The sequence below is a fragment of the Terrapene carolina genome, unplaced genomic scaffold (assembly GCF_002925995.2).
Source record: "Terrapene carolina triunguis isolate 2854851 unplaced genomic scaffold, T_m_triunguis-2.0 Scaffold517, whole genome shotgun sequence".
Lineage (NCBI taxonomy): Eukaryota > Metazoa > Chordata > Testudines > Emydidae > Terrapene > Terrapene triunguis.
Window position 1 is genome coordinate 888,151 of NW_020664868.1, and position 72,089 is coordinate 960,239.

Consider the following 72,089-nt stretch of genomic DNA (forward strand, 5'->3'; position numbering starts at 1 on the left):
TCCAAATCCCATGAAAATTCATTTGGAGTTGGGAGCCTAACCTGAGGCTCTTTTGAACCCCAGCCTTCAAGCCCAAGCCTGCAGACCTTAAAATGGTTATTAAGGTATCAATTATTTTCTGTTCACAACTTTCCAAGACCAAGACCCTGTCTAACAAGTACTAGGGTTGGAAATGATCTGGCTTGATTCTCCATTGCCCTGGCATCTGGTGCAGTCATTTCACACTCACTTTGCACTGGTGTAAGATGACCGCACAAGGTGGAGACCTAAGCCCCATTGAGTGACAAGTCTCATTCTTGCTTCTGCGGGCGCCAGATTTGTAACACACCGTGAGCACTACAAGATTGTGAGAAACCCAAATATCGCTATGTCCAGGAACTAATTTATAATCCAGTTTCCCAACCTGGTTACAAAGATGGACCCTCATCATACCACAAGACTTATGCAGGCACACTCATACACCCACGTGAAGCCACACTGTCCCAGTGAAAACAGTGGGGCCCAGAGGGAAACCAAGAATATGCTTGCAAGGATCAGACTGGAGTCATGGTTCCAAACTGTGGGGCAGAATATCCCTTAACCGTATTTCCTCAGACAGAAACTTTGGGTCATGTTTGTAACCAGCTGGGTTGTGATCAGGTTCCTAGACATACTTACAAGATATAGACAGGGTCTAACTTGCTTTTCCCTTTTGCAAACCACTGTAAACATCAGACTGTCTTGCTAAGCAAAAGCATTACAAATAAGGGCTACCGTAATACAAATAATAATAAATGAGCCATCTAAAGTCAAGAGCTCATTTGCATATTTCCAAACTGTATTCTAAAGGTCTTTGGAAAGAAACACAAAACAATTCATATACAGTATTTAAAAAGAAGAGCAATTTAATTTACACAGAAGTACTAAATGTACATAATTCTTTAAAAAAATTGTTATACACAATAAATACAGTACAAAATTATTTTATAGTACTATATTTTGTTTCGAACTGTGATAGCGTTCACTGGTACCAGCGGGGCAAGAAAGAAAAGGGGGTTGTTTTACTTGGTTAAGGGGTGGGGAATTTTCCCTCTCCTTTTTTGCATGTGTTGCTGTTACTTTATTTCAGTAGGTGGGGGAAGGGGAGGAAATGAACAGACAGGGATGATAGATTTACTTTTTGCCATGATTATTTTTTTGCATTTCCTCTTCCGGTTAATTCTACATCAGAGACAAGCTGACATGGATAGGGGGCAGCTGAGAGTAAAAACTCGTTAGCTGCCCCCCTGCAAAACTCTGTAAATTAAAATGTGCAGAAAAGGGGTGAAAAGAACCCCACTCCCCGCTGCGAAAAGAAAAAGGTATGGTCACTTCAAGTTCATTTCAAAATACTGGGAAGTTGTAAAAATTTTTTCGAGTATACTTCCCCGTAACAGTGAGAAAGCCAATGCGTATCAGCCTTTGTTCAAAAGGGGAGTCTCTGGTTTTAAAGTTATCCATCTTGCAGAAAAAGGAAGAAAATAACGCTCTAATGATCCCAAGCCACTCTCTCTTTTAGATTAAAAAAAAAAAAAAAAAAAAAAAAAAAAGAAAAAAAAAAAACAAAAAAATAAAAAAAAAACACCTCTTTAAAAAAAAAAAAAAAAAAAAAAAAAAAGTAGAGACTAAACAAAACCCAAACAATTTAATACACATTTTTATATATATATATGTATATATAAAAAAGAAAATGCCAAATATTTTAGCCTGGGAATTGTCATTTCTTATTGCTACCTAACCAATCCTCTCATCACAGATAATGAAGGGTTAAGAGGGGCCACTGAGCGCTTTGACCTCTAGTGTTTGCAAGCCAATCCAAAAGGGGGTTCTCTCCTGGGACTTTTTATCTTCCTGCTCTGTGCCACAGAGCAGTGTTCAAATGCAAAAATAAAATCTCAGTAATAATAATAAAAAAAACCAAAAACAATCACCTTCCATTGCTTGTCTTCTAACAAGCCCAGGCTACTGTGATAAAACAGGAGACCTCCCTTCTTAAGTAGAACCAGTGCTTCAGAATGTATCAAAGGCAGTTCACAAGCAACAAACCTTAAAAAGTTTGATTGAGAAGGCTTCCCAAACGGAGGAATTAAAATACACCTGGTACAAAGGCAAAATTTAGCAGGCAGCTTTGTGAACTGCTACACAGCATCAAGTGAATGGAAAAGCAACACTGCTAATTTTTTTTTAAATAAAACTTGTGGGCACAGAGGTACAGACCTGATACATAACTATCCAAAAAACCTACATCAGTGGTGGATGGTCTAATGTTAAAACACTCTTGTCAAAGAAAAAAAAGTAGACCGTAATTTTTTTATTTTTCATTTTTGGTTAAAGTACGCCCCCTAAAAAATGGTCTTCATTAAACTGCAAATTTTCCTTAAGACACAAACTTTTCTCTACTTCACAAGACACATAAAGGGTTAAAGAAGAAGAAATGGATGTTGAAGAATAGTTGGGGTGAGCAGTCACTGTCCAAAACTTTCTACTTTCTCCAGCAGTCGTTTTATTATCGTTTGCGGGTGTAAAGAATGGTGATGTCTTTTCCTATATTGCCGTTTTCCAACAAGGACAACACCTCAGGGGACATGGGGACATTCAATTATGTGCATAAAGGAGTTGGAAGTGAATAGGATGGTAACAAACACTAATGTTGGACTTCAATGTTTCTGTCACAGGTAAAAAGCGGTTAGCTAATAAAAGGTGTGCAAGTGACACTAAGGCCAGGTGGTAAAAGAAAGCCTGCATGTGTTCCATTCCCAGCTATTCATCTCCTTATGGACTAGAACGTGTGTGTCAATTCTGTACTTGCATAGCTGGAAGGACCTGATTGCATAAGCTTTTCTATTCTCTTTGTCAAGTGCATTCACAGCTATGAGCGTTAAATGCACACACTGAAATATGCTGGTTTATAAAATGTCTTGAGTATTTTTGACCTACACGGTGTGCGTGAGCATGTACTGAGTTGGGAGGAAGGTGGCAGAGGCAAGAATGATTGTGCAAAATTAACACTAGCTATAAGAATTGAAAACAAGGAACAAAACAGGAGATTCTGGTACGTTCAAAACTCCTCAAGAGTGACCTGCACACATTTCTTAAGGAGGTTTGTGTTCACATAAGGGATCCAATTACTTACTGCTTAAAGCCACCAGTCCTCCTGCCACAATAATTCCTCTTCCCCACTGCTTTTAAAGCAAACTCATTCTTGGAACATACCGGTACTTGCTTCCATCCACTGAATTGCAATAGCTGCCTCTGGAGTTCTAAATTACTTACTTTCCCCTTTTTATATTTCTTGGTGTGGAGTAATGAGGGGCACATGAATACTTTTAAGGCCTCTTTTTATTTAGTAAGACATGAGGAGGAGAGGAAGAGAGGACAGTAATAGGGTCCAGATTTTCAAGACCTCACCATCCAGAACAGTGGGACCTGCTGGGGGTTGAGTATGTTTGAAAATCAAGTGATTTTATTTATATGCCTAAATTTCAGCTGTTGAGTACTGAGCCATCTTGAAAATCTGATCCCAGAGGGAGAAAAAGAAAAGTTGCTGACTCCCTACATTTCTAGTTGAGTCTCTTGAGCTATAATGCAAGAGTAGGCTGTTGAATTTTAAATGGAGTTTGCAGATTTTAGGACAACGTTAACCACCAAAAATTGGTCCAAGAAGGAAGATACCTTGATGATTTACAAACATTCACATATCCTCAAAGACTGAGTTTGAAGTCTGTTTGTAATGAGCATGTGAGGATATGTAGGAATTTGAATGCAGTTATGGCTAATTCCCAGGCCCTGGAAATGAGATTTATGATTCCTTCTTGGAAAGAAAGGGAAGCAGCAAAAGAAAAAATAATAAAAGATGTTTAGTTAGTGGCTGAAAGCAGTTCATCTGGCTTCCTATCAAGAGCTCAAGCAACTAAGCTCCAGCACAACTTGCTGGGCCTAACTTGTTCTGTTGGTAAAACACTGGGACATTAGCCAAGGGGGTAGCCTGTGTTTAATCTGCAGCCTGACCATGTGTTTCTTTTTTCACATGCAGAAAGCAGGAAAAATAACATGGATCTGGAAGTATATGAAGCAGCTACTTATTAGGTAACTCCCAGAACGAGGCCAAACAGTTCGGTCTCTTAAAGCATACATTCAGGAGACGAACTGGAGCCTCTCAAATATGTAAGAGGGCATTGCGTGTGTGAAAAAGGATTTAGACCTACTTTTTAAAAATAATTAATGATAATAAAAAAAGAGACAACAGAAGAAAGGTTAGGGGAATTTCTGGCAACCGTAAGAGTCACACTGCAACCAATTTTAATAGTGGCCAAAAAGGGGTTTAACAATGTGTTTGGCCAACGCTGACAGTGTCAAACAGTAAATCTGCTCCAGCCCAGTCAGGAACCTACAACAGACACTTTTAAATCATTATCTTTTTTCCTTAACCATTCAGGTTTAACAAAGCATGGGCCCCATGCACCCTGGCTGCCCTGCCATGTTAAAAACCTGATTAACCTTGTAATGCCAGAATAGACAGGGCTAAACATCCAGAACTTGCAGCCTGAAGGAACCCACTGATGCAGCACATCAATGAGATTCACAACAGGTGACTAGTGCCAGCGCACACAACGCAGGGGTCTCCTGTGATAGAGTGAGAGTATCCTGAGGCTGACTCACCACTCTGCACTTGGTACTGTCCCTGCATAAATCGAATGGCTCAAGTACCAGGTGATTAACCAATCAACAAGGGGATTCAGCTGTCTGTTGACGATGGTTGAGAGAGAGACAGGACAGAAGGCTGGGAGGAAGGGAAAAGGAGCTCAGGATTTCAGAGTGTTGAGATCTCTCTCTCCCTTCTGTCCTGTGCCTTGGTAGTAGATAAAGACTTGGAGAAAAGCTTATGTGGTGGGGACCAAACACTTGTATAGTACACTGTAAATAAAGCACATGGTGGCCAGCCTACACAGGAGTGTGTGAGGATTGTTTGCAGCAAGGAATCCAAGGAACCGCAAACTGTGATACTCCCTCACTTGGCTCCTCAGGTTACATATTATACCATGATCCAGGACAGGCACTGACTGGGTGCTGAGCTGCTCTGACTCATGTGGCACAAGCTGCGCACATTGATGGCTGGTGGAGGAATGTTACATAGGTGTGAGCCTAAAGATTTGGGGGAATCTGGGCCCACTATAATCTTAATCCCCCTCCCCCCATTTGGGGAGATATTTTATGAGCATAAAGGCTGCTTCCACAACACCACTACTAGAGACACATGCGCACTTGCAGACTCACAGTTCTAATTCTGCCGGAGTCAGCAAACTTTCTAGGAGGCCAGTCTTTCTTCCGGTGAAGTCAATGGGAGTTTTACCATTGATTTCAATGGGACCACAATTTGGAAGGAATTCATTGGGCTATACTGAATCCCAGCAGACAATATGAGAGACTAAAACGTGGAGGGACTGGTGTTGGTGGTTGTGCCTTTTAAGATTCAGATCTTATTGTGGGGATTGCTGTGAAAAGAACACTAAACTTCCATGGAATAAAGGAGGTGGTAGCCCCTTACGGTTAATCAGCATACAATGCTAACACAGGAGTCTGATAGCAGCTGCAATTCAGGACATTCATTAGGGGTGTGGGCTGGGGATGGTAAAACTGTAAATCAATTTAAGGGGGAAAAAAAAAAAGGGCAGAAAAACTTCCGAATTCAAACGCCTCTAACTGATAACACTGACAATTTTCTCCCTTTTCTGTTCACCAACTCTCTACTTCGTCATCCAAAAGGATGCTAATGCCAACAGGCAGGTACTTGGCTCCAGGCTCACAAAGATATGTTTGCCCTCCTTTCCCACCTTCCCTCGGGGACACTTTTGCAAATTCCATAGGTCTGGTAACAGGAGAGAGACGGATATCAGAATAGTGTACATCTGTGTTAATGTCACAATCTTTGAAGTTTGATTTTTCACTCTGTGAGCTCTCTCTCTCTCTCATATATGCACACAACACAGGAAATTCTACATTATCTCATGAACTGCTCTGGGTTTTGCAGGTTATCTGTCAAGCCATATGGTGGGAGGTGTGTGTATATATAAGAGCAAGGGACACAGAGAAGTGCTACCTCCATAGTTACAATTTTTTAGTAAGCCTGCCAGACAAGGTAGTAGCTGCCACCTGTTTTTCTCTGAATGCCCTGCTCTAAAGATGTTCTCTAAAGGGAATTTCAGCACTGAAGGCAAAAAGGAGGATCTGTTTTAAAAAAATACAAATCGGTGAGATAAATATTAGGAGGATTGAAACCCATTAATTTATAGAACTCAGTGCATAGAAGAAACTGAAGAAAGAAATACTGTGAAGGATCAAAAATACTAAAAGATGCTAGAAAACAGGCTCACACTTTCATTTGGGGTGGGGAATCCCTCAGTGGCTGTAATACAACACTCTGCAGTTTTAAGTGTTATCAACCCAGTTGTGAGCAACGTATTTTAGGGGAGCCTGATATTCTCACCTAGTTGATTTTTATTGTGCATTTATTTTAACTTCCTGTTAATTTATTGTTACCCTCCTGATATTTCACCACTTCTTAATCCCCACTTTGGGCAGCTGAGAGCACTGGGAGTGGAGTGCAAATTACTTTAACCAGGTTTCTACCTTTGATCGTTATCTCTCTGTCTTGCCTACTGATAGAAAAGGAGATGTTCTTTTGCAGAGTGACATCCCTTTACACACGTCCACTCCAGGCCAGCAAGAGGAGATGCATTTCCTCACAAATCCAATTCTCCCATCCTGGTTTGAACGGTGGGATCCCATCTAAAGCAGAAGGGGCCTGCCAACACGAGAGACTCCAAGCAGGTGGTGTGCTGATACTGCAATCCGTTTGTATGGTACATACCACTCCTATCATGTGGTAATGAATGACATCAATACGCTGTTGAAGGAATCAGGACTAATGGCACATCACAAATACTTGATGGCACTGATGCAAAGCCCTAACTCCTACTACCACCAATAAAAAAAATGGAGGTAAAATCAGTGAAAAAGCTCTAATGGGATGAATGCCACACATGCAGGTTACAGCGTCTACATACATTCAGCATACATACATACCATTAAGTTATGGTTACATACACACCCATGTGGGGGAACAGTGAAAAGAAACCATGTATTTCCACTGTCACCACTCATTTGGGTAAAGAAATACTAAGGCATGAGTGGGAATAAACAGATCCTCCTCAGGGTTTCTGGCATTAGTCAATGTACATTTTTGGAAGGGTTTATGTCTGTTATTTGTAGTGAAATAAATGTGATCTAGCCCAGCTCACATTTCCTGGCATTTTCTGTATCACAGTGTTCTCAACCATTATCCATGTGTCGGCCTGGTGTGAGACTGACCATGAGTATGGCGATAAGCTCGCATCAGAGAACAGGAAGACTGAACTGGAATGACAGAGCCTCACGCATTGAAACCAATGTTATAAGATGGCCTGATGTTAATTTCAGTAGGCAGCATTTAACTGAGAAATCTAGGATTAGAGAGAAAAGTGGGAGCCCTAGTATACGTGTGAATTCTAAAGAGACGGTGGTTGGAATCCTTACACAAGGCAGGTGTTAGAACTCAAATCTTGACAAAGCCACTGGAAGTTTGTCAGCAAAAGGCCAGGTATCTGATCTATCACAGCATCCACCTGCTCATATAAATTTAATAGGGCTTCTAAACCTCCCTGTATGCCTCTGAGTTCCAGTGCCTGCAGGATGTGGGGAGACAGCCAGAATGGGAAGAACTAAAGGAAAAGGAAAAGGAAAATCAGGAACTGATGGGGGACAAGTGGGCCTGGTGGCATAGTAAAAGTGTCCAACACTGCTATGAAGAGGATGATTTGGGTTTGTCACTCAGTCGAATACTCTCACATCCCAGACTGCCTGGGGCTAGCAGTGCTGCTGAAGCGGAGAGGAAGGAGTACCTTGTGTCATTCAACAGTCTCTTCTTCTAACTGATTAGGGAGAGGCATTGATAGGTCCCTAAGGGAGCCCCATCCAGTCCTCCTTAGTCAGGAGGCTGATGGTCACGACACAGGGTCTCAAGAGTACATGCTATAAAAACGTCCCCCCCCCCCCTTATGGCTTTAATAAGGAAACAGGGGACCCCTGTGGGAAAGCAACAAGATGAAGGTAACTGAGATAATGGAAGAAGAGTATAAGAAAACATTTAAACAACAACGAATGATGCAAAGCAGAAATGTAAAACATGTAAACATTCATTTGGCATTTTTGCTTTCTGCCTTTGCCTAGCTCCAAGCAGAACATTGCAACACGATGCCTTGGCCCCAGCCTGTTCTCTTATCAGCACACCCCCTGCCTTGGAATGCTGCAGGGAAATGCCAGACCAGCTTCGCTCCTAACACAGCTTGAATACACTTTGCCCGGTTGCTACCAAAATATCAGGTTGCCATGGAGTACAACAAAAAGCTATGTAACCACCCCCCTCAGAGTAAATGATTGCATGATATTCCTCTTTTCCCTCATCTCCCCTGTGCTGCTCCTGCTAGTCCTACCCACAGCTACTCCCAAGGGAATTGCTTCTCTTCAAGTTGTAGGAGTAAAACATATAGATTTAGTTGTAAACTTTCTTTCTTTTTAATGATTAGTGTTTGCATTTCCTTTCTTGACTATTTTTTTGCCCTTTGTTGACCAATGAGAGGTTCCACAAGCCCATGCTTGATTCTTGAAATAACTTAAAAATGAACAATAAATTTTGCCCCTGTGGCAATTCCTGCAGAGTCCCCTTTTGCCTCCTCACACTGGCTTGACTTGCAATCTGTTCAAAGTTTAAGATGGGGCGGGGGGAGAGGAAACGGATCAATCAGATATTCAAATTAGCAATTTGTTACAGAATCTAAATTACACAGCCAGCACTACCTATGGGCCCCATCAATCCCCTCCCACCCGCCTGGTTGCTTCTCACTTGCCGTTATAGGGTGTATTTGATGAGACGAGTGTATTGTAAATCCAGCCTCAGCTTGTACTTTACAACATCCAAAACCCATCATATAAACACTTGGATGAAGCATCATTAGGACACCCTCTTCCCCCACTCCTGCTGGTGCCAGGCCCGAGCCATCGGGTCTCTGGGTAGGCGGCACCATTGACACCCATGGTGCTCGACCGTTTCAACCAGCAAGAGCGTCTTCTTCGGTCCTTGCTTTCTGTTCAGTTTCTGCTCAGTTTGGTTTTCTGTTATCTGTTCAACGTCCTTGCTCCAAGGCCGCCATTGTGATTAGGGGCAAGGTAAGTGTCTGTACGATGGACAGGTGAAGAGAAAGGGGAGGAAGAGGAGTTGTAAGAGGAGGAGGGTGTCCGGATGTTCTGACCCCCAGTCTGAGGTTGCTGCAGGTTGAGAATGCTGTCAATGGCACTCTGTAGGTGCTCATTAAGGGAGTCATCCTGGGGGCTGTCGCTGGAGAAGCTGGCATTATCCACATCAAAGGACTCCGACTTCCTGCGCTTGGCTGGAGGCAAGGGAACCTCCCAGGTGAGCTCCGAGCCGGAGCTGTGGTCAGGGGGCTCAGTTTTTATCATTCCGTGATAAAACTCATCCTCTACTTCTGCAAGTTCCTTCATAAGGCCACTGGTAGAGTCATCGGTCTTCGGAGGGGCAGGGCTGTCTTGCATCACCAGAGAACGGGCATCGCTCCTGTTGAAAAACAGGAGCTTGGAGCTCTCCTCCGGCTTGCTCTTCTCTGCCACCACCACAGTTGGGGTTTCATGGGTTTTGAGAGAGGTGATCACGCCTTTGGAGCCGTCCTCCTGCTTGATCACAAGGGTGCTGGGGATCGTATCAACCTTTGGGATGCCTCCCTTCGGACAGGCATCAGTGGCTTTATCTGCTATAAAAGCATCCACGTTCTCTCTGTAAGTCTTACGAAGCGGAAGCCTGCAGTAGGTCACAATGGGTTTTTTCTCCACAGGTGCTGAGGTTACATGGTCAATAGTCCCGTTCATTTGCCCAGCAGTGGTGGTGGCGGTGGTGGCAGCTGAAGAGTGCAGGTCAGCTGTTTTGATGACTGTGCACACCGGAGGCGGCTGGTGAACTGGGTCCAAGGCAGTGTTGTGCACCACCTTGCTGAGACCAGCCTCCTGCTTGATCTTTAGCTTAAGCCCAATCCGGCTCCGTGCCTCATAAGTTTTGATTGGGGGCTTGCTCCTCGAGGGTAGGGCATCCTCATCTCCATCCAAAGAAGGCGAAGCTTTTGCCCATGTGACAGAAGGGGAGCCTCCGCTGTGCTTGATAACCAATTTGGTGGGGTGGATCTGGGTGGCTGTCTGCACTGGAGGCACCTTTAGGTTCTCAGAAGCTGGGGTGATGCTGGATACAGAGGCTAGAGCCAGAGAGGAAGTGAGGCTCTGTGAGCGAGAAGATGATGAAACATACTCATCTGCAACAAAAACACAATGTCACAGTCCAGCCAAAGCAACACCCATCAGAAAAGTGGTAACAATAAGTGTGTGTCAACCCTAAAACTAATAATAATTCTTGACTTTCCCTAGCATCTAACAATTACCCTAATTAATTAATTCATCCTAAAAAATCCTAGTCCATGAGGGAAGTTTTATCCCTATTTTATAGCCAACCACCACCAGAGCTGGGATTAGAAACCCTGAAGTCCTGACTCATACTCCCTTTCTTCAATCACTAGACAGTCTCTCCTTCAGGAGAAAGGAGCATTTTGGCATCTCAGCAATTCCTTACTTTTGTCAACAAAATTAAATAAAATAATTTTTACAAATCAACACTTACCCTGTTCCAGCTGGGATTTATTTTCTGTTCTGTAATTCCCCCCCACTCTTGCTAGCTGCTTCTTCTGTTTCTCAGCCCCTCTTCTCTTTCTCTTAGCTAATTTTCTCTCCTTCTGCCTCCTATATGGTTTAGTCCCTTACTGGCTCAGCCTTCCCCATGTGCTTTCACTGAACACACAAGGAGAGGAACACAATCATTCAAAAAGCCACCTGTGTTCCTTTGATCATGAGTGCCCAGCAGGAACCATTTCAGAGCCCTGGTAATTTGGCTGTTCATGTTACAGACACCACTGCCTAGTTGCTCTTTCTTCTCTAGGCTGCACAGATTTTCTCCTTGTTCCAAGGCTCTTTCCAGCTTTTTCAAGTTGAGCCAAGCAAATATATATTACTGCGAAAAGATGCCATAAATTTACACAAACCCATTAGTATAAAGGCACCCAAAATTAGGGCAACTGAGAACTGTAAGCAATTTATCAGGAGCCTACAGACTGCACCTAATTTGTATAAAATGGAGAAGACTGCAGCCACTGACTTCTTTGATACAGACGGACAGATGGAGGAGCCTACGGAACCCAACACACACTGCTCAATCTTGTTCTGAGCAGCCTTCTACTCAGATCATACGGAAGCATTGTAAAATGGGACTTGCAGTCTCTGCAGACTGACCCCTCTGTATTCAGATGAAGTTGGCTGAGAGCTGGCATGGGCCAGCTCACTGGTTTACAAGTTTTCCACTCCTCCCTTAGTAACTTAAAAAGGTAGGAAAATACTGTGTCTAGGGAGAGGTGGGAGGAGCAGCATATGAGTAAGTGAGGTGCACAGATAGAAATAATGTCTCCCTAACCTGGTTTCTCCTTTGCTAGCTGTTTATCAAGAGCCAACATGGTCTTTTCTTCCTGAATAAACATTCGATCGATCATCACCATCTCTGCAGAAGGGCTGACTCTCTGCAGACCAAAAATGAAAAACAGGTGAGAGGTGGAGGAAGAGAAAGGCACAGTAACGACAGTACAGAAATTAGGGGCCCAATCTTAACCTACAAGACTCTCCAGCTTCTGCTTTAGGGAAACAAGCACTAACACAATGGTGAATTACTTGACATGTCACTGAATAGTGATTGTTCTCATGGAGCTGGCACAAGTCTTATCCATGCACTGGAAAGCACTTTTCCTCACTTAGACATTTGGGAAGGGCTTTTGGGTAGTGGTTTATAGGATGGAATCTCTGCCTTTCTTACAGCACGGATAAGGAGTCACAATTTTAATATAAACTTATAATCTAAGTTAATGTGTCATATTTCTGGGGTGACCAAGCTTTCCTGTCCCCATTTTAAAAAAAAAAAAGTTCCAGGCTTGCTGCAAAATTACCCCTCACTAATCATAGAATCATAGGACTGGAAGGGACCTATGTAAATTCATGTTTTATTTTAGTTTTAAATTGAAATGTCCTGTTTCAATTTAAAAGTAAAATAAAAATATTAATTTACGTAGTTGTGGTGAGTTCCTTCCAAAGGTAAAAGCCTTTTCCCCAGTCTCCCTACTTGCAGCTTGATCCTGTTCTAACTGAAATCAAGTGAAAAACTCCCACTGACGTCAACAGTGCAGGATTGAACCCTTATTCCTCAACATGGTCATATTTAGTAAGTGAAACTGCAATTTAAACCCTCATTACAAATGGATAGGATAGATTAGTGCAGACCAATAATCATGCTGACCATCATACCATTGAGCACAGTAGCACATAAAGGCCAATCTTACCCGAGACTCCTCTAAGAGCAGCAGGCGGTATTTGTTCAACATAGCTTGTGTGCGTTTCAGCAGTTGGGTGGACACTGTTTCAAACTCTTCATCTACTAAAAGAAGAGGTAAAGAAAGAAGGCTATTTGGTTTTTTGTATACAGGCATTGCTGGGGCTACCTCGTTAGGTCTGAAAGGAAAGTCTCCATTCCCTGAAAGACATTTGATATGACAAGGTAAATGCAGAAACAGGACTAACATTCTATATCAACATTAGTGTTACTAGAGGACTCAGCAGCCGCAATTGTGATTGCTCCTTCAAATGCTTTCCACATCAGCTTAGGTTTCTTCCTAAAGTATGTGGCTGGTTTTAATTGTGCACATGATCATGTGATTGGTCTCATAGCTTAGAGGGGCAAGGGACCATTGAGACAAGAGATAGTTTAAAACCACTTGATGTTACATACAGAAAAATCTCTCTACACATTCAGGATTTGAGACTGCAGATCATTGCCAGGCCAGGAGCTGGCTTTATGTCTGGATTGCAGTACAGCGCCAAGCAGTGAATCAACTCGACATTTGGAGTAGAAGAGTGCTTCAGCAGACAGTTTTGAGGAACACAAGAATTGCCAGACTGGATCAGACCAAGGGCCCATCTAGCTCAATATACTGCCTCTGACAGTGGACAATACTAGATGCTTCCGTGGAAGGGACACAAAACACCCTAAAAGGACAACTACGGACTAATTTACCCAAAGGGAAATTTCTTCCTAATCTCCTCCCTCCCCCAGAAGAAGAGGTTATGTCCATATAATATATTTTGTATCCTGTCTAATATAACCGTGGATGTTCTCATTATTCATATACATGGATAAATCCCTTGACTCTGCTAAGCTTTTGGCCTCCATCATATCTTGTGGTTATGATTTCCATAGGTTAATTATGTATGGCACATAAATGTATGCGATCGGTTTTCAACGTGTTGCCTTTCAATTTAATAAAATGCTCCCCTTATTCTTCTGTTATAGGAGGATAAATAAGAGCACCTGATTCACATTCTCTATACTGTTCATTATTTTACATATGGATATCATTTAGAGTAAAAGAAAATCATAGCCTGCAGACAATTAATATAACAATGCTTTTCCCCTGAATTTTAACACTAGGGAAAGTGATCCTTTCTGCGTCAAATGCACATTGTAACAAACAGGTTTATCATCTTTCTTAGTGGAAATAGATAAAGAATGACACTCCACACAAAGCTACATGCAGTGTTGTTGTAGCTGTATTGGTACCAGGATATTAGAGACAAGATGGGTTAGGTAATACTCCTCGCAAAGAGAAGAATGATACAACTACATGGGAAGAAGAGGTTGAACTCCCTGCACTAACTGATAACGTGGAAAACTTCATAAGGCACAGATACCACACAGATAAAGTGAGTGAGTTTAAAATTGTTAATTAATGTTTGTAATAAACTTTGAAAGTGTACAGCACTATGTATTAAAACTACTCATAGTTTTCTCTTCTACAAAGCCTGGATGCTCGAGGGGTCTTTTACAAACTATGCACAGCACTACTAAAATTATTTTGGGGGAAGTTCTATGGTCTGTGTTATACAGGTCAGACTAGATGAGCACAATGGTCCTTTCTGGCCTTGGAATCTATGAAATGCAGCCACTTCTGGGGTGGAGGATGGCAAACTGCAAAAAAGCAACAGGGGAAAGAGAACTTTTGACCAAGGATACCAGGGTAAACTCCAACTCTTATGAAAAACCCTAAGGGATCATTAGTGGCCTTACTAAGCAGACAAGGACTCTCTTTTTAAGGTCTCCTCCAAAAGCTCCAAACACAGAAGCCTGAGATAGAACTCAGTTTATCTAGCTTTGAAAGTTTAAAGGGCTGAGACACTGCCAGATTTCAAACATGTGGTTCCAGGAAGTTTATTCAGGTTTGGGGGATTTTATCTTTTTTCTGGAGTGGAGCTTACTTCTCTCTTCTCTCTTTTCATGGCTGGACAAATCCATTTTCCCCCGTGACCCACCAACCGTGATCTCTCTCATGCCAACATCAGAAGAAGAGGCCTGAGTTTACTTCCTGAGGGTGAGACCCCCCTCCATTCTGTTGCTTAGCGAAGCCCTGCTAAATTTAAAACACTTTGCTATAGTTCTAGGACTATTAGTTATCATCCTTCCTTGTATACACAGCTGAACTTACCCTTTCTGTAGTCGTGGGTAGAGGGAAGCATCCCCTGGTAGACATGATAGGGTAGAAGCCTTTGTAAGGCATCTTCAAACGATCGGAATGAAGTTTTATAGTCAGGGTGCAACACTGCTCCCTGATGTTTATGTAACTGTTCCAAGAAACTAAAAAAAAAAAGGACAAGTCAGACAGTTGTACAAAGTGTATGGAAAACACAGACTCAAAAGCAGAGTTAGCTATAAAAGCATTATGCTGAGTGGTTGAAATTCTTACTGTTCCTCCTTCCAATATATATATATATATATATATATATATATATATAGGCTGTTTGCAGTGACTGAAGCATGATATACAGACATGCTCTAAAGCTTACCTTCTATGTCTGCAGAAAATGAGCAGTTTTATATGTGTGGAACATGAAATACACAGATGTGCACACACGAGGAACACACGCACACACAATTACCTATCCCTGCTAATACTGTATGTAGTTTTAGGGTTGCCAAAGGGCACTCATAACTGAATTACATAGCATCTTGTGAGATTTCTGGGCAGCAGCAAGAGGATCATAGAACAGACGAAAGGTTCTTTTGATACATGGAATGTGACTCAGACATCCTATAACTCAATTATAAAAGTGCCCCCTGGGAGCCTTCAAATTATATTACTACACAGTTTTACTAATTAAGGAAAATGTAATTTATCTTCCAGTTAAAACAGTCTCATCCTCCTGACACTAACAATAAAGTTGGTTGAGCTAAAATGGGCAGTGATGGAATGTGGTCTGCTGTGCATGTGTGAAGTACTATGTGCGGACAGGCACACACGGATATAAACAAAAGAAGTGTAATACATAGCTGGCTATGTTATAGGTGCGTGCGTGCGTGTGTGTGTGCGCACATGCTAAACACACTAACGCAAAGGGAGGATGAGTGCAATCAGGGAGAAGGAAGAATGACTGACCACACAGGAAAAGAACCACAGCAAAATTCTGGAAGAATTCTTCTCTTCAGTGTGAAATGTACATTCAACCAGTGTCACCCATGGGGCCCTCTGGAGAGGCACTGAAGGGCATGCTATGTTACCGAGAATTGCCATGCCATGATAAAGTATCATGTTTCCTCCCCAATAGAGTGGATTACGGTGCACAACATTGCATGACTCCAGAGTTAACACAGATGCCGGATAGTCTGTTAAACTTTAACCTTACTACGCATGTGATGTTACTGTTACCCTTACACTGCTTTCTTTAACTTCTTAGGCTCCAACACACGCTCTCTGGCAAACACTTACCAAGCTTCTTTGCTGGGCTGTAGTGTAGGAGTTTTTTTCAGACTTCCAAGCTTACTATCGTACTGGTAAGAAAAAAGAATGCACATGAAAGGACTTAGTAATCAATAGATTAGTTTTACTCTGCAGAGAATGATGAACTAACGGAGGAACCATCCAGCTCACCTTAGAAAGAACTCTTTCTGTTCAGTAAATTAGTACAAGAAATTGGAGAATAAAGTGGGATTGTGGGCAGGAGAAAATCAGTTGGATGATTTTGGAGATTCTGGACAAAGTGCAGAAGAAAAGGGATAATTCTTGCTGACGACTAAGAGAAACAGCTTTGCTCACTTTAAACATGGCAGCTTTCAGGTAGCAGAAAACACACAGCTTCCTTTCGAACTTCCTCACTGACAGAATAGTTAAAAAAAACTGAGCTATTATTTGAAGGAAATAAACATTTGCGTAAACTCACCTGCTGCTGGGATGGGACTGGGACTGAGGGCATGAGTTGTGATAATCCTTTCCCAACTACCTGGATCTGCAAGGGGCCTTTTCCAAGATTCAGGCCGGAGATGGAGCTAATCACTCCAGGCTTGGCCTGGAGAAGAAGCAAAGGATCTCTTTTATTTGGGATCCCAATATGAATTTAATGACTACAAATTGATTACCAAAACACACAGCAAGAAACTACTCGCCAAGAGGATGTCAGTCATCAGTGAAATGACTTAGAATGGAATTCCTTGGTGTTGAAATGCAAACATCTATGAATAAATCTTTTTTGATATATAATTATTTTAACTTGCACTTCTAGAACGTACATCCCAACAGTATTTGCATGCCATTAAATAAATTGGAAAGCACATTAATTCCCTCAAGGAAGAGGAACAAAGCTCCCTTCCCCAGTGGTCTAATTAATATTAATAGGGATAATTATTTGTTTTCTTTTTGTTTAAGAGTTCATAGTACTTATAAAATCAAACAATGATATGCCAAAGTCAAATGGTTTCTGAAACTTAATTCCTTCTTCTTGCACAAAAAGAACAAACCTGGAGTGAAACTCAGTAAGTTTTGTTCATCCTTGAAATGGACAAACTACTGTGAAGAAGCATTAGAAATGAAGCTCTCACCTGAACTGGCTGCTGTACAGCAAGAGGTGTTCCTGGTTTCCCTGGCACTGTAGTCACTTTCCCCCCAGAAACAGCTGTGGCGCCACTGGAAAATGTTTTACTCTCTGCAGGAACCGGGGCAGCTACACCTAGCAAATATAAGTAGATTTTAAAACAAGCTCCAAGTTTAAACAACAATAGCAACATGTCTTGGATTCCTGCAGCATATTCCATCTTGAAGAATCTTTATAGACTATCTAGAAGTATTGGGCAAAATTTTCAGAAGGCACCTAAATGACTTACGTGCTTTTGAAAATTTTGCCCATTACTTCAGCTATCACTGAAATGCAGCCACCTCTGCCAGCTGTTTAACAGCACACAGCAACACTCCACAACAGGGCAGCAAAGGAAGTGAAAAAGACGACCACCTAATTCAACTGAATTCTAATTCAGGGAATTGTAGGGAAGCAGAATACAATTATCAGGACACCAGGGCTAAACACCTCTACTCTTGAGACATGTGCCAGGGGATCTTAACAACTATAAGTGGGAGAAATCTTAGTTTTATACTCATGCAAAAATCATTACTGCCAGCAGAGCAGAAAGTGACTGAAAATCAAAATACAACCACACTGTAAATATGTATTTTTTTCTTTCTTTTTTAACAAATGAAAATATGTGGACCTTTTTATCAATACCTCAGATTAGTCTGTTCAGTGTACCATGGGCATAACATTAAAAACAGTATCCATTTCCCATTTGTGAAAGTGCATGGAAGCACCTGATAGGCACAATGAATAAATCTAAATAAGTAAATATAGGGGGGGGAATACAGAGCACCTGTAGTCTAAAATTCATCCCTGTGTGTGTAGGGGAAGCATAAGGCCTGCGCATGATTTAAGTCCCACTTAAATCTTTAAATTAGGGTTTAAATGAGAATTAAGTGGTGCACTGACCCTAAACTAGCCTTCAGCATGGGGCGAATTTCACCCATGGGTTTCAAAGAGCTTTACACAAGAAGGTAAATAAAATTATTCCTGTTTTTCAGATGGAGAACTGGTGGCTGAAAGAGGTAAGCGTCTTGGCCAAAGCGACACAGAAGGTGAGTAGCAGAACTGGTATTAAGGATGTCTTGACTCTCCATCCAGGGCCCATATCTGCTCCACCATGTTGCCCCCCAATCAATTGAGTTACTTCAGATTTATACTCTGTGAATGAGAGCAGCATTTGGCGCTTGGACTTCAATGGAATTTGAGGGCACTCAGCAGCTCACAGAATCAGGCCCTTAGAGAGACAGATGATGAACTTCCCAACATCATTTTTAGAATAGCTTTTCTTACTGTATAGGCACTTTGAAGTGTGGAGGGGGAAAAAAGGGGGAGAAAGAGGAAGTTGAAAGTCACAGTCCAGCAGAAATGTAACAGAATTTCCCCTTCCCAGACTGTTTCCCCTCCCTGAGCACGCACAAGGCATGGTTTTAGCAGCTTACACGTTGATGTTGTTTTGATCTGCAGCAATGCTGCGAGCTGCGCTGGCTGCCCTCCTCCACTACCACCTCCTCCTCCCGCTCCCTCCTTGTACTTGGCCCTTCCCAAGCACAGGAGCCACCGCACTCGAACCTGCAGTAGAAGGCTGGACTGCAGCGGGGACAGATGGGTGGCTGTGGACTGGTGCTTGCGTTGTTGTCACCGCTACTGGCTGTCCTTGGCTGCTAACCAGGACAGATGAAGGCTGGCTGCTGAAGTGGCTCAGAGCTGATGACACCTGGCTGGTGGAAGTCTGGTGTTTCGTTTGCAGGATAATCCCCTGGGGCACCTGTGTTGGATAAATGACAGAGGCTGAAAAGATGCCCTAGCACCAGCTTTTGGTACATTTTATCCTTCTGCCTTCCTTTTTAATCTGCTATGTACCATAAATATTTCTACCCAGCAGCAAAACATGGGAAGAAAGGGACCCTCCCTTGCTCTCATGTTTCCAACACAGTTCACTGGCTTCCATCCTATAGCCCCAGGATCTCACAGTGTTAGGCGGTGAATGTAAAGGAAACAAAAAAAGGTCTTTGTTTAGCAGTGGGAATCTCCAGGTCTGTCAACGACAAGAATTTAAAATCACATCAACATGCCCTGTGTGCTTGAAATACAGCAGACTGGATCCCAGACTAAGTCCTTTCAAGGGAAATTTATTTTTAACATGCAGTTTTTTAAAAAACGGAGTTTGGCTCCCCTTTCCCCAGCAGATAAAGTGACAGTAAAGACAATATTTGAAATGTGGATTGTAAAGAATTTTTCTGATGCTTTCTAAGACATAAGGCCCGAGCCAGCTCTCACTGAAGTTAATGGGAATCAACCCATTAACATGAATTTGAATGGATTGTGACCTACAACTCCAGGGCTCAAAGTTCAAAGTACTAATACTTAGGCTTGGTTTACACTATTGTTAGGTCAACATAAGGCAGCTTACGATGACCTAATTATGTCAGTGTCTACACTACAATGGTGTTTCCGCTGATGTAAGTGGCCCACTACACCAACTACACCCCAAAGGGGCTGACAGCTGGAGCCCTTCCCCCACCCCAGCCCTGACAGTCTGAGCTGTCAGTGGGGTGCAGGTTCACAGCTGTGAGTCTCCCCCCGTTTCCCTGCCTCCCGGTGAGGGATTGCGAGAGGGTAGGGCGGTGGCTGTGCTCAGGTTATCCTCTCCCTCACCCCAATCCCTCGCTGGGGGCGTTCCAGCTGTGAGCCCCACATAGAGCTGACAGCCAGAGTCAAAAAGTGAAATAACAGCAGCTGAGAAATTGACAAGAATGTCAATTTCATTGCTGGTAGGCTCCCGCTGTGAAATCAAGCCCTGCACTGTCAGCCCCGTGGCAGGGGGCGCTCACAGCTGTGAGCCTGCTGGGCTGACAGCTCGGGTTATCAGGGTGGGGGCCCCAGCTGTGAGCCCCCTGCCTACAGATGAGGCTGTCATCCCCAGAGCTGCCAAGTGTTCCATAATGCCCCATTTCAGTCAGTGGAAGTGCTCCTGGTGAGGACGCGCACCACAGACAGAAGGAGCAAGTGTGGATATGAACCACCGCTTTAATTATTGTGATAGCTGTACTTCGACTTAAGGTGACTGAGTTTTGCAGTGCAGGCAAGCCCTCAGGCTCCCTGGAAACAGGCTGAGACCCCAGCCGGGTTGACCTCTGTCTGCGCTGCGTGAATAGGAAAGATCCCAAGGGGCACTTTTCACAGGAGCATGTGTTTGCTTTTATCTCTTTGTCCAAAAATTTCTCTCCCTGTTTTGGTTCTTGAGTAATTCATGTTGCTAAAGATCTTGGAAGAGGCCAAACCCTGTAAATCCTAAATATTAAATAATTGTTTATTTTATGTACTATTTACATAGTAGTTGGTAGCAAAGATACACTCAGGGCTTGTCTACATGAACAATTAGTTTGTGGCAAACTGGGGTATGAATCTATCTTGCACTAGTTTGCTGGGGACTAACTGTTCATATGCTAACAGACATTAAGAGTTAGTTAATTCACTTTAATCTAGTCCTCTTTGAAATGGGACTCTCAAAGTGAACTAAAACTGTTAATACGCAGCAGCAGGGTCCACACGGACAGGTAGTCCGCAGCAGGCTAGCACGGGGTAAAGCTTGCTGCAAACTAAAAGTTTGTGTAAACAAGCCCTTAAACAGCCCCAAAACAATTTAGAAACTATTCTACATTGTTACTGTTTCCTAAAGGCTGACAATCTGCCCATGATACTAAAATCAAGATAATTTCTTCCCAGAGTACTATTTTAAAAACAAACAAAACAAGATATAACCTTGGTAGTCCAGATGATCGTTTTTTAAGGTGGTGACTTTTGTGATTTGCATATCTGTCCAGAAGAAACTAGACTGAAAATCTCCAATTTCTAATCCCTCTGACCCATCCATTCTCCTTGATGTATGGGCGTGTATTTTTAATTTCTAGAGAGTGATATTTCTACAGACCCAGGCCAAGTTTAATTTACCCTCTTTGATGGTAATTATTTACCTGCTGGAACCTGTCCAATAGCTGCTTCTGCTGAGGAGCGGGATTTGGAATTGCAGAGAGTGTCTGGAATTGATTTGGGACCATCTGAAAACTCCTCTGTTGTTCCGGTGTTAGGTGAAGGGTCTGGGTTGGGACTGGCGGTTTGATTTGGCCCTGGGAAGGGAACTGGAAATGTGGGGAATGAGTATGCTGAGACTCAGTTGGAGCCTGGATCTGGGATTGCAGCCGTGCTGGCACCTGGGTCTCAGACTGGGGCTGGATCTGAGTGGCAAGCTGAACTTGTAGCTGCAGATGTGGAGGTGTTGCCAGCTGAGTTTGCCCTTCGGCCTGAGACTGTGGTGGCTGGAACTGTACCTGAGGCTGCGACGGGGGTCGTAAGGGGTGCTGGGTGGGACCGTGGGGGGATGATGTGATTTGATTCTGTATCACGTACAAGTTCTGCATTTGCGTTTGAGGGGTGCAGGACCGGGAGAGGGGTTCAGAAGGAGGCCTGGACAAAGTTTGTGGCTGGGAGGGAGGCCTGGAGTGAGGCCGGGAGGGTGGTCGGGAAAGTGGCTGTGGCTGTGATGGAGGACGGGACTGGTGGGGGGACTGCATCTGTGAGAGGTGTGCAGACTGGAGCTGGGGACTCTCCCCCATTGGAGGATGAGGTAGCGAATGGGACGGGGAGGCTCCAGGGAGCTTCTGTTGCCCTGCGGGTAACTGAAACAAAGAAAGAAACAGAGAATAAGTTAGTTAGGACTGATGTGTCTCACCACAATCCTTGCATGTCCTTCAGGCATTTTAGGGTATGTCCACACAGCAAAAGCCCTACAAGGACTAGTGTACCTGAGCTAGCTTGAATCCAGCTAGCGCTGGCAATGACAACAGTGATGACTGCCCAGTGCAGGCTTCAGCACGAGGAGTACAAATCCAGTACAGACTCTGGGTATGTACTCAGCTCACAAGCTGCACTTTCTTCACTACTACTGTTACCTGTGCTAGCTGGATTCAAGCCAGACCAAATAGGCTTGCCTGTGCACAACTTCTGCTGTGCAGATATATCCTTAGACTGTACTGCAGTGCAAACCACTCTTAAAACATAAAAAGCCTGGGGCTCCCAAACTACTTTTAAGTCCAGAAACCCCACTGAACTCAAGTCACTCTGTGAAGGGGTTTACTGAGGCATTGCCTATGGCAAAAACAGCTTTCTACCACTCTCCCCCTCTGGTTTATTCAAGAGAAGCGCTTCTTTGAGCTAACCAGAGCATACGTAGAGTGAGATTTCAGGGGCACAGTTTCCAGCTCTCATACCTTCCACCAGGAATTCTTGTGGGCATAGTACTATCATCTGCAGATTTATTCCACTGGCTCATCTACGCAGGGGGTTGGACTAGATGACCTCCTGAGGTCCCTTCCAACCCTGATATTCTATGATCTGCTTAGAAGCTACCTTCAAAAATGTTTTTAAATCAGTAAAAGAAACAACTTGGGAATAAAAATTGAAAGGCATCTTCTATGGGTGTTCCTTAGCTTCTGAAAACAGCTCCAAGTCTCAGCCACCGTAGCCAACCTTTCCCTAGAAAGCCTTACTGCAGGGGTACAGTGTTTGTACCAGTGTGTGTGAATTTAAATAAAGCCAAGCCCTTTTGCCCCACAATTGTGGCACCATGAAAAAGGGGAGGGAGAGGGTGTCCAACTTTATTTTTAGAATGTATTTAGGTTCCTCCCCTAGAGCCCCTCTCCTCGTCTGAGCCCCCCATGGGGCACAAGAACCTCCTCAGTTTTATTTACCCTCCTCTGTATTGCACCATCTTAGCTCCCTCCTAAGCTCTCTTTGAATTGCTTAGAGCAACACTAGGCATACCTTTCGCTCCTTTCCCACAGGATCGAATCCAAATAAAAATGCCCTCCACTCAAAGGAGCAAGCCTGAGTCCATTGGTTCCCTGCATAGTACATAGTACCACTACATTAGAGCCAACCAGCATTTTTAATGGTGCTAGCCCTATGAAGGCACTGGCCATTGTGAGTCCCCTGATATGAGAGCCAGGTCAATATCACGCTCTTTTCTAAATTACAGGGGTGAAACTGATTATAAAGACAAGTTCTCAAGTCTTATTATGGCTAAGAAGAGCCTTTTGACTAATACACCACTTTTAAGTCTACCACAGTACTTATTATAACCATTTGCTACTAAAATATAAAGAATAAAAGAATAATAAAGCCTCTGGCAGGAACACAAATGTACCAGGACAGCAGCGTGCAACTGTGAAGGGACAGAAGAAGAAAGCATCACAAGACAGCAGCGGCTTCCAGCGTTAGTGAGAACCTGCAGGCAAGCAAGCAAGAGCAGCAGGAATTCAGAGAGTAGATGAACAGGCAAGTGCCACAGATTGACAACAAGGGCCAGAAGGGGGTACGTTTGGAAGGGGAAAGAAAGATTCAATAGGCCTGCTGATGCAGCAGTGCATGGACATGTCCCAGGCTCCGAATATAAAGGCAATTCCCTCAGTCACAGACCTTGGTGTGAAAACATCTGTAGCTCACCCAACCCAGCATGCTGATGTATTATATATTGGCTGGAAGCTTCCAAACTGAACTAAATTGCAGTCTGAACTCCCATCTTCTCCAGGCTGCTCACATGATGATCATGGGTGATAAATTACTCAGGTCCATTTGATCACTCTGGCTACCAAGTTCCTGGATTCTGCCTGAAGTCTGCTAACCACGCCTTGGAACCCCCCATCCATGCACATCATTCTTCTCCCTTTATTGCTTTCTTCTCAGAATAAAAACAAGTTATATTTTCCTTTGTTTCTGGGCTGTCTAAAAACAGGGATAGAGCTGCTTTTATTTTAAAACAAAGATACAGCTGGATTTTGTTTTATCTTCTCCTAGCGATACAGATCCACCATAGAAAAGTGAACCAGGGAGTTGAATTTGGATGCTATAAATATTAGAATCATGGAGATAAGAGATGGAAAAGACTTATTACAACATCATCCAAGCCACCTCTTTGCCAACATGTGATGGTATCATGCAGCACAACTCTTTTGCTATAGAAATGTGATTATGAATATTTATGCGTACTGTGTGTGTGTGTGTACTGTGTATAAAATATAAAAACCCACACACATAATGAACTTAACCTTTTGATTACATTTAAGACTGGTAAAAACATTTTAAAAAGCATACATTTTATTAACAATTTTGCTTTTTAACTTTTTTTTTTTTTGGCAAGCCTCATTGCCACCAATATAGCACAGAGGCCAGTCAAAAATACCTCTCTGGGAAACTCGCACAGAGTTTTATAACATGTGGATTCAGGGCCAGACTGTCTATGCAGTTATTACAGACTTACACCAATGTAACTGAAATCATAATCCTGCCCTCAGACTGCTCATGAAAAGTCACCCTAGTTAGAAGGGAGATAAATGTGCCAGTAGCAGAATTCTTTTCCCATCACATTTTTGCCATTACACCACAAGAGGGCGACTTCTGTTACTACTATAGCGGTTACCCCACCACCACCCACTTCCATCTTTGTTTTGAAATGTGAAAAATGCTAGTGTACATCTAAGAGATACACTAATATTTTGTCTTTGGGTATTGGTCCCTCCCCTCCTGCAGAGAGAGAGAAAGCAAAAAGCAAAAGGGAACTCTAAGAGGAAGGACCGAACAGATTAAACAGAAGCTAAGGACAGAAGGAAGAAAGGAAGATAGGCCAAAGCAGGCTGTGTGGAATCACAACAGGTAAGGGCTACCTGGCAAGCCAGTGCCTGTTGGGAATGGCTGGCTGAGAACTGAGGTATAAGATTCGGTCCTTTGGACTCCACCGTTGCCAGATTCTGATTCTGGGTCAGCTCTCGGCTGGCAGGCGGTTGCAGAGCTGTGCCCGCACTGCTGCTCACTATCACTGATGCTGGGACACTGCTTGTGGTGCTGAGAGCTGTTGTGGCTATGCTGTAGATGGGCAGAGGCATTGGAAGGTGTGGTGGTACTGTGGACTGATTCAGATTGTTCTCCTGCTGCATTTTCAGGGATGCCGGATAAAATTGCTGCTGCTGCTGGCTCCGATCCTTCTGAAATTTCCAACAAATTTAGCATTGACCAGTTTTCTGGTTTTTTCTCCTCCTTTTTTTCTGTTGATGTTCACCATCCAACCCCCATATTCATTCAGGCCTTTGCTACTAATGGTACTCTATTAACAATACCTCAACCAGTGGTCAAAAGCAAATAGTTTCTGCTCTTGCTTTTCATCACGCCCACCCCCAGATACTGGTACAATACTTTTCAGGACTCTTCACAGGCACTAGGCAGATCCAAATTACTGTTCAGAAATGAGACTACCTCCTCTGAAGATGGTAAGAGTCATTTTACAGCAGTCTCCTCCAGGAACCTGCAGAATCTGACCATAGCCATGTTACTCCTGGGGGAATTCTGCGCCACTGTGCATGCACAGAATTTGTCCCCCACAGATTTCTTTGCTTCCCCGCATTAAAATGACTTTCTGATGGGGAAGCACAGGAAAGCCACAAGAGCGGTGTCCAGGGCAGTCGTCAGAGAGGTAAATCACTGTGGGGCAGAAGGCAGGACTGGGGAAGACCCGGCTGGTGGCTGCTAGTGCTGGCTGGGCTGGGGAGGATGGGACTTCCTCTTCCCCTGCACGGCATCCGGGGCCGTGTCAGACCCACCCCCAGATTTCTCCCCCGGCTACAGGAAGCTCTGCAAACTCCCACCGCCCCATTGCTCCTCAGCTGCAGGGGGAGGGATCCCTGTACAGGGAGCTGCTTCCCCATCTGCCCAACCTCCATGCATCTAGACCCCCTCGTTACCCAGACCTTCCTGCCGAGCCTCAGCCCTCCTCCCCGCACCCACAATGAGCCCCACTCCCCTTTCACCTGGACTACCCCAATGAGCCACCCGCACCCAGATCCCCACCCCACCGAGCCCACACCAACTGCACCTGGAGCCCCACCGCACTGAGCCCCACTCCCCCAGCATCTGGACCTCCCACTGAGCCCCCCACACCCAGGCCCCCCTGCCGAGCTCTATCACCCCAACACCCTCCCCCGCTGAACTCCAAACACCTTCATTTGGACCCCCCTGCAGACTCCCATTACCATTGCACCCAGAACCCACCCCCACAAGCCCCTGTGCATCCAGATGCCACCTGCAACCAGAACCCTCTCAACCCACACCTGGATCCCCCCACATTAAGCCCCTCCACACTTGGATCCTGGGGGGGTGGGGGAGGAGAGGAAGAAAGCTGCACAGTGATCTCCCACCTCTGTACAGCCAGTGGCCTGTATTCCCCAATACCATGCTGGAGCCTCCACATTTATTAGACAAATAAAATTTTCAGAATTTTAAAATATTGTGCACAGAATTTTTAATTTTTTGGCGCAGAATGCCCTCAGGAGTAAACTGTATCAAAGCAACAGTTTATGCCCTACCGAGAGACCTAATGTGAAATGCAGGGAACATTCCTACTGGATGGTAGCTTTACACAGTAACAGAATTTGATGTGATATCAAACTGCAAATAAAAACAAAAAACCACCAAGTCAAGATTTTGGGAACCATGTCTGAAATTCCCATTCTTAATGCCATTCACTACTCTTGTGCTGAGATAGTGCAGTACATGCAGGATTCATAGAAAGTCATTTATGGTTTAGATAAGTGAGTGCCCCCCCCCAATACCCAGCAAGACGAGAGTAGGCTAGGGTTCATTTTTGTCTCTGAAGATCACAGCTTTTGTGAATTTTTTAGGATCTCTGTGACACTTCCCTCCTCAAGTTACTTTAACATTTGTACATTTCTTTTCTTGTATATAGTAATAAACAGTGAATATGGTAGTAAATTTTAGTGTTAAAGGATCACTGTCAAGATCAAAGCCTTATGTTTAAAATGAAATGTCCTCACCTGTGTTACTAGCAACATCCAAAAAAAAAAAAAAAATTAAATCACTTCAAGCTTCCCTTTACTGTTCACCATCACTGATGCTGTTTGTTTACTTTTTGCACTTGGACAATGAAATGAGACTGATTAGTTTCACTATTAGTTTCTACTCCCCAAGGCAGAGTTCTAAACTAGGCTCTGCAGCCTTGGGAAAGTCATTTAACCTCTTTATTTAACATTCACCATCTGTAAAATGGGACTAATATTACTTTCTCAACTACCTCATAGGAGTGTTGTAACAGGTAATTAATTAAATTTTTCTACAGTGATTTTAAAATGTGGAGCATTATATAAGAGGTAATTTAAATATTATTAGTCATGTTCTGTAAACCCCAACGTGAAACCAATTATGATTGCTAACTCTCTGCATTTCTACTTGCTTTACATATATTAACTAATGAATCCCCACCTCTATGAGGTAGGTATGTATGATTAGTATCATTATTGCTTTTAAGATGTTGCTGTGTTCCAACTGCAGGAGATTGTCTTTTTATTTAAACAACTTTAATTGAATTAAAAAAGATAAAAACCTTTCTAGTCATAATAGGTTATGTAACACCCCTTCCCCCCAACCCTCCCCCCTTTTTAAACTACCACTACATCTGGGGCCCAATTTAGCTGACAGTGACCACTTTAAGTGGATTATGCAGTTACTGTATCATATTGGTGAAGCAAGTATACTTAGAGGAATATAAAAACAAAGAAAATTCACAGATGACCCTAGTTCTGTATCTCGTAACTTGCCAGAGGATCTTAGTGACATTGGGACAAATTTTACCCTAGTATGGGGAGGCACAGCTCAAATGAGGTCAGTAATATTGTGTCCATTCCTGTCAGAGGTCAATCTGGCCCATTGTCTTTTGGAGAAAGGCATGTGTGAGAATGTTATGGTAAATTGATACTACTCCTCTTAGGTAATATTTAAGAGGAATAAAAAAAAAAATAAAAAAGACTAAACTCCTATCTTCTCTCTAATGCAATTTAGTGACTTCAACAGGCTTTGGATCAAGCCTTCATCTTTTTTTAAATTAAAGAATAAGAATAAAAATACAATGGTTTAAACTGATCCCCCAAAGAAGTGAAAAGCCTTATTCAATCTGATATTATATAAACAGATGAGGTGAGCCATAGCTGCTTTGTGTCTGCACTCCTTAACAGTGTGCATAGTGACTGCATCAACACTTGTGATAGTGGAAGATGCTGAACTGGCAAGCCTGGACACTGAACTCTTATCCACAAACAGAAGAACACAGGCAGTGGCTGTACAAGACTCCCCTCACTAATGCGCCTCAGCAGAGACAATCTAGGGGAGCCATGGGGACTCAGTCAACATGGCATGTTTATTTATCGGCTTCTCTTCTGTGACTGCCAGCCATGATGGTAGCTTTTGTGATCTGGATGCAAGTACCACGAACCCACCTACTCATTCCACAGAAGTGATCGAATGGACAGCAGATGACAATAGCTGCCAGATACTACAAACCTAGGTTAGATTCAAAAGTAGGTAAAAGGCTACATACTCATTACCAAACCCCTGAGACCACCCAGTTCTTCTAGCAGTTTTAAATTAAAACACACATACTAAGTGAGTAGTCTTATGATGGGATAACCCATCAACTTTGAAACTTCATTTTAAAAAATAATTAGTGCTATACTACAGCATTTGTGAAAGATTAGATTATGCAGCCTGAATCCTATAACTCTCCTTTGCCTTCCTCACAATAGATAAAATAAGTGAGCCAACTAGCAATACCGCTAATGTGATCATTAAAATATTTCACTTGCCTGTTGGAGAAACATCTGCATGGAATCTTGGTTTATGACCGTTCCAGCAGCTGTCTGGCCCAAGATGATCTTCTCTGGACTGGATGCCAAGTTCGGGCTGGGCTGGGAAGTCACAGGTATCTGTGCTGGCGGCTGCTGCACATTCAACTGAAGCGGAGGTGGAGCTGGAGGCTGGGATGCAGTCTGGACGGTCAGTATAGAGGACTGGTCACTGCTTGGCAGCAGGCTGGTGCCAGAAGCGGGCTGTGGCTGAATGAGGCCGGGACTCTGACTGCTGGTGGTGGCAGATGCCTGAATGCTCACAGCTTGGTTGAGGTTCTCAGTGGAATTTAGCATAGCAACTTGATTAGGCAGAGTGACACCTTGGATAACGGTCTGCCCAGTCTGACTGATGGCACCACTGGCCAATGAGGCTGCAACAGAGGGCTGACTCTGAGTGGTCAAGCTGCCAGCTAGAGAGACAGGCATCTGGAACAAAGTTGGCTGACCCACCTGACCAGGCTGCAGCTGAATAGGTGCAGAAAGAATGTGAGCAGTGCCATGCGCATTCTGCGATGTAAGCACCTGCCCCAGATTCAGCTGGCTAGCTATGTTCTGATTGGTGAGGATTTGGGCAGGCAAGGCCTGATTGGTTATCAGCTGTCCACCAGGCCCTTGGCTAGTTATGATGTGGGCTTGGCCACTGGGGTGTGAAGTTGTTAGGATCTGTCCTCCCATGTTAGCCTGCAAGGCTGAGAGCTGCTGGGGTATCTGAACAGCAGAGGCACCTAACTGCCCAGGAAGAAGGAACTGGTTCTGACCCTGTAACATGGCCTGAGGAACATGCTGCGCGGGGATGACAATACTGCTGCCTTGGTTTAGCAAGTGGACGCTCATGGGCTTGCTGAGGGCTTGCTGCTGCGGTGGAGGTTGTTTGAACATGTTGGCAGGCAGCCCTTGCGGGAATCCAGACAGCACCACATTCTGTCCTGGTTTGCCCGCCATAAAAGTCAGGTTCTGTTGGGCCTTCTGCTGTTGCAGGGCAGCCTCGTTCTGGATGGTCAGGGTGGTATTATTGGGACCAAATGGCTTGGGGGTGATCTGGTACAGCTTTTGTTGCAGGACCCCTGCAGGTTTGGGCTGAATTGGCGTGGGTGTTCGGTGGATAATCACGTTCTGGGCCTGCACCAATGGGCTGCTTAAGTTCGATGTGACTGTGAGAGGTTGGGAGCCTGGGGTGGCAGATACGTTCCCAAACATGGAGTTTCCATTCAGCGTAGTAGTGGCCACGGAGGGCAGGTTTTTCTGGATGACAAGGCCAGCGTTCTGTGGAGACACCCCCGTAGAAGCGAGGGTGACCTGCTGTTGCTCAGGTGCTGTCTGGGTGATGTAACTGCCAACAGGCATGGTGGCCACTTGGGAGGGCTGAACTTGTTTTGCAATGATCTGCTGAGCTGACTGGTTAATAGCCATCACCTGTTGCCCAACTACTTGAATCGGCCCAATTCCCAATGTCCCACTTGGGCTTCCATTAGGCAAGCCCTGAAGGTTGGAAATTGGCTGTATGGTAACATTCCCCAAGCCAACCTGCTGAAGAAAAGGCTGAACACTGATGGCCTTATTAACAACGTCTGCTCCCACTGACTGCTGCACCAGTGCTTGATGTGTCAGGACTGCAGGCTGCTGCAACCCAATTAGGTCAGCCCCACTGGAGAAAATCTGCGGCGTGCCATCAGAGGCAGTCTGAACCACTGGCTGAAGTGTAGGGAGCTGGAAAGACCCCAGGTCCAGTTCTGCCTCTGCCTCCAGAGTCTGTTCTGTAATGTTAGCCTCTTGCAGGCTCTGCTGGAGAATGTCACAGGGCTGGTCTGAGTTCTGAAGATTCGCCCCACCACCAGATGGTGACCCCAGGATGTCATCTTCTAAAAAGTCTAGGTCAACGCTTGTTGTGTTCTGATTCTGTTCAGTGTTCAGATGGTTGCCAGAGGATTCTTGTACATGCAGCTAAAAGGTTTAAGATGGGGGGGGAGGGGGAGAGAAAAAGCATTTAATTCAAACCCATGAAACAGGATTTTTAATCTTTCTGTGCTAAATGGTTGTGCACCCTTACTGGGAGTTGTTAAAATGCTTTTGTGATCCACCCTAGAGTTGACTGCATCTCAGTGTTGGGCAAAGTGATCCCAATGTAAAGTTTGTGTATCAATTTGCTAAGTACATTTGTAAACCATCTTGCCGTCCCCAAAAAGTGCTAAATAAATGCATGATGTTATTAAAGGGAACCCGAGGCACAGGGATTAAGGGCCTTGCATAAAGTCACATCATGAGTCAGTGGAAGAGCTGGTAACAGAACCCAAGCGAGCAAACTCGCAGTTCCTTTACTTTAGCCACTAGACCAGTGGTTCCCAAACTTGTTCCGCCGCTTGTGCAGAGAAAGCCCCTGGCAGGCCGGGCCGGGCTGTTTACCTGCCGCGTCCGCAGGTTCGGCCCATCGCTGCTCCCAGTGGCTGCGGCTCGCTGCTCCAGGCCAATGGGAGCTGCTGGAAGCGGCGGTCAGTACGTCCCTTGGCCCGCGCCGCTTCCAGCCGCTCCCATTGGCCTGGAGCAGCGAACCGCAGCCACTGGGAGCCGCGATCGGCCGAACCTGCGGACACGGCAGGTAAACAAACCAGCCTGGCCCGCCAGGGGCTTTCCCTGCACAAGCGGCGGAACAAGTTTGGGAACCACTGCACTAGACTTCTCTAGCACATAAACATAAGAAAGCGAGGTGATAGCAACAGAGTTTGGAAAATATAATGCCTTTGAATTAATCAATTAACTAAAAGGTAGAATAAAATTGTTGTTGGAACTAAAACTGAGATTTCCATATTCCAAAACTAGAAAAATCGTTTCTTGCCACTGACATTCAAATGAGCTCAGACATATACCTCCATACACTGGCTGACCTTAGAGCAGTGGTTCTCAAACTTTTGTACTGGTGACCCCTTTCATATAGCAAGCCTCCGATTGCGACCCCCTTTATAAATTAAAAACACTTGTTTATATATTTAACACCATTATAAATGCTGGAGGCGAAGCGGGGTTTGGGCTGGAGGCTGACAGCTCGCGACCCCCCATGTAATAACCTCGCGACCCCCTGAGGGGTCCTGACCCGCAGTTTGAGAACCCCTGCCCTAGAGGGTAAGCTCCTCAGAGCAGGGACTGTCCTTGTGTGTTTGAAAAGTGCCTAGCACACAGTGGGCACTATTGGCCTTATCATGTCAATGTTTTGTGTGAGGCAATTTTGGTTCCATTTGTTTTTGGATCTACCTGAAATTAGAATCTAACATTTAAATCCAAATTCTTGGAAAAGCTTCTTTGCTTTCCAGCAAGTACCATAAAGCATCAGAAGCTTTAATAAATGGCTTTTCATAAATAAAAACAAGCTCAATGTAGTCAGGAAAGGATAAAAAAAAGTCACTACACTCTCTATTATATTGCAAGTACAAACAGCACACTTGGTGGGAAATAAAAAATACTGCCCATGTTTCCAATCAGATTTGTGCAAAATAATCAAGTGAGGCTTTCCAGGGTCATATCCACCTGCTTCAACTTTACCCTATCTGTCTGTCTGTAAACAAAACTGAGCACTCCCAACTCCAATCCTACATTAGAAGAAAGAACTAAGAAGGTGCTACATGTTCCTTACAATTTCTTTGTAACATTCAGCCCCATTTTCCCCACAATCTTTAAAGGATAGTGGTTTTATCATACTTCCTTTTTTCACTCCTCTGTATTCTCTGTCCTCAAAGTTTTCCCAAGTTTATAGAAAAACAAACACAGACAGAGAGAGATGTGTGCGTATAAACTCATTTTCCCCTCCCCCACACATATGGGGCACACACTGAACCCATTTGTTCTTCCCTGCCCCAACTTTTCTTTAAGATTTTGGGGACTAATCCATGCGTCCTGTGTAATCTACTCACACTGGAAAACAGATTTATTAAAAACAAACTTGTGAAACAACAAAAGACAGGTTTCTAAAATGAATTTACCAAGTAACAATTAAAAAAAAAAAAAAAACATTATAAATACATACCCCAGTCCCCTCAAAGAAGGCACTGGCTGCATCTCCTGTGTTGTCCAGGAGATCATCACTGTCAATCTGCAATTAAAAATATTGTATTGACTTTATTTAAATAGAATTAAACTGAATTTAGTGCTGACACTGTGGATGGTGCTGACTGGCAGTCACTGGAGACAGAGGAATGCTCTCCCTAGCCACAGAGCTGGTACACCATTGGTAGCAGTTGGGCAAGCTTCCTTCACATGCACTGCCCCCCTGCCAACATGCCTCAAATTTGACGTGGAGAGCCCCAAATCTAGAGGTGGGAAGGTAGTTCTTTCTCTGGGGCTCATTCAATACTTGGCTTCTCTGCTGAAGGGGCAAACAAGTACCAACCGTAGCGGCAGATATTGTAAGGTAGACACTTGCCTACTAGGAGATAGACAACAAACTTATTTTGCTCAGGTCAGCAAACAATAACTAGAAGATAGGGATTTATGATCGCTAGCAACATAGGTGACTAGGTTGGGCCCCATTCTTGTAAATTGTTCTGTGCAGACGATTGTGCATGTACAGTCTAATGACTTCAATGTGGCTCTGCATGGAGCAGCTTGCAGGATTGGGTCCTTAGAGACGAAAAATTCCAGAACCTATTACCAACCCCCTGGGCTACTCAATCCCTTCCCCCTAAAAAAAAGAAAGAAAGAAAAAAAAAAAGACATTCAAGTTAGGGTTTTTTCCCCTTTAATTTAAACTTCACTGTCAAAAATGTTTAAATTTTAATATTTTGATTAACAAAACAAGTAAAAACCACTACTCACCTTTTCAGATCCATGTAAAAAATCATTCAAAGCCTGAGGATCACTGCAAAACAACATATGAAATTGTTTAAAGAGAGAATGTACGACCCAAATTTTAATCAGGAAAGAAATACATGTCCCTAATGAATATATTCACATAACTGGGCATCCACTTGCATTCTGACTGGTGGAAATATCAGTTTACTACTAGGGGATCGCTGTTATTTTTTTTGACAGTCATTCCTCAGCAGCACTAGTGTGGCCAGCAGTCAGTTAATATTGCTTCTGCAGAGGCCAGTAACTCCTTATATACACTGTCCTGTCAGGAGCACATAAAAGCCATGAGGTTCTATCATGAAAAATATTGCATTTTGGTGCATGAAATGTGTCAATATGGACCTGGGAGCCATTTGGCTGCTCTATCCCCCTCGTGGACAGAATTAAGGTGGATGCATTTTGAATAAAAACAATTAAGTCCTGTACCCTAGAACATTTTTACAAATTTAAATTTGATACAAGATTTCAACCATCTAAGACTAAATGACCAATAACGTACACCGCTTTATGCTCTAGTTTTATACTACATAAATATACTGATTACATACATTTACTGATTGTAAATGGTGATTTTTCTTGTTAGCCTCCTGTCACTAACATGCTCTTATTCCCCCTCCTCTGTTATTTCTGCAGGGCCCTACTTACCAAGTCATTGACAACAGTTTTATAATCGCAATAATCCCTTTTGGAAAATTAGCCTACATTGTGGTTAACAAGTAGTTTGTCAAAACATTAACTGTTCGGAGTTAACCTCAGGCTACTAGCTAGCTAGTGCTGATGACAGCTTTCACCAGGCACTTCTCTCAACAAGCACTTTGCACCAGTGCTGTGAGACGGACGATAGCTGTACATTTTTAAGCGTGTGTAGTGCCTAGACGCTATAGTTATTGGCAAAACACTACAGAAATAAGATAGATTTATCCACCTATGCATTAAATGGAACAAATGAAAAACAGAATGCACAGAGTTAATCTACTGTTAATGTCTATTTCCCTATAAAAATCAGCTGTGCAAAATGTTTTTAATTAAACCTAAACAAACAAAAATAAGTGCAACAAAACATGAAACCACAAAAGTTTCAAACAAGAAAATCAGAGCTGGTTCAGCCAAAAACTTACTGCAGTTTTAATGGTTGCTATCAAATTTTCACATAAAATTATCAATTATTATTTGTGTTTGTTTGTTTGCAGGAGAGTCTACAACGTGGGTAGTCTCTTTCAGCACAGCAAAGAAGGGCCAGTCCCTGCCCCAAAGAGTTCACAATCTAAGACAGACAGAGATCAGGGAAGGGGAGTAACAAGATTCACTATGGAAATCATGGCAGAGGTGGGCATTAGGAGGGGCCTTGAAAGTGGGCAGTGTAGGGACCTTTAAGAGGAGTTCAGGGAAGTTGAACCATGCAGAGAGAACTGCATGGAAAAAAGCATGGAGGCAACTGATTGAGAATGAGTGCAAAAATGAATTCCATGGAAATGCTCTTAACTCCAAACATACAATCTCAAATCTTTAACACCCTCCCCCCACCCCACCCAATACCCTAGAATAGTATAGAAGATGATAAATTAGCATGGGGTCTGTTTCAATAGGTGGTACTACTTACCAAATTACATCTAACAAGCACCGGCCATCTTCATCATCCATGTCAACTGAAAAGAGGGGAGAGAGACTGCATTAAAATTAGAAAAATACAGCTGTGCCATACAGCACAAACTGTACTTATTAACTTCTGCCTTCCCATCCCCACCCTCCAACACAACATTTTGCAATTCAAAAGGTCTTTCTTTCACATACAGACCCAATATATGCACCTCAATTTATCCTGTTATGTCAGATGAGTAATCTGTTAGTTAGATCATTGCTTAGGTGCTCAAAAGTCTTTGGGCTTCAGCACCTTAGAGCATAAATGAACGTGTTAACACATTCTATTCTTATTATTTATGTTGCTGTGTAATTTGGTGCTGGTTAAAAGAGCCAGACTGCCAGCCCCTGAAGTTTGAAGTCCCCTATTTCTCCAAAGAGTAACAGTGACAAGTCAAATTGCAGGCCCACATGCTGCCTTCACCAACATACCCCAAGCCTCTAACATACTTATGGGGAATGTGTGTGTATCAGCCTCCATTCAATCTGTAGCTTCCCTGCTGAGACTAGGGAGGAGCAAACAGCTAGTGCCAATTTATGATTGCAGTTTTTTTGATGTGAATACTTGGTCCACTGGATACTGAAGAGCCATCAATAACTTTTGGTCACTACTGATATAGGCTGGATTTGAAATGGTGACCTACAAGTGAAAGGCTCCAGCTCTATTTCCAGTCCATCTAGCAGGCCAATTCCTGTACTTATTCTCTCTCTCTCTGTCTCACACACACACACACACACAAAATTACTGCTTATGAAAATCAGTCCTTTGCTATCAGCTGGCAGCATGAATTCAAGTGTTTGTTTCCAAATTTATCCCCCACAATAAACCCCATACCTCATCTGGGCCTCTTCTGAGCAGATAGGGCCAAATAAATCCAACTGGTTCACTATTAAGTGAAACCCATGATAAGACGTTAATCAAATTAGAACTCAGCTCTTCAGATTGAATATACAGGCCCATCTTGCTGACATTTGCTACAGAAGTAACTAGAATTACTTCGCTGTGTTTAAGAGATTAATTCTGCACCACAGGGATAAAATACCCTTCCCTCTGGTTTTTGCACCCCGTGTTCTGGCCATTTGTTTTGCTTATTAAATCACAAGTCTCTTTTGCCTCAGACCTGACTGGGTTGAGGGTGCAGGGGGAAGAATCATCCCAGCTGACATTGCAGTCATGGTTTGATCGTCGGCAAGAAGTTCTTAAAAGGGATTCACGTGACTTACAGCCAATATGTGCTATCACATTTTAACTAGCTCTAGACACCAGGGGGCCACCTCTCAAAAAACACTAGGTGCAGGATGCATCTGGACATTCCCAGGGTCGGTGAAAGGGGGAAGAAGAGAGGCAGGTGCACAGGATGGGGTGTGCACAGCTCTCCATACAGAAACAAATGAGCTGTCTTGTCTTCAAGGGGCTTAAAGCTGGTTTGTCAGCTGCAGCTAGACAACTGCTAGAAAACCATTAACTCTCCAATGGTGACACTCAGCTACAATACAGTACACAACACTGAAGACCATATTATTGACCCCTTCAGATGTACATGCCACTTCTATTAATGTTAATGAGTAGTCCTCAGCACACATTAGTTCCATATAAAATCACATTGCCAGAAGTCAGTTTCCTGCTGTGAAAACACTTTAATTCAAGGGGTTTTTTTTGTTTTGTTTTGTTTTTAAACATGAATGGCATTAAATAAAGGCTACATTGTGGCTCCCTTGGCAATAAGATGCCATATAAGAGAAAACTGCAGTAGGGACAGTCTGTGCCACAGCCGTTGAAGGCAAAGACTGAATCACTGGTGACTGATACTCTTGGTGATCAGTCTTCGTTGGGGTGGAGGACCCCGGGGTTTGTGCTTGGGAGGTACCAGAGGCACTGGTACCTCCACATCCTGACCCAGTGCCAATGGAGCCCTAGACTTGTGGGCTCTCTTATCATGCCTCTGCCACTTCGGATGTATTGAGTTCTCTTGGGCTGAGCTAGTGCTCGATTTAGGCAGGGCTGGAGCCAACTTCTTTAAAGTGGATTTGAAGGAAGATTTAGCCTCATGCTAAAGGTAGATTCCTTTGCTCCTGATTTGGACCTCATGGCGGGAAGCGCACTCTTTGCTGAGTCAGGCTGACAAACTGGGGGTGGGGGGTGGGGTCCCTGGCCTGGATATGAGTCAACAGTGTGCCCTTGTTGCAAAGAAGACTAATGGCATTTTGGGCTGTATAAGTAGGGGCATTGCCAGCAGATCGCGGGACATGATCATTCCCCTCTATTCAACATTGGTGAGGCCTCATCTGGAGTACTGTGTCCAGTTTTGGGACCCACACTACGAGGAAGATGTGGAAAAATTGGAAAGAGTCCAGCGGAGGGCAACAAAAATGATTAGGGGTCTGGAGCACATGACTTATGAGGAGAGGCTGAGGGACTGTTTGGTCTGCAGAAGAGAAGAAGAAGGGGGGATTTGATAGCTGCTTTCAACTACCTGAAAGGGGGTTCCAAAGAGGATGGATCTAGACTGTTCTCAGTGGTACCAGATGACAGAACAAGGAGCAATGGTCTCAAGTTGCAGTGGGGGAGGTCTAGGTTGGATATTAGGAAACACTATTTCACTAGGAGGGTGGTGAAGCACTGGAATGGGTTCCCTAGGGAGGTGGTGGAATCTCCTTCCTTAGAGGTTTTTAAGGTCAGGCTTGACAAAGCCCTGGCTGGGATGATTTAGTTGGGGATTGGTCCTGCTTTGAGCAGGGGGTTGGACTAGATACCTCCTGAGGTCCCTTCCAACCCTGATATTCTATGATTCTATAATTGTGGCCTCATGGTCTTTTTCATAAGGTGCTTCCTAAGGCAAGTTCCTGTCCTTTCCAGGTACAGCTGGGAATGAACACCAGATATTGCACCTTGCCACGATGTGGACTTCCCCACAGCAGTATAAGTAGAGTTGGTGGTCATCAGTGACTGAGAAGGATCACCGGCAGAAAGCACAGACTTTGAACCCCAGAGTCCTGGACATAGTCCAGTACCCAAACACGGTATGGGGAAGGGGGTGCTCCCCAGGTCAGGTAGACTAAATAACTAAAAAACTCACTAAAAATATCAGATAAAAATTTTAAAACTCTAGAATATAAAAATGATTTAGATATCTAAATATATTTTCACTGATAAAGAAGAAAGCCGAAGCTTCGGACATTGCAGGTTCTGACTGAGACCATGCGGTGGGTAGAAGGAACAGGAGATGCAGTCGGTCCGCCCTGCCCTTTATCAACTTGGTCGGAGGAATGCAGTCAGCCAGGGCTCATTGCGTACCAATAGACACTGCTTTCAAAACCCTCTGGCTCCAGGCATGTGGGGTGCATGCGTATCCACAATGGAATACACATAGGACCAGCACTTGAAGAAGAAACATACCTTTCTTCATTCTGAAAGAAAGTGTTAAAGTCCTATACCGAAGGCAAAATCTTTTTCCATTTCAAAAGGACCCGCATGGGATAATTTTCCAAATTTTTTAAAAAATTCTCCCCTCTTCACTGTTTATTAGAATCCAGTGGAAGTTTGAAGAAGAAATATTTCCTGAGAGGCATACTCTGATAACATTACTCATATTAAGGACAGCTAAAGGAGTAAGGATCTTCTCGTGATTTCGATGGAACTATTCATAGAATAAGCGGCTACTCAACATGAATAAGGGTATCAAATTTGGGCCATTAACAAATAATTTTCCCTTTCAAAACATGCTGTTCTGTTTTCATTAGGATTGCTCATGAACAATGGACTGCTGGGGTTGCTTAATGTTAAGGAAAGAAGAAAGCACGAAAGCCTTGATTTAGAATGGCCTTTGCATGGAGATATCCAGACAACAGCACACTGTGATTATGACTGACATGACTAAGTCACCACTCATCATTTTTGCCCATTCTTCTCAAGTGAAGAGCACACTTTGTTGGTTTAACAAATAGCATTTGGGAAGTTATAACATGGCCTTGACTCCATCACGCAAGCCTTCATCTCCTTTCACCTGACTGGAATGGTATGGAAAAAGCAATTGCAAAGTCGCAGTTCTCCAGAACGTACAGATTAACATTGCTGCCTTCTCAAACACACAACACGCCAAGACATTTTCTCCTGTTCATTTCAAGACACCGTTCAAAATTGCCTTTGATTTAAAAAACTCTTTGTTAGTCTGGAGCAAATTATCAGACAAACCATGCCTCTCTCAACACTCGTCCAACCAACTAGCACTGGACTCCTCTGTTTCTTCACCAAATCTCTGCCATTCTGGGTACAAGAACCTTCTTCTCCGTGGCAACCTTCCTGTAGCTCTTTACCTATTAAATTCACTATCTCATTTAAAATTTCACCAGAAAGCATAACTCTTCTCTACTGCTGTTACATCACAGTTTCCTCCTCCTCCCCATGCCATTATTTAATTCTAATCATATTTTTAGTTCTCTAAAGCATTCTGATGATCCTGCTTGTGGGAAGACAGTATACAAAACAAAATTGTATTGTGTTATACTGCAAGAGGTCTGCAAAACACTGACTGATTTGGTGTACAAATAAAACCATCATGATTATACCTTATACCGGGAGGGATGGAAAGGAGGAGGAGAATCTTTTAAAAATGTATATAAAACCACAACCACGGATTATTATCCAATTAAAAAGTCTAACAATTTCATTCTGCTCTGTCATTCTAGTGCAAAGCAGTTTTATGAGCATTTAAGGGTTTTATGAATGAAAATATTGTTTCTTTTCTCACCCTTGTACCCAAAAATAATTTTAAGTATAACAAAAAAAGACTTCACTAAAGCTTTGTCTGTTTTAAATGCAAATTCACTGGAAAACACAGGCTTAAGTAAAACGGCCACTGCTTTCCACTGAGAATATGTTCACACCTCCTCATCTATTATTGGGAGTGGACTACATCCACCCTGACTGAATTAGCCCTGTCAACACTGGTTCTCCACTTGCGAAGTAACTCCCTGCTCTCCATGTGTCAGTATATAATGCCTGCATCTGTAACTTTCACTCTATGCATCTGAAGAAGTGAGGTTTTTACCCACGAAAGCTTATGCCCAAATAAATCTGTTAGTCTTTAAGGTGCCACCAGACTCCTTGTTATTTTCATAATTTGGAGGACTCAGAGACTCTATAATTGCCACTATGACTGGGTAGATTAAACCTACTATATGAGCTAACTGACCTTTAACCCCTTTTCTGACTAGATGCCTATATTTGAGCTGGAAGGTGTGATTCCCAGTTTGCACAGATGTAACCGTGCTAGCCTGAACAAAGCTAGTACAGGTACATCCACGTGAACTGGGAATCACACCTCCCAACTCAAGTGTAGATGTGCTCATAGATCTCCCAGTAGTTCCAATCCCAAGCAGCCTAAATTCACAAGGCAGGAGGACCCCTAAAAATCATGAGACTACTTAAAAATCATTATTTTTTAAATCTCATAATACAGTTTGAGTTAATTTGATTTACCTTCTGATTTTCAGACCTTTAGAAGTCATGTTTATAAGCTTTTCTCCACAACCAGGAGGTCCATATGTTTACTTTAAAAAAGCTGAGATTCTCATGTCACTTGACTCCAGGAGCTAGGGTTTTATGAAACACATCAAATATCACAAGACTTGTGATAAAATCATATGAGAGTTGACAACAGCCATTATTTTCATTAGTCACTATGCTGAATTTTAAATTAATTTATGTCATCCCTTTTTTTTCCCCACAAGAGGAGTAGATGGTGGCATAACCACCAGATTATGAGGTCACTGTAGTAGGAGCAGGAGAAGCTGGAGTGAAAAAGAGATGACTGAGGGAACAAAACGCTCTTATTCAAGCTTAACCATTAGCCAAAGGGATACAGGAAAATAAAGGCAAAGTGGTTTTGTTTTGGCCTAAGTGCTTCTTCCCCACACTCACCCCTCTAAGTTATTATTTAAATAGTGCCACAAACATGGATAGTTTGTGGCACTATTTATAGTTTGAGCAGTTGTTTTCAGAGAACTATGCAGCGGCAGTCAAAACAAAACAAAACAAAAAAAAACATCACCACAAGAAAAAAACTAGGAACCACTAGGAAAGGGATAGATAATAAGGTAGTAAATATCATAATGTCATTATATAAATCCCTGGTATGTCCACACCTTGAATGCTGCATGCAGCTCTCGTCACCCCATTTCAAAAAAGAGATATTAGAAATGGAAAAAGGTACAGAAAAGGGCAAAAAAAAACAAAACATAAGGTCATGGAACAGCTTCCATATGAAAAGGCATTAAAAAGACTGGGATTGTTCATCTTGGAATAGAGATGACTAAGGGGATATATGATAGAGGTCTATAAAATCATGAATGGTGTGGAGAAAAAATGTTATTTTCCCCTTCACGTAACACAAGAACCAGGGGTCACTCAATGAAATGAATAGGCAGCAGGTTTAATACAAACAGGAGGAAGTATTTCTTCACCCAATGCACAGTCAGCCTGTGGAATTCATTGCCTGGGGATGTTGTGAAGGCCAAAACTATAACAGAGTTCAAAAAAGAATTAGATAAGTTCATGGACGATAGGTCCGTCAACGGCTATTAGTCAAAATGGTCAGGGATGCAATCCAATGCTCTGGGTGTCCCTAAGCCTCTGACTGCCAGATGCTGGGACTGGATGACAGGAGATGGATAACTCGATAACTGCCCTATTCTGTTCACTCCCTTTGAAGCATCTGGCATTGGCCACTGTCTGACGATAGGATACTGGGCTAGATGGAGCATTGGTCTTACCCTGTATGGCCATTCTTATGTTCATGCATAATACTTTACAGATTAACGTGAGGACCCCAACCCACAATGAGAATCTCAGCAGCACTCCCTTGTGCTTGCATGGAACCCCATGAAAGTCAATGGGGCTCTGCATGGATGGTTGCATGCACAATTTTCGTTGCTGTATTGGGGCCTACCCATCAGCTTGGAGGAGAGTTTACAATCTCAGTTAAAAGGTGACTTGCAGAGGAATTAAAAAAAAACAACAACAACTTTGTTTGCTTCTTGATAATGCAGAAAGAAGGCTTGACAAGTTTTGCTTCACAGTTTGCGTTTTACATGAAAAATCTAGGTCCTGGTACAATCTACAGTGACTAGAGATTTAATGAAATTATGACACCAAAAGAGGTTAAGAGAATGTAAAAGTTGAGCAGCTGAGAAGGGAAGCAATGCTATTTAAGCCACTTTGTTTATTTTTGTTAACATGTATTTACCTTCATTGACTGATTAAATATTTTGGAGAAATAAAGAGACAGACAGTCAACAATGCCTTAAGTTAATGCGACTGAGCTCACAAACGTCCCCAAGACACCCTCTATTCTCAGGAAATCCTCCTACAAAAACACTAGAAAACTAGACTTTACATTTCTGATATTTCTAAGGTCAAAAACACAGAGAAACAAAAAGCAAACTTAAAAAGAAAAGTCATTTTAGGTCTCCATAAAGATAAAAGCAATACATGTAGGTGAACAACTCCAAGTGGAGTTAAGGGACTGGAGGATGAATGTAACAACAGCAAGACTGTGTCCTAGTTTAGGCAATACATGTAGCTTGAGAGCGTAAACATAACTGATTACAGTGACTGTCTTATTTATAATTGAGTAGAGGTTTCTGTAGGACATTTACATATCTTGTCTCTACAACATTTCAAAGGTCCTACTGGCATTTATCTTTCCGAACGCATGGAGAAGGAGCATTATAACTCTTATTAGCTTTGCATTGTTGTTGCTGATGGCCATCATATTGCTAAGAATCATAGATTATAAGGCCAGAAGATACCATTAGGATCATGTACTCCCTACCTCACTTCATGATGTAGGCTGTAGGTTTTACCCAATGATTCTTCCATCTAGCTCATCAACTTGGGTTGAAGCACACCATCACTTCTAAGAAAGACATCCAATCTTGATGTAAAGACTCCGAATGATGGAGAATTTACTACAACCCTTGGTATTTTGGGATGTTAAGGGGAACACTATGGATAGAAAAATATTTCCACCCTCCTTTGTTGACACACTTGAATTTGTGATGGGCATATACCAGAAAGGTTTGGCATTTCCTGGCCATAAATGTCACCTTGTAATGCTAAAAATAAAAAGTAGAGCTGCAGAGGGAAGGGCTAAACTAATAGGAAATGCAATATAAAGACCAAATTCTCTTGCGTGTTGCTCTCAGTTCAATTCCTAGGACTGTAGAACAAGTCTCATGAAATCTGAATGTACTAATGCATAATATTAACAGCAGTTTTTAATTATTTTTGAAGATTCATACACAAAGATATTCCCGACATAAAACAAAAAGACTTGGTTGAAGGAGACAATCAACGGAGATCCATATTCACAGAGGCCGAGAGTCAGCAATACAGACTAACCTTCCTCTTAATTGCTGAGGTAACGAACTGCATGGCTGAAGAGTTAAATAAAACAATAGGGTCCAATACAAAACTGTGCTCCTTTATCCCCACAGCTAACAACAAGGACAGTCATTTAGCTGTACAGGAAAAGCGGCCGACAAACTGTACAGTACCCACAAGTACTACCGTCTTAATTTAAAAAGTGACTATTTATAGCACACTGGTGGGAAGATCCATAAAGCATATGGAGGCACTGATAAGCACCTAGACATTCTAATGTTTATCCAAAGCCTCTTGGTTTTACAGCTCTTGTGGAAACTGGCTTTTCAGTGATTTCCAATACTTCATGCTTATTTTCGGGCTGAAATTGCTGAAAGAACTGCTCCTCTCATGGTATTCTGAAACTTTTGCTATTTGCCTGAACCTAGAAGGGCAGGGACATCATGAAAATGAAACAAAATGGGGGGGGGGGGGGGGGGGAGTACAAAAATTATCCAAACTTTTTGTCCTGCATCAAAAAAGGTTCAGTTCAAGTTTGCAGTGAAATTTAAAAAGGGTTGACTTACTTGTTCTTACAGCCTTATTTACAGACACTTGCTGTAATTTACTCAACATGCTTATTTTAAACCCTATCCCACAGATCTTTACAGCAGACAGTAAAAAGAAAATGTGTCCTCGCTTACCTGAAAATTTCCTTTCGTCAAGTAATAAGGTCCACAGATCTGTTACAATGGGTACTTCAACCTCCTTGCAGATTGGGGACAAAGCCAGACCTGTCAGTCCCTGGCAGCAGGCAAATGCCCCACATCCAGATGAGATAGCTTTCACCGCCAAGATAATTCAAATCTACTTTCTTACATTACAGATTGTGTTAAATATACTTTGAGGAAAAAGCGTAACAATTTCTTCTACTCCAGAGCATGGTAATTTTCATCTAACGACGACAAATCCAAATCCTTGAATGTCCATTTCCATCTCTATTATGAGTGATCGTTTGTCTCTGGTGTGGGTCGGGTCTGTGGGACTTCTTACTCGAAGGAAGGAAATTTTAAAGTAAGCACAGATAAACTGTCCTAATCTTCTTCATACTAAGGACCATAGATCCATTACAATGGGATTTTCATAGCAGTGTGCCTTCAGGGTGGGAAGCGGGATCATCCTTTAAATGTGGACATCCAAGTGACAGTATATATATATATATATACACACACACACACACACACACACACACACACACACACACTTGTGTGTATATCTATCTATATCTATCTCCTCCATCGCACTGGGGTGTGGAGACGACTTCTGCCAAAAGGAAGGAAATGGCACTGTCTAAGATAGGATGACTAATATGCAGAACTCGGTGGAAGTATGTGCTGATGGCCATATGACCATCTAGCAGATCTCAAGAGTAGACATGTCTACTCTGACCTAAGACTTTCCATGCTCTTAAGGACTTGACTTACATGCTTAACCAAAGGAAGAATATTTCTTGAAATTTACCTAGGGAATGAATTCTATGACAGTTATGAGGCCCACCTGTCTGAATTAAAAGTACAATACTGAGTCTCATTAGAGAAAGCCGCCAATGGAAAGCCTGCTCTAATGGATAGAAAGTATAATGACATCTCCTGAAGAGGTTCATTCCAGGCAAGGCTGTAAGGAGCAGAATGAGGTTCCAAGGTTGTGCTCTATGACCTTGCAGAGTTGGAATAACGTTGATGACCTAAGGAAGCAATTAATGTTGGGATTTGTACAAACTTTTTTTTCTTGAATATGCTGAGAACATTATACTATAGATACTACCTTTTTGCTAGGCCACTCATTCATCCACAATAAAACCTTCCAGGAGAAACTCAAGGCTATATTTCATTGGTATAACATGGTCATTAAACGGTGAACTTAGAATCTATTCTACTGGCTGGTGCAATCTGTTGACTTCTCTTTTGGAGTCCATGATAGCAATAATCACTTCATCCAAGCATTTATTTTCAATCTGTGTGGTCCCAGATGGAGGATTGGTTTTGAAATTCCAAACCTCCTTTGAGAGACAGCGACATCTAAAGACCCAACGCTAGGTTCATCAGGCCCAACAGACAAAGCCTTTTCAGCCAGAAAGGCATACCTGGTATCACTGTTGCTCTCTCATTCCTATCTTTTGTATTATCTTGGGGAGGACTGGAAAAGGTGGGAAGACATATAGACGAGGCCTTGCCCAGCTTTGCGAGAGGTCATTCACCCCCTGATCCTGACACTCAGACAGCCTGAAGGGCACTTTATTTATTGTTTCCAGATGCAAAGAAGTCGATCACCAACTCACTAAACTGACTTATGATGAGCAACATAATTCTGGGTGTCAGAGCCACTCTGCTAATCCAACTTCTGCCAGGTAAGCCTTGGAGTTCTCCCCACTCTGGTGCAATGTACACAGATAGGATTGTGTTCTTCCCAGTTATTATGAAAACTATCAGAAATGTTGACTGTTGCCACCAAGAAGTCATCTGGTCTGTTATCCATGGAGGGCAGTGTTCTCAGAGATCAATAAACCACTGTGTTCCAGCTGGTGGATGCTGGGTTCTCTCTTCCTGGTTCCCATTCCCTGAACTGAACCAGAAGGATCCCTTCAAAATACCGGATTCTCTGCATTCACTAGTTGTGGGAGTGTAGAATATACAACCGGAGCTAGTTTTCTGCCCATGACTAAGATAGAGTGAGATGAAGAGGAGATACCCAGAATTAGTGGCAAGGTTTCATATGGCCTCTGGACCACTGAAGCTCTCACAAAACATAAGAATTGTCTGAGGACGGTGAAGTGGGATTGTTTTGAAGACGAGCCGCCTTTAGGAATTTTATTGGATGTTACAGACAAGGCCCTGCTCTGCTTGTTCCCAGTTCTCAGAGATTAGAAATAGGATGGAGAGCAGGCTGTAATGCTCCAGTCAAAGTATATAGTGGATTATTTCATTTGTGTCAAGGCCTTTCCATGGGTTGCTGAGACTGGGAATGGGACAAAACTTTTCCTGAAATTCTTGCACTGCTCCCAGTTTGGACAACGTCCAGTGACCTTAATTGATGAAAGCACTTTTGCTCCCAAATTGAAAGAGCCTGGCACCAATCAGGGGTCTACTACAGACAGGGCTTGTTGGGAGACCTTTAGATAGTCCTGAGGCAATAGAGGACAGCTAATGACCCTGCACTTGTTCTAGCTACCACTTGCACAGAGGCATTTTCTCATGTTGCAATTCAGACTCCTTCAACTTGCCATATGACCTGTATTCCTTCCTATAGTTCCCGGCAGGAGTCAGGATTGTAAATCAACTTTTCTTATCACTCTGAACAGCCTCAGCTTTTCATAAAGTTTCCCACTGTATTGCCAAGATAGCCATGGGATAAACAGATCTGAATCCCTCTTTCTCTCTTTCCTGCCAGGGAGAAGCCCTGAGACCATATGATTTTTATGCTGAGAGGAACCATACTCGCAATACTGTCCACCTACCTTAACACTCCTTGTGAAAGCATGCGGGGGCATTCAGGGTTTCAGGTGATAGTTCATATTTGTTTGTTTATTTCTTTTGGCCTGATGCCCCCAGAGACATTTTATATCCAAAGGAGGGGGCTGAGATTTGTCTGCCTGGGCTTGGCTATCTGTGAAGGGCTTGTATAGTGAACAGGCCACTCTTACAGGTAAAATTGCCAGGGATACAAATTGGGATCCCCTGAGGTCGGGGGGACACCTGATATTGAAGCGGCAATAGGGGGAGGGGGCTGTGCCTGAAGGACCCTTACTGCACTCTCCGGTGTTGGCAGCACTTGTGCTATGTCCAGTGCCCTCCACCCATGATTCAAGCGGAAGGGGAAGCAGAGAAAGAGAGAGAAAGGAGGCTGAGTTCCACAGTCAGAGGTGTGCTGCTGGTGCGGGATATATACATGCTGCTATTCTGGCTTCACTCCCCTTATGGAAATGGAGGAGAGGGAGCTGCTTGCCCCACAGCTAGGTCTTTCCAACCCTGCATGGCTCATTTCCTGCCTGGAAAAGCCATGGCGACCCTTCCCAGACTAGGCTGTGAGGGAAACTGCTCTCCGCCCACAGAGCTGGCCAAGTGTGCGTGTGTGCGTGAGCGTGTGTGTTTGTGAGAGAACGAGAACGCATGCTCAAAAATCAAACGTAGCAATGGGAATCAGATGGACACATTACTGAACTGAATTTTTAGTTGAAAAATTTGAACTAAAGTTTAGAATTTTCCTCAGCAAAACTCTGCAGCACGGAGGGGAGCTGCAGACCTCTGTAGGTAAAGAAAAATCTGGAGACAAGTTAAAGAGGCAGGGCTTCTACCAGTCAGCTACCAGTGACTGACAGGTCTGGTTCTTTCCCAACCTGCAAGGAGACTGAAGTACCCATTGTAACAAATTTGTAGACTTTAGCACAAGAAACAAACGTCAATGTAGAACTTAGTCAAATCTTACATGGAAATCTAACAATATGATATTCACCCCAATTCTTTTGCGTGACATGGCAGCAGGAATATTCTTCCAGGACTATAAATAAGAACTAGCTAAGCAAGACTTCTTAATCATGAATCTACACTGGCACTGATCAAATTAATTTTTTTTAAAGGTGTGCTCAATAACACCCTTCTCAAGATCGTTCCCAAATTTTCCTTCAACAACTGACTATCTATAACGTATGATGACTTGTTTTTAATAATGGAGTTATGTCTGTCACTCACAAATCTGACACGATATCTGTGAACTGCAAGTGTTATGACTGAAACTCTTTGGAAGTGATGAATATTTTCTGGACCAATTATTTTACCTGCCTGAAGAAAAAAAGTGTTCAGGTCTTCCGTTTAGCATTTGCTTAATCACACATTACTACATATGGCTAACAACTCTCAAAATTGTACCATGTAATTTGATCTCAAAGATAAAAAACAAAGTAACTGTTTAACAAATCTACCATTTACTTATCCGTCGTCTTCAATTTCCCATTGCATTTATTTTAGTAGGTAGGTTTTCTTCCTGCTTTAGTTTCTCTCATCTATGAGTGCATCTGAAAAACCCTATATTGTGAGATAAAATGTTAGCTTTAGTTCAACATTCAGTATTTCTTTTTGCTCTGCTAATGATGCTTTTGACTTACTTTTGCTTATTTGATTAGTCAAACCCTCCTCACCAGATTTTATTTAACAATAAAACAAAGCCTTCTAACAGGATTCTTTATACCCACCTTGGTTGCTCTGGTTTCTTTTTACACTTAACTATGATGTATTCCAATTGCAATTTTTCCAACTTTGGGAGGGGTTAAATTTGGTTCTTGGGAGCTGAGGGACTAAGAGCACTGCTCACGGCCAGGCATACTCTAGAATGGTGAAGCTCAATGAAAGCCTTCTCTACCTCGGGCAGTGCACATCAGTCTTCTTGATGCTCTCTTGAGGAGAACCTATTAATCAAGCCCAGTTCAGCTATGTCTTCACTAGGGTCTTTTACAAAACGATTCCCATGCTGTAAGCACTAGTTCAAATGAACAGGTGTTTGCAACAGCAGGAAGTTGTATCAAATTACCTACTGGTCATACACTTGAAATCTTTAATTTTTAAAGAGATACATTTAAACACATCCTATATTAACTTTTAGCACAGAGCCATTAGGCAGATCCTGGCAAAGCACGTTTTGAAGTTTTCAGCTTAGAATGGTGAAACTGAGGAATTTGTTCTGAAAACCTCAAATCTGGCATCATGCCACTCCTAGGCAAAGCCTTTTTTGTTACTGGGTCTGGAAAGGGATTTTTTCCCCTGTGCTCAGATCTGCACTGCAGCTGTGATCTGGGCAGGGTTTAAAGGCACTGTGATATGAAACCCCCCAATGTGATCCTGCTAATAAAAAAAAAAAAATCAGAACTAAAGGAAAATAAGATTCAGCTGCTTAACATATTGTATACTGAGGATAAGACTACGTATATCTCACTTCCATAGAAACAGAGGAGAGGAAATCAGTACTTCTAAGAGACTGAGCTTTGGATGTTTAGATGGTATGGCTTTAACACTTATGAATCCTCTTTACACAAGTATTTTTAGGATGGGAAAGGTGTATCCTTAAGATCATAGGAAATTCCAAAGGACTGCTGGACCAATTTCTATTAACAAGAATATAATTTAAAAACAACCCTTGCTCTCTGAAGTTTACCTTGTTTACAGTATCATGAACAGGCTACAGTAATAATGACAACTGTATTTATTCAGAGCCTTTAACCTAGAAGGATCCCAAACCTCTAACAGACTGCATCACTCACCCACCACTGAAACGCAGCCACGTGTAGAGCAGAACACGACAGCCATGCTGTACCAACACCACAGCACTGCAGGGGCCAAAAAAGTAACTTCCACATTTGAAATCACAAGGGTCAATTTTTCTTTTTAGAAAGGTAATATGTAATTTCCTAAATTGAAATTCAAGGCGGTAATGAGATTGATACCCCTATTTCTATGAAAACTACCATGGGAACATCTAATCCTCACAGATAATTCACTTCAGTTTTATAGATCATTCAGAAAACAGAGTCCCCCTATCACTCTGCTACAGCACTGGTTGGGAGCTGACACAAAAGGAAGAGGTTCCCTTACTGAATCACAAACATTGCTTCTTCCAGGACTTCTGGTGTTTCTTTGAGCTCTCCCATCCAAGTACTCACTAGGCCCACTCATGCTTAACTTATTAGATATGACATGATCACAGCCCGAGCTAATATAAGTGTAACAACTGAGTAGTAAGGTACAGGTATCAAAATGTACTGCAGTAACAAGCCTAAACAGTTGCTGTGCAATATCCTTAGTACTGCACAGCGCCCACTTGGTAGTTCCAAGGGAAACAACTGTAAGCTCACAATAGCATTACTGTGCTGTCTCTGAACTTGGGGGACACCGCTGGATATAATCTAGTAAACAAAAAGTCTGCCAGCTGGGGTAGAGCTGAAAGATCGGCTTCTCTGCTCAGTGAAAAACAAAATTTAAAGAGCTTATTTACACACACTTATATTTTATGTATTTAGTTACTCTCCAGAAAATTAATGCCTGATTGCAGGTAGAGAATCATTCAGCCCCCACAGTGCTTCTGTCTGATTATTCATATTACCAGATAAAACTCTGCAGTGGGAAGAGGCACATGTTCATAAGAAACAAGTAAGGGGAATACCATAGCTACACAGGAATAAAAAAACAGATAATAGAATCATAGACTTTAAGGTCAGAAGGGAACATTATGATCGTCTAAGTCTCACCTCCTGCACAACACAGGCCACAAAATCTCACCCACCCACTCCTGTATCAAACCCCTAACCTATGTCTGAGCTACTGAAGTCCTCAAATCGTGGTTTGAAGACTTCAAGGTGCAAAGAATCCTCCAGCAAGTGACCCGTGCCCCATGCTGCAGAGGAAGGCGAAAACCCCCCAGGGCTGCTGCCAATCTGCCCTGGAGGAAAATTCCTTCCTGACCCCAAATATGGCAATCAGCTAAACCCTGAGCATGTGGGCAAGACTCACCAGCCAGACACCCAGGAAAGAATCTCTGTAGTAACTCAGTTCCCACCCCATCTAACATCCCATCTCATCCCTAGGGTGACCAGATGTCCCGATTTTATATGGACAGTCCCGATTTTGGGGTCTTTTTCTTATATAGGCTCCTATCACCCCCCACCCCATGTCCTGATTTTTCACATTTGCTGTCTGGTCACCCTACATCACAGGCCATTGGGCATATTTACTGCTAATAGTCAAAGATCAATTAATTGCCAAAATTGCCGCTATCCCATCATACCATCCCCTCCATAAACTTATCAAGTTTAGTCTTGAAGCCAGATATGCTAATTTCCCTAAGGAAGACAGGACCTCTGATAGATACATACCGTAGGTTAAACAGACAGATTACATTTTTTAAAGGCTGCTTTTTTTTTTTTTAATATTCCAAAACAGGGTAGAAGTTTATGACGTTTTTAAAATGAGGGAGGTTATCAGAATTGTGGTTTTAGCAAAATTTGGGATAATTAGCAATTCTAAGGTCCTGAGAAATCTAAGCTGCCAATTCTCTGGTTTCTCTGCCAGAATGAGTGTCATCCACTGACCCCAACATTTCCCTCCCTTGTTCACTTTGCAATTGTGTGTCAAATACCAGACTCCCAGGAACAGAGGATGCCCCGTATAGTATACATGTTAAGTGTGGTGGTACACTCCACTGAATTCCTGCATCTCACCATGCAGTGACTATACTAAAGACAGGATTCAGAGGGGCTGTCTAATGGAGAACCACAGGGAGTAGATGGAGGCTGTAAGAACTGTAATGAAGTGTTAATAGCACACACAGAGGCACTAAAAGCTGCAAAATTAGCCTTCTTGGTGTTCGAAACATGGGACCATGAGACTTCATCTGATGCCACGGATTCTCATCTATAAAATCAGCACAGGGAAATTTAGCACAGAACGACAGCAAATTATTTCTACGTTTGAAAGAGCTATTCACAATGGGGAATTCTTTGCAACACATACCTCCCCCCATACCAACAATTCCTCAACCTGTGGAATTATATTTGTTTTTGCCCTTTGTTTTATTTGTTTAAATTATCTATTTATTTTTCAATAAGCACTAGTGTAATCATGGCTGCAAAAGTCACTGCAGCTGACATGGTCCTTGCTCTGAGGCGCTTACTATATATATCACAAACACAGATGGTAAAGACCCAAGCCAGACATTGCTAGAATATAACATAATGCCAATTTGAATTTTATAGCACCTTCCATCCCAAAGCATTCTGAAGTGCTTTACAAACTGATTTACATGATACATACAGAAACTGCTTCACCTGCCACTAATGTGCAGCCACCTCTGGGGGGAAATCAGGCAGCTGTTATCAGTGTGCTGCAAGAGCACATAACAATTTAGGGCAGGAAGTGAAAAAGGATCATGCAGCCAACTGTAAGGAGAATTTAGCAAGGCAGAATGGAATTACCAAGCATGAAAAAATACCATGGTATTATTATTGGCCGAAACTGGCAATGACCATAGTTTTACATCACAACAAAAGAATCTAAAAATAGATATATTTAAGCAGTAGATACCCAAAATAGGTATTAATATGACTATTCTAACATTGCTACTCACGCTGGAAATTATAGTGAGTGCTATCAAATGAATGTGAATGATCTGTTTTCATAGGTAGCAGGGAGGATTTTGCTACTCTTTATTGCACCTATTCCCTTCGCACAAAGGTGCATCTTGACAGTAAATACAGTGGCACAGGTTCATTTTAGCTGGGATAGATGTTGTCCATTGCATTTGCACATCAAATGAAATCAGCCAGCGAAGTCTACACATTTACATAATTTTCTGGTCCACCAGAAAATCAAATATCAAAGATCACTGAATAAAGGAACCTCCAATGGAGGACACTTTGGAGCAAAGCAGCCTGACATGACTTCCTTCCTCAACCTCTCAGGATTCATAGGTTATCGAGTTCTGTTTTATACAGAGTTGTACACACTTTAAACACAATCACGTTTCAACATTACAGATACAATAAAAGCAAATAGTTGCTCATATGCTAATTAAATAAAAAGTTCTAGACACAGATTAAACTTTGCTTGCTCCAGATGCATCACTGTTAGCAATGCTTTGAAACGGGGACTGCAGGCACTTGGCTAAAAGGATTGAAAGATGTGTCCGGTTTGATTGTAGCTTCTGTAAGCACTTTCACATTCTTGATTGAAATGCTATTTTCAAGCATATTGGTGGAAGAAAAAAAGAAGAGAGATTAGCCTGATTTTCAAAAATGCCAACCACCCACAAATCCCACTGAAGCTAATGTCAACTGCAGGTGCTATGACAGGTTTCAGAGTAGCAGCCATGTTAGTCTGTACTCCTGTTCTTTTTGCAGGTGCTATGCCACTGAAGTTCAGGCCAGAAGATCTTGTGGTTAAGACACAGGAGTGGAAAGCAGGAGACAGGTTCTGACCTGAATATACCTCAAACTTCCAACATAGTCTTGGATAAGTCCTGTTGTCTCTGTGCCCGTTTCTCATCCATAACATGGGGCCAGTACTCCTAAAGCACCTCATATGGATGACATGAGGTAGGGACGTAAATATCCATTAAAAAAGTTAACTGTTTAAACAATTAAAATTATGTTGTTTAATCGGTTAACCAATTAAAGAGTGAGCGGCTGGGGCTGCTCCAGTGGGCCAGTGTGGCTGGGGCTGGGGTCGGTGGGCCGGCTCAGGGCTGGGGCTGCTCCAGCAGGCCCCAAGGCTGGGGGTTAACGGTTAGGGTCAGTTAACTGGTAAGACTAATGCTTACCGGTTAACCAGTTAACTGTTTAGTATTTTACATCCCTAACGTGAGGCTGAATTAGTTAATGATTGTAAAGAGCACTGAGATCCTCAGATAGAAGGTGTTAGAGCAGGATGAAGTGTTACTTATGGTTAATTTGGGCAAAGTGTTACTTGCTAGAATTTTGTGACTTCCTAGAGCTTTTAAGTTCTGTGGCTCACTTCATAAGACTGTGCAAGCGTCTCATGAACCAAACACCCCAAATCTCTCTGGCCTGGTTCTCACAATGTTTCATTCTGAGAACAAGCAAGATACGCAGTGTTATTGTAGCTGAGTTGAGTCCCAAGATATTAGCGAGACAACACAGGTGAGGTATTATCTTTTATTGGACTAACTTCTGTTGGTGAGAGAGAGAGAAGCTTTCGCGTTTACACAGGGCTCTTCCTGAGGTCTTGGAAATGTACTCAGAGGGTATGTCTACACTGCAGTTAAAAACCCGCAGCTGGCCTGTGCCAGCTGACTCAGGCTTGTGCGGCTCAGGGTGTGGGGCTGTTTAATTGCAGTACAGAGTTCTGGGATCAGGTTAGATCCTAAGCTCGGGGACCCTGTGAGGTGGGAGGGTCCCAGAGCTCAAGCTCCAGCCCAAGCCCGGAAGTCTACACTGCAATTAAACAGCCCCACAGCCCGAGCCCCGTGAGAGTGAGTCAGCTGGCATGGGCCAGACATGAGTGTTTAATTCTTCTCTGGTGGAGTGTCCTTGTTTGGTGAAGGCCATTTTAAGTATGTAAAAGTGTATATCCTCGGAGCATATTCTGTGGTATCTGAGTGCTTGATTGTAGATAACAGATTTCTTGGTGTGCTTGGAGTGGTTACTGAATCTGTGAAGGTAGGTGTGGTGCTCCATGGGTTTATTGTATACAGTTGTTTGTAAGGTTCCATTGCAGATGCTGATCATGGTGTCCAGGAACTTGATGCTAGTGTATTAATGTTCCCACATGGGAGATCATCAGACAGTTACAACGCATACTCAATGGAGACCATGTCCTGAAAGAAAGCTTTCCTGAACCTCCTCTTCTGTTCTTTAAACAACCCCCCCCCCAACCACTCCCAGCTCATTATCAAAAGCAAGCTCCCTACCAACCAGGACACACCAATTCAAAGCAGCACCAGATCCTGCCAAAACGACAGATTCAAAACCCGTAGACATATCTCCGCTGGTACAAAGGTCAAGATGCCTCACAACACACCTTTCAAGATCCATGGGTCCTACACACGCCTATTGCTACACGTGGTATATCTCATCCAGTGCACTAAATGCCCCAACAACAACTTTATGGGTGAAACGAGGCAAACTCTCACAGAAAAATGATAAAGACAAAAATGCCATATCACCTGTGGGTGAACACTTTCCCCAAAGTGATCACTCTATATCTGACCTCTCAGTCCTCATCCTCAAATGAAGCCTGCAGAATACCTTCAAAAGATGAGCCTGGGAGCTCAAATTCACAACTTTGCTAAATACTAAGAATCATAGCCTGAATAAAGACACTGGATTTATGGTTTACTCTAACAACCTGAAACCCACTTAATCCCCCCTCTCCAGTTTGCCCCAATCACTGGAGAGGTGTTAATGGGACACTTCACCTTGAATGGTCCTTGGAAATATGTGTTAACTACTTATGCTAAACGATCTGTTCCACCTTGTACTTAGCTGTGACACTCTGAGTACATTTCCCAGACCTGAAGACGAGCTCTGTGTAAGCTTGAAGGCTTGTCTCTCTCACCAACAGAAAGTGGTCCAATAAAAGATATTACCTCATCCACCTCGTCTCTCTGACAACCAAGACAGAAATTTTGAGTACTGCAATCTTATGGCAAAACACTCTACTGAATCTTAACTTATTCTTTTGCATTCTATAGCTACAGCAGACAGAAGATGTAATGTGTGGTAGAATATTTTTCCTCCCACCGCCCCCCACATAGTGGAAGCATACTGCTCTTCCAAAAATGTGATAGGTCATGACTTTTGCTTTCTCTACACTTCTACCTAGCAGCTTCAGGCACAAAGGGGGACACACAAAAATAACAAGAAAGTCAGGCTAGTGAAAGAAAGGTGTGTCATTCAGTGTGGTGGTGCTTACAGTTCTAGAGCATCAGTGGATAAACAGATCTGTCGAGTCTCATCTATGTGGTGGAAGACTCTCCCCTTTCCCCCCCGAATTAATTTTAAGTTTAAAAAAGCTAAGTGTCTTCCTCTTACGGAGACTTGGCAGTGCATGTTATAATGAGATTTAAAATTTTAACATTTAAAAAAAATCTCTGTCAATCAAATTTGTCACTCTTTTACAGCTCAGGGATAAGGGGAAAAGACTTCTCATTGTCAAACCCAGCAATAGTTCAAATCCCCACAAATATACTGAATTTTATCTGTACTTCTAAGTGGTACGAGTCAGAGTACAAAACAAAAAGCAAGACTTCTGATCCCAGTAGATTCTCAGCAGAGTGCACCAGTTCAGATAAAATAATAACTGTCCCAAACTTTTGCTCAAAAATCAAAGAGAACCTAAACAGGACCTTTTTTTGAGATTTGAAAAATGTCAATCTTTTGGCACCTAGGTACAATGGGAAAAGGCACATTAGGAACAGATACACAGAGAGGTTAAGAGATAAAATAAGAAATAAGATATAAGATAGGATAGGACTGATTTAGGGAAAGACATGTTGCCCATCTTTTAGATGAGATGCAAAACCAAAGTCCTGACCACTTGTGTTCATCAAAAATTCAAATGCATTTTTCCAAGGATTGGGGTTGAATCCTAGTGTCCAAGTTAAATTTCAACTCTGGCAATTACATTCTGCCTGTCTATATCCCACCTAGTTTCTGCTAGACACACTTCCTCACTTTCAGTCCTAAACTGTTATCTAGTGTTGCTGTTCTGCACTGTTCAACAGTTATGACATACCACCCCAGAAATGGCTGCATTTCAGTGGCAGCTAATCTCTAAGTATCCATTACTTATGTCACAGGAACATTTGCAAAGATGGAATTAGTTAATGTTTTTAAAATGTTTGGATGACAGGTGCTACAGAAGCACAGAGTAATACAAGATGCAACATGAATTTTACTATTTTAATCAATGACAATTTCTCAGTACAGAGAGGTTACCATGTAGAGAAATTCTATTCAAATTATTTTAGCACGCACACCATTCTGGTATCTGCACAATTTTCTGCAGTGCACTAAGGTATGTGACTAGCATGTCATATGTGGTTTCCTTCTTTCTCGTTTCTTCAGGGGGAAAATTACATGTGGATTGTATTTTTAATTTTCTTTGGATGTATGATATGTTGTGTGCTTACACTAGTGAATGCAAGGCTGATGCAATACCTTGCACTTGGAAAGGAAGGTGGTAAGGTTTGTGGTGATCTCCTGGAGTTTGTTTCATAGGTGTAGACTAGCCTCTGAGAAAGCTCTATCTCCTGCACAAATGAACTTAACCCTTGCAGTAAACAGTTCCACTGTGCCCAAGACAATCCTTGTCCTAGAGCGCTGCATGATCATTTAGGTATTCTGGGCCCAGATCATTAAGTGCCTTGAAGATAAGGACTGAGACCTGAAAACACAAGGTTTCACCTGCCTTAAACCTGAAGATTCCTGTTTATAGTCCCCTGCATTTTAAAATGTATGTATGAACAATTCATCACGTGCACCGTGTTTTCCACAATGGGCATTTCCAAGGCACAGTGAATTAATGGATCTCCTTCTTACTTCCCCTAAATTTTGGAGTTTCCTGGATCACATTTTGTTTTTCCAACATAAAACTAGGAGTACAAAAATAAGCCATGCGTTGTGAATTTCTATTGTGCTTCATATCAAGTATTTGCTACGCAGTATTCCAAAGACTAACGTGACAGAGATCACAGACACTCCATACATCATAACTGAGAAACATAGCATGATACTTTCCTTCCCAGCAATGCAATCCCTTGTGACTGACATTATCAGGAGACCAGAGGTATTTAACAGTCAGCAGAGGAGAGAAATCCCTCTGAATTCTGTGTTTGAATTTTCAATAACTGGTCAAGGTCAAAAAGTCCAGACCTCCCTGGAGAGATATTAATTTTATTTATGAGAGGCTTTATTTGCACAAATCTGTAAAAATGACAGCTTGACAGGGTGCGTTTATTCATTAGCTGATCAAAAGGCATTAAGAGATGCCATTAAATAAATTAGCTAATCCCCATACCCCCTTCTGTCCCTATATAACATGAAGAAACTTGTAGTGGAGAGAGGATTTAGAAATCAAAAGATAGCAGTAAGATATCTCTTGATCCCTACACATTAAAAGGATATCGGTGAACCATTATCTATATAATCTAGAATTAGGGTAGAAGGAAGATGCGGCTTCAAAGAAGATGGGAAGCAGTAATGTGGACTATCCTTTCCAAAAATGACAGCTAGATGGTTGACTGTGAGCCTTGGAAAGTTGTATATGTTACACCAGTGGAGTTGTGTTTTGCTACCATAGGAAGCAAAGGTATAGCAACATTTACCTGGGGTCAAAATAGTGGCCTCCATTTATAAGCTTGTCCTAGTACTGGGAAAACTGTTCACTACACAGCCGGATATGAACATCCCACTAAAATTTGGAGATTGAGATTATCAACCATTTTATTTTTTAAAATAAGTGGGGATATATGACTTGTATTGCAGCAGAGTATGGAGGTCTCAATCCTGGACTGGGCCCCAATGTGCTAGGCACAATACATACTTACAATGAAAAGACAGTCCTGGCCACAAGAATGCAACACTTATACAGTGAATGGGCCTGCTAAACCTAGGGTTGTGAGTTCAATCCTTGAGGGGGCCATTTAGGGATCTGGGGCAAAAATCTGTCTGGGGATTGGTCCTGCTTTGAGCAGGGGGTTGGACTAGATACCTCCTGAGGTCCCTTCCAACCCTGATATTCTATGATTCTATGAAACCTTTGAGAGGGCAAAGTGAGGGACTAACCAGAATTGCCCTGACCACCTTCAAACAAACACCAAGAACAAAGATGAAATCTAGGGATAGCTACCGAAGGTAGCTGAAAGAACGAGGAGTACTTGTGGCACCTTAGAGATTAACAAATTTATTTGGGCATAAGCTTTTGTGGGCTAAAACCCACTTCATCAGATGCATGCAGTGGAAAATACAGTAAGAAGACATATATATATATATATTGTTCATTTGCAAATTTGACACCATCAGATCAGGATTAAACAAAGACTGTGAATGGCTATCCAACTACAGAAGCAGCTTCTCCTCCCTTGGTGTTCACACCTCAACTGCTACGGTAGCAGAGCACCTCACCCTCCCTGATTGAACTAACCTCGTTATCTCCATACTGATTTATACCTGCCTCTGGAAATTTCCATTACTTGAGTCTGATGAAGTGGGCATTCACCCACGAAAGCTTATGCTCCAATACTTCCATTACATTCATTGAAACTTGCAACCAAGGTTGGGCCATGTAAAACCTTTATGCGTCCAATAATATTTTATATTTATATAGCATGTCACCCTCAAAGCATCACAAATCACATACAAACACAATCACTGAAAAGCAACTACCTCTGGATTAAGAGGGACACAGCCAAAACAAGGTATTCTATACTAAGTGTGCGTGCATTTTATATAGTATAAAAAGTTGTGGACATGCTGGCAAAGAAGCCATGAGATCTTTAATACCCACACACTGAAAATAAGATCTCAGTTTTGAAGATCTCCTCTGAAAAAGACTCTCACATATTAAGCTACAGGAAACTCTGTTGATCCACTTAGAATAAAGAGGGGTAGATTTAACCTTCCCAGGATTTGTTCCAAACAGTCTAGGGTATTCCAAACCTAACACTCAGCTCTTGAAGCCATCTGTTCTAGCAATAAAAGATTAGCTAACTAACAAACTTTAAAAAGTTACCTGTCTTAAGAGGTGACAAATCCTTTTTCATTTTCTTTTGGGAAGTTATAGCATTCAATAACCTCTCTTCATAGGCAAATGTGCAGAGAAAACTGCATGAGTCTCAAATACTTTGAATCTTCTCTATAGGGGTGAAGCATGAACATTGTAATATACCAGACTTTTACTTGTGACTTAGAGCTCCAGAAGTGAGACTCAGTTTCATTCAAGTTCTTAATCCCACCCTCATCACTGTAATATCTGAATGCTAACAGTGAGTCTCATGGTCTCTGCTAGATGCTAACCACATCACAAAACTACAACTCATAGACAGAATTCAACATAACTGACAGTTTGCTCAACAGGGCAGCAGAGAGATTTCAAATCAGAGTGAAGGTACAGTATCAAAGCACTACAGTGCAGCACCAAACTTCGCTAGCATGATGCTGTCTCTGGTACAGATGGAAGACTTTTGACACACGGGTGGCACAGTCGTTTTGAGTACCTAGACTGCATCTGCCTGAGCAACGGTGCTCTCTCTTCCTGACACATTGCAATGACTCTGATGCTCTCACTCACGCACTGCACTGCCTCACACTCCTGACTCTGCTCGCCTGTCTATCTCAGGCTTTACCTTTCTCTGCCTTAGTCCCATCTGCCTCTGGCCCTTAAGCCCATAGCACTGTTCAGGAGAAAACAGAAAAGCAGGTGACAGCATGTTTGGCTGCTGTGACATGAAGTAGCTGTTATGCAAAGGGCACACAGCAGAGATGCCAAGAACTGAATGGTCCATGCAGATTGAACTCTCCTCTTTTCACATAGCAGGGGTCTCTCCAGATCAAAGTTGAGGCATGCTAGCAGGCGTAAGTAAGTCTGCACTAATGCTGCCTGTGCTGTACTTGTTCTGGGGATAAGCAGCCGTCAGTTTCCAACCCTGTTAAATTTAGCACCTTTTGAGACCAAGAGTTCAAATCTCACCTCTTAAATTCCCCTGTGTTTCACTACACTGGCTAAATTTGAGCACTAAATTCAGTTAAAATACTCAGTGAGTTAACTACTGCCAGCGACCAATATATTTTGCCCACCTCTTTCATGTTGATTTTGAGGACTTGGCCAAATCCAGTTACACAACTTTTGAGAATCCTCTCTCTTTGGGAGAGCATTCTGCTTTAAAAAAAAAAAAGGGGGGGGTATCACCTATGTAGGCTAAGGGCAAATTAATAATCCCACCTTTAATGTCAAATAACAAAGCAGAGGAACAAACATGTCCGGTATGCAGAACATCACTGTGACATCACGATGATGAGGCAATTTTTACTAACCCCTTCTCCCAACAGAACTTTAACATCAAATATGCTTGTGATGAATATAGAAGTTATATATAATGTAATACAGAAGTTCACAGATGCAGTCAGTGGTTGCATGGACATGAAATTAAGCACCTGAAAAAGTTTCTGTTCTTAACGTAAGCATTTAAAACCTACTTTGCTCTTTACTTCACCTTTCAAAACACAACGGTCATATCAGCCTGGGGGCCTCCATGGAAACACTCTGGTCCAGCCTACATTTAAAGTTTTGCTGGCACACCTATGTCAGCTAGGAAGGGGGGAGGGGGATCTCACTCCTAACTGACACAGCTATGCCAATAAATGCCCCAGTGTAAACACAGTTATACCAGCAAAAAGTCCTTTGGCTGAGATAGTTTAGTTCATTCGAGGAACTGTAGTTATACTGGCAAAAGCATTCTTTTGCTGGTATAAGCTGCATCTCACTAGGAAGGTTTGCCTGTATAGCTATACTGGCAAACCCTTTCTAGTGTAGACAAGGCCTCTGCATTGCCATATGACATATTTGGATTTGATTCCCACCACTTGCTTTTAGAGCTGGTAAGGGAATGCTGTACAAGGCAGCATGCTCATCCTATGAAATGAAGGTGTGATGGTTTGTGTAGATCAACCGTCTTTCTGGATGATTAAAGAGTAGCACTGATGGCTTCCCAAAAGGGAGTCCCTTGTGCATTCTCTGGGGTGGGAAGGAACATAAACACACACACACACACAGAAAGCGCATTAGTGACTCCACCCATGAGGAAGATACTCACAGGCACAGAGCACTGAAGAGACTCACTAACTGTTAGTAGCTGCAAAGAAATTTTCCATGTGGAGAGATTATTCCTTAATTATCCACGACAGGTTTTCCTGCACCTCTCTCTGAAGCAGTTGGTACTGGTCTCAGGGATAGGATATGGGGCTAGATCAGTGGTTCTCAAACTTTTTCTTACTGGTGACCCTTTCACACAGCGAGCCTCCGAGTGCGACCCCCCTTATAAATTAAAAACACTTTTTTATATATTTAACACCATTATAAATGCTGGAGGCAAAGCAGGGTTTGGGGTGGAGGCTGACAGCTCGTGACCCCCCCCCATGTAATAACCTTGTGACCCTCTGAGGAGTCCTGACCCCCAGTTTGAGAACCCCTGGGCTATATGGACCTACTAGCCCAATCCATTCTGGCAACTCCTATATTCATACAAATGGTGGTCATGACAAGGGTAGGGTTGGCCTGGAGTCTCCTGGAATAGGCATCAATCTCCCAGTGACTACTGAAAGCAATTAGGGAGATTTTAATAGGATATTTTAAGAAATTGACATTACATCATGTTAGGAAAAAGAAAATCTCCCGGAATAGCTTTCAGTCAGAGTTGGCAACCTTAGACAAGGGCCTCAAGAGAAAGAGCTGGGGGGGGGGGGGAGAGGAAGGAGGAAAAGAGATTAGAGCAGTGGTAGGCAACCTATGGCACATGCAAGCTGATTTTCAGTGGCACTCACACTGCCCATGTCCTGGCCACCGGGTCCTGGCCACCGGCTCTGCATTTTAATTTAATTTTAAATGAAGCTTCTTAAACATTTAAAAAACCTTATTGACTTTACATACAACAATAGTTTAGTTCTATATTATAGACTTATAGAAAGAGACCTTCTAAAAACGTTAAAATGTATTACTGGCATGTGAAACCTTAAATTAGAGTGAATAAATGAAGACTCGGCACACCACTTCTGAAAGGTTGCCAACCCCTGGATTAGAGGATGTTCAAGTCTTTGAACAAGATGAAAATCCTGGGAACTGACCTATGCTACCACAGAAAACAAAACTAAATTTTTCCTTTCCCATCCTGTGTGTGAAAGCATGAATGTGCATCTTTCCCACCTGCTCTGGCTTTTGCATAGCTTTGGTTATATAGAAAGCCTGATTCTCATTTATGCTAAGGATTTTATACACATCACTCACAGTGTAAATAGGAATCAGGCCCACCATTTATGTATCTGAATCTATAAAAAGTCTTATTTTGCTCTGAGTCTAAGCCACATACTTTAGCATGTAGTTAACTGGACAAATGTAAAAAAGGAGCAGAGATTAAAACAACATGAATTGACAAAAGCCATATGTTAATTATCTAAAACTTTTGGGGGTGTACTGTATATGTTAAATAAGACTCAAGGGATTAGTTTTGACATGAGTTCTGGTCACAATTTTTTTTTTTAACGTTTTATATGAAGTTTGTTGGCAAATAAAGTTCTTTTGGCTCTTTCTAGCTTATAAAAAAAAATAGACATTGGAAATTAGATGAGCTTTTTAAACACAACAGATTTTCCTGCCAGAATGGAGGTCTCCTAGTACAACTCAGCACCTCAGTCAGATGGCCACAAGCCCTCCCCTCCGCTGCGAGTGTTCTAATGGTATTTCTACTTATCATGGTTTACACTTATATTTTCCGTAGGCCAGTAAGAATGACGTTACCAAGTTCTCCAAGCAGCACAGGGAGTCCTACAAGAAACCGCAGATGCACTTCTTTCCCCTAATATTATAGATGCTATTTTACACTCATATAGGGCCTTTTTATCCACAGCTCTCAATGTGCTTTACAAACAAACATGAGAGAGGTAAGTAAACTGATACAGAGAAGGAGAGTGACTTGTCCAAGGTCACACAGAGAGTTACTGGAAAAGCCAGGAAGAGAAGCCAGAAGTTCTGGCTCCATGTCTTATTCTTTAACTAGTAGACAACTCTGCTTTTTCTTATACATGCTAAAACTCCTACACAAGGGAGGCCTTTTGCAAAGCCTTTTCCCCCCGTTTGGATTTCTTGTGGATTCACTCCAAATAGCTCAAAACTTTGGCAGACAAACCAATAACCTGGTTCACAGAGACCCATATTTTACAGAACTAGCAACTCCAAACAGCAGAAAAATAAACTGGTGCATCTTCTTTCCTTCCATCACAAAGCAATTCTGGGCATTTTAATTAGTCACCAAAAGTACTACCAATGCATTTGATTCTGAAGAACTTGATTCTGACAGCCTTACTTATTCAAGTAATCCCAGGAAAATCCTTTTTCCTACTTGAATGTGTAAGAAACTATTTAATGTGATCAACTGCAGCAGAATTAGGCCCTACATTTTTCTCTCTACTCGTCCTTGGTTGACACATTGGGAATCTTAAGCAAGAAAACTTAAGGAACTGAAGCCCTTTTTTTTTTTTACTACTGCATTTTACCAATGGGTGATTTTTTGGGAAAAAAAAACAGTCTAATGCTTAACATTGAGCTGTGAAAGCATCAGAACTGGTGGCAAGCTTTATAGATTTTTATTTAAAGTTGTTTTAAAACCATGCAACATACTTGGATTTATAATCCCATGAACAGACCCATAAATAATGAAAAATACCATGCTTGAAGCCAATTAACTGTACCTGTGGCTGCATTAAAGCCAAGCTATCCAAGGCCCACAAGTTCAAGTCTCCAATTGCTCAAGAGGAAAGCATCAATAATGACTAATGGTGAGTGAAATCTGGCTCTCACTAACTCAGCAAGCCAGAGCCAAATATTTCCTTTCAAAGCTGTTTTCCCACAGAAAGACTCAAGAGCAGAAATGTTGCTCTTTAATTAGCAGTACCATCCCTATTTTGATTTCAATGAGTTTGAATAATTAGGTTATTTTCAGGTGAGACACAACTCAGCTTGTCATTGGCATATTGGAGTATTAATTGATTAATTACCTTTCCTTGCCCATACTTTCCTCTATGCCATTTAGATAAACTCAGTTAAAAAGCTCCAAATAAGAATACACTATTTGTAAAATAATTTTTATTTTACATTGTTTCAATTTTATTACACCTTTGTACCAGATTAGTCTGCAAGAAGCTGCACCTTTAAAAACTGAAGGGGAAAAAATTAATTCTGCTCCCCTACAAATGTAACATTGAGAGCAGTTCCTACTAAATCAGAATTACAATCAAATTAAATTGTGAGTTCTTTGAGGCAGGACAGTGTCTTTCTTGGTGTCTGTACAAAACTAGTATAAATGAGGTCTCAATCCTAACTGGTAAAGCAAATACAAAATAAGTGATTATAATTATATATACACACCTCTACCCCGATATAACGCGACCTGATATAACACAAATTCGGATATAACGCGGTAAAGCAGCGCTCCGGGAGGGCGGGGCTGCGTGCTCCGGTGGATCAAAGCAAGTTCGATATAACGCGGTTTCACCTATAACGCAGTAAGATTTTTTGACTCCCGAGGACAGCATTATATTGGGGTAGAGGTGTAATTACTTATGCCAGCAAACTGCCATGGTAAAGGTGTGGCTATTAATTAAGAGTGGCTTCTAAATGAAGGTGGGTGTTTGTTGGTTGTTTTTCCTCCCCACACTAGTGACCACTATAGGATAGGGATTAAGAGATTCCCCACAGATAAGGATATATACCTGGAGATAGAGATTGGAAGATCAAATTTCCCTGTACACAACATTTATAAAAGATAAACATGTTTTTTCCAGAATAGCAATGTCGTCATATGAAAAATAAAGCAAATCATGACTAGGAAGAGCATCACAACAACGCAGACTTCATTCACTGCTGCAAAGAATTGTTGAAGTATCCAAGCCAGCCTGGAAAAGCGCAGCAGCATGACATCTTTTCAGCTAATGGCTTTTTCTGTGATCGTAGTTTATATGTGGTACCCAGAAAATCCTCCCTCTTTACCTTTTCTTCCAGTTATCATCACACCCTTTATTCCAACCTGTCTATAGGCCGCTGAACAATGAACGAAGCCTACGGCAAAAAAGGCTTCCCTACAATGGAGACCAGCATCTGGTACTGTATATTAGCACATGGTTTTCTCCCCCACTTTAGCTTGGCTGTGATTCACATCCTGACCAATGGCAGTGGGTTTGAATCACACAGCCTTCAAAAGCTGTAAGGCTGCCTGCTGAGTTACAGCTGGGGGGGGGGGGGGGAGGAAGAGGGAGGGAGAAAAATGCCACTATAACCACAAAGGATAATTGCACAGGGGCTCAGTTAGACAAGGTACTGCAGGCTGCTGAAGGTTTTGCAAGGATAATCAAAGCATTTTACACCACTTATTATGGAGGGAATGCCCCATCATTCATATGAGCAAATTCAGCACAGAGTCAAGTGTGAAATTTAAGGTTGCCTTGAGTCACACAGCATGGCCAAGTGTTGTGCAAATATCCCTTAAACAACTCTGCCAATGCATCTCACTCCTAACCTGCAGTAGCTGTTGCTGTTTTAGTTTTGTCTCCATCTCCAGCTCTGCCAAGGCATCTCAATCCTTGACTGGCAATCCCCCACTGCTAGTCCAGTATGTAGGGCTGTAATGAGCAGTGACTGCAGTCACATCCAATTGTGAGGTGGTTTTTATGTGGACTGGTGATCTGAGGAAATCTCAATTTGGGACACTAGAGTAAAAAAACCTGCAGGCTAATTTAAGCCTTGTCTGCTCTAGAAAAATTATCCATTGCTGACAATGGGCATGAGCAATGGGTGCAGCTGGACTAAAAGCCAAATGGAATAATGAAAGATTAACCGTTAAAAATAACCAATTCTGAAACTAGTTCTTGCTTTTAAGTCTCCACGTTCAGATGATGACTGTGGTGCATTTCACGTTATAGTAATGTGAATAAATGACACTTTGCTCGTCTATAGTAACTTCCATTCAAGGATCACCAGGATTTCACAAGTTTAACAGATGTCAGAAGTGAGGCGAGAGAGACCATTTGTGGAACGAATGAATTCGGGGAAGTGTGAAGGTGGTACCAATTATAGGAAAGCTGAGGGATTCCAGGCTTAGACGCTTTGGTCACATGAAAAGAAAATTGGAAGAATATATAGGAAACAGAGTGTTAAACTTAGAAGGGGAGGGTAAGAGAAGGGTTGGAAGATCCAAAACAAGGCGAATGGATGGATGCCATATAGAAGGATCTGATTAGGTCCAGAGTTTCCAAGGAACTTCTTCAAGACAAACTGGAATGGAGAAGGTTTTGAAGAGCTGACCCTGTATAGATGGGTCTAAGGATGGAGGAAGAAGTAGCGAGATGAGAAATTAAGCGATTTGCCCTAGGTCACATAGCAAATCAATGGTAGAGCTGGGATTAGAACCCAGATCTCCTAACTTCCAGGCTTATGCTTTAGTCACTATCATATTTTTCCATTAGTTCCTAATCTAAAAAATTGTTGTTTTTAAAGGGGAAAAAACCCACAGCCCTCTCCTTTATGATCAGGCCCCTTTATGCCACTCTAGCTACATCAAAGGGCCACAGTATAAACGAGGATCAGGCTCAATCTGTAAAGCAGTTATGACTCATGCACACTGGTTTGGCAAACTGTGCTTAAAGCCAGTTTGTGGGGCATTAGTCTTTTCTGTAGGAGACAACCCTCAGTCTAAAACTTTAAATATAACAGTAATTTCAAAAATGTTTGAAATAAGCAGGGTGTACAAATATCTTCTTGGAAAAGATTACTAGAGAAGATTTCTAGGGTGTTTGTAGGTGGAGACAATCTGTTGTAATACCATACCAGCCCTGAACAAAATATTTTGATGTCTGTCTCTTATTAGGTTACTGATTTTTTTTTTTTTTTTGGTAAGGGTAAGCCTTGTGTTCATGGGAGAAAAACTCAACAAACAATCTTGGAGGGGGTAATATATTTCAATAATGGAACAGAGGCGGGGGGGATAGAGATTTGATATGCAAAATCCATTAATTAGTTCAGTGTAACTGAGGCTTTATCTTTAGCAAAAACTTTCTTCTTTGTCTTAATGGCAAAGTAATCATATTAGAAGCTAGAGATCTTTGTTCTAGTCTCAGGAAGAATTTTTCTTCAGAGAAATCTTGGCACAGAAGGGATTTCCTCAAGCTAGGAACTAAAGAGTTAATTAATTCTCTATTTGTCATTCCAGAGGTGTGTGAGACCCTCAGGGGACTACAGTAAGGAGCCTGGGTAGGGACCAGACTAGGAGTCTGGAGACCTAGTTTCCTCTGCCAGCCTTTGTCACTGAACTTCAGTGGGACCTTGGGAAGTCTTTTATTATTATTAATCATGTTAGCATCATAGCAATCAGGACCCCATTGTGCTAGGTGCTGTACAAACACAGAACAAATAGACATGCTGCCCCAGAGAACTTCCATTCTAAGTATAAGACAAGAGACAGTGGATGGATACAGACAGACAGATGGGAATACAAAGAAACAAAGAGACAATATTGAAAAGCATGCTAGGCAGTGGTAACAGAGGCTGGCTCTTGGCCTCAATTGCCCATCTGTAAAATAGGGATAATGGTACTTACTTTCCTTTAGATCTCAAAGCTCTAGACAAATGAAAAGTGGTTTAGAAGAGTTAAATATTATCATAACCCTGTGTTTTGAGGCAACACTCTGTTGCCATAGAAATAAACGTGTCATGAACTCTGAAATGCATCTTCACCACAGGATTGAGGAAGATGCTGGGGGAAAAGCAAGAACTTACAGTTTAAACAAGAACTGACAAATTGAACCTGTATACATATATTTTGTGTGCTCATGTGCATGTTTTGATAGTGCATGACATCAAGATAATGAAACAGACCTGTCTTTCTTATCATCCAGGTGGAATTAAATAAAAAAAAAAAAAAGTACAAATGGTGACTAAGATAATCAGGGATTGATATGATGGTCACTTTTAAACACAAATGAAAAATACTGGAAGTTATATCATCATCGGGGACCTATTTTTAGGCATATCAAACCTTCAGATAACAAACGTGCTCTAATGCTTAGAATTATTGTACCAAAACAGGGGGAAGTAAACACACCACCTGTTTGATTCAGGAGCCAGCATGACTTAGTATAGGGGTGGCCAACCTGTGGCTCCAGAGCTGCATGAGGGTCTTCAGAAGTTAATATGCGGCTCCTTGTATAGGCACCGACTCCGGGGCTGAGGCTACAGGCGCCAACTTTCCAGTGTGCCAGGGGGTACTCACTGCTCAACCACTGGCTCTGCCAGAGACCCTGCCCCCACTCCACCCTTTCCCGCCCCCTCCCCTGCTGTGCCTTCACTCCCCCCCCCCCAGCCTCCTGCATGCCACAAAACAGCTGATCGGCGAGGGTGGGAGGATCTGGGAGTGGAAGGGGGATGCTGACGTATTACTGTGGCTCTTTGGCAATGTACATTGGTAAATTCTGGCTCCTTCTCAGGCTCAGGTTGGGCACTCCTGACTTAGTAGATCAGAGGTCTCAGAACTAGTGCAACGTAACAACTGGACAGGCTGAAAATGGTTTGGATCACTATTACCCTACTTACTTTGCAGGCACAATTTAGCAATCTGCTGCAAAAACCAGATTAATATGGTTTAATCCAAAAATCTCAAAACTCAGCCTGCCTGGAAATATCAATCCTCCACCATCTGAAACTGCCAATGGAGACAAGCCAGCTATATGTCTTGTCCACATTCAGAATGAAAAAGGAGTATGAAATAAAGTTGAAGGCAAGAACATATTTTGTGCCTCACTGCTGTGATCTAAAGGTTAGAGCAGGGAACTGAGAGTCAGGACTGCCAAGTCCTCTTCTCAGTTCTGTGAGGATGTTCTAGGGCTTAGCACTGGGGAATGGGAGTGAAAGTTGGATTCTGTTCCTGGCTGTGCCACTGACTCCATGGCCTTGGGGATATCACTTCACAGCTCCATGCCTCAGTTTACCCATGAGAATGTATTTACCTACTCACAGGGGTGCTGCGAGACATAACCAACAGGGATTTGGAGCAATCAAATTTTTGAATTGCTCCTCTCCGGCCCCGGGCAAAAACCTACTGGTCCGTGCTCCGGCTCCGGGCTCCGCTCCAAAGCCCTGATAACCAATTCATGTTTTTTTAAGTAATTAGACATCATTTGGGATAGAGGCAACTATCCTTAACAATGCAGACCTGCTTTAGGAACCATGACGTTTCAATTGTATAATACAGATATAATAGTATTTATCTATCTACATGCTTATATCACCCAACACTGTAGTATCTGAGCACCTCATAAATATTAATGTAATGGTTATGTAATGTAACAACAACCCTTTTACAGCTGGGGAACTGAGGCAGCAAAATAAATCTCCCTTTCCCAGGATGCCTACAAAAAACTTTACCATTAGGCCATGGTTGTGTTGAGACCACTGCCTATCATGCTGAACAGCACTGCCTCATTGTTTACGTGTAGTCCTCGATTTGCATGTCTGTATCCACCCTGTTGTCTCTTCTTTTACACCTAAGTCTGTAAACTCTTTGCTGTAGGGACCATCTTTTTGTTCTGTTTTTGTACAGCACCTAGCACAATGGAGTCCTGGTCCATGAATATGGCTCCTAGGTACTACCGTAATACAAATAATAAACCACTAGCCCACGGTCACAACATAAATCGGTGGCAGAGCAGGGAACTGATAGTGCCTGACCAGCATCTTGTCCACTGGTTCATCCTTCCTCTCTTATAAATCTAATATATAATAATAAGAATGCCTAACAATTTTGCACTGTTTTACAAACACCCAGGTTTCTTATTTTAGCTAACTTTAACAACGTAAACCTGAGCCTTGGATAGCACAGTGAGTTAATGGAACTTCCACATCACAAAAGCACCAGTCTGCCATAGCTGACCGAACTAAAGTCAGCAAGAAAGGCTGCTAACCAGAACTTAGCATAGAAGGGCTGGAGAAACTTGCACAGCATTTGTTGTAACCAGTCTTGTTAGTCCTACTCTGTAATAAGCACAAGAAATTCACATCCACAAGAAGTGGTACTGTACAATAACAATACCTTCCTAGAACCATCTCAGTGTCAGGTTATAAAATAACAGTTGCTTACAAAACCATATTCTGAATCAGTAAGATTAACTGCACAAGGGAACAGGAGCAGCTGCCCTTGTTCTCAGATGGCTAACACTTGTAGCTTTTGTGCAGCGACTGCAGATATCAGCAAAATGAGGACCCAATTTTGTCTCATGCCCAGGGTTAATTAATATGATAATAGGGTAACTCTCCAAAGCTTTCCCCCCTCTGACTGCTGATACTAAAAGTGTGAAATAATTCAATTTAAAATAAATGACAGGAAATTTGCTACAGAAGAACAGAATATGGCTCCGTTCAACTCAGCACCATTTCAAATCATGAAAGCCAGTCAGACTCATAATTCACTAAAATCAGTAGTGTGCAAAGTCAGAAAGATGTCACACTTACAAAAGGAGAGCAAATAAGCCTACTTAAATGAAGACCAGAGATAAGAATAAATCTGTGAGATCATTTACTCTGTATTAATACAAGAAAGTCCTCTGTGAAGAGACTTTTCAAAGCCCCATAATGTTCTGCATTTCTTTAGAGTTTTCATTCAACGATCCCAAAGAACTCTGTAAACATTAAAGCCTCACAACCTGCTGATAAGTAAGAAAGTACTATACTAGGTTTGCTTTTTCCTCTTGTCGAACCTTTGGTAAAGGTTATATTCAGACTTTATAAAACCTTCCTTCTATTTTCATAATTTTCTCAAGAATTCTCTGTTGGGGCTGAAACTTGCCTTAAATTAGCCCAAGAGTGATATCATCTCCAGAGATAGTTTGAGGGAAAACCCTACAGCCACTTCAGGTTTATGGAGAGCGAAAGAAAACCCTACCACCACTTATTCAGCTTAAAATAAAACATAACAATTCAATGGTCTCCATTAACCCAAAAATTTCTTCACAAAAATCTGCCACCTCCTGACAAGTGTCTAAGTCTTCC

The 72,089-nt window shown here is 42.4% G+C and overlaps 1 protein-coding gene across 1 annotated transcript; it reads right to left on the reverse strand.

The window, feature by feature from the left end:
• Nucleotides 1–7,789: 7,789 nt before the first annotated feature.
• On the reverse strand, nucleotides 7,790–44,494 carry BICRA (BRD4 interacting chromatin remodeling complex associated protein). The gene is made up of 15 exons (XM_024216355.3): nucleotides 44,436–44,494; nucleotides 35,332–35,377; nucleotides 33,696–33,738; nucleotides 32,908–32,973; nucleotides 28,854–30,836; nucleotides 24,873–25,175; nucleotides 21,129–21,830; nucleotides 18,724–18,919; nucleotides 17,126–17,253; nucleotides 16,471–16,596; nucleotides 16,020–16,081; nucleotides 14,742–14,890; nucleotides 12,546–12,640; nucleotides 11,633–11,735; nucleotides 7,790–10,427 (listed from the first exon to the last, which is right to left on the reverse strand). Exons 2-15 carry the CDS (start codon nucleotides 35,370–35,372, stop codon nucleotides 9,229–9,231), a joined length of 5,196 nt encoding a protein of 1,731 aa, XP_024072123.1. The 5' UTR covers nucleotides 35,373–35,377; nucleotides 44,436–44,494; the 3' UTR covers nucleotides 7,790–9,228.
• Between the last annotated feature and the right edge of the window lie 27,595 nt (nucleotides 44,495–72,089).

Coding starts and splice junctions, on each gene's coding strand:
- BICRA (XM_024216355.3), bottom strand. CDS start 35,372: ATGGATGATGAAGATGGCCGGTGCTTGTTAGATGTAATTTG. Junction 16,597..17,125: donor CTGTACAGCAGCCAGTTCAG/GTGAGAGCTTCA, acceptor CTTCTTCTCCAG/GCCAAGCCTGGAGTGATTAG. Junction 10,428..11,632: donor GCTAGCAAAGGAGAAACCAG/GTTAGGGAGACA, acceptor TTTTTGTTGCAG/ATGAGTATGTTTCATCATCT.